The sequence below is a fragment of the Apostichopus japonicus genome, chromosome 1, assembly GCF_037975245.1.
Source record: "Apostichopus japonicus isolate 1M-3 chromosome 1, ASM3797524v1, whole genome shotgun sequence".
Classification (NCBI taxonomy): Eukaryota; Metazoa; Echinodermata; class Holothuroidea; order Aspidochirotida; family Stichopodidae; genus Apostichopus; species Apostichopus japonicus.
This window is the reverse complement of record NC_092561.1, coordinates 2,624,484-2,687,722: the sequence shown is the minus strand read 5'-3', so window position 1 is coordinate 2,687,722 and position 63,239 is coordinate 2,624,484. Positions and strand designations below refer to the sequence as shown.

Sequence of the window (63,239 nt, the reverse complement as noted above, 5' to 3'; positions counted from 1 at the left end):
AGACACTGGCGGATCCAAGGGGGGGGCCAAGGGGGGCCCCAAAGGTGAGCCAAAAAGTGTTTCCGAACATCCGCTAAATCATATGATTGGAAATTAAAAAAATCGAGAGGAATAGCAGTGGTAGACTAGTCTTAACCTTTTCGTTTTCTGGTTTAAAATTAAATGCAGAGCTCCCAACTGACCCGCAATTCGCGGGAATTAGACCCGCATTCTAACACCCAAACCCGCTGACCCGCACAAGCGTCCGAAAAAACCGCATTGTAATTGTCAAGTATACATAAAAAAAATTGGCATCAAATTTTGACTTAGCAACCATCATTTCTTTAGCATTTAGCATAATAGAGTATAAAACCTCCTTTACAGCATCATTTGAACCTCAAATTAGCCTATAATTCTTTTCATTGGGGCGAGCAGCGAACATTTTCATGCCACGGGAAAGAATGAATTATCACCTACTATTCAATTTATTGATGTTACACACAAAAAAATGCATATTTGTCAGAAAATTTTGGGTGACAAAAGCCTTTCTAAGTGCCACCATTTTACATGTAGGCATCACCAGGATTCCAAAAAAATTCAAAAGGGGAGGGAGCCCCCCAATGAAAAAGTTGAGGGGGCAAATGCATGATAAGCCCCCCCAATATTTACCAAGGCTCCGAAACGTGCATCTGCCCATTTTTCAATGCATACTTGTCGATCTGTCCGATGCACACGTATACTATATAGGTGTAATAAGTTTAGTAATTGCTGGGGGACCCTCGGCCCGTCCCCTGGCTATAGACCACATTGTCACCCCAACCGCGTCTTCACGCCCCGTGAAAAGTGGAAGCAGTGAGTGTGAGTACCGGTAAGCGTAACACAACTTCGTCTTAGGCCAATGACTTGCCTCATTTCAGCCAGTTCTCCAACATCCCCTTACTTAGCGGCGGAGCGTATATATACACAGTCAGGGGGCGGATGCCCCCCCCCCCGGACGGACGCAAATGGACTGCTGGCGCCCTTTTCAGCTTTTCACTACTTTTTACTTATTCGCGATTATTGACTATTTTATTGCGCTCTCATATACCTATTGACATTTGTCATATTCTGTTGGTGTAATTTTCCGACAAAATGGCGACGACACCTATTTATTCTCCGTTTATCTGCAAATTAGCAAGGCCCGGAAAGGGTCATTTCCTGCAATCTAGGGAGTATCTTTATCCAAAATTTTTCTGTACGCTCCGCGCCAACCTGTGGTGGCGCTCCGCTTAGATAGTGTTGAAAGCGCCCCTACAGACCATTCTTTCCCCCCCCCCCCTGACCAATACCCCAAGCTCCGCCACTGCCCTTACCACACTCAAAAACGTCTTTGCGAGTACACTTCGAGTAATAGCTACTCTCTTAAAGCACCATCGAATATACAAAATTACAATGATTTTACAGACTTTTACGTGCAATCTGCAGACTTGAGACCCATATTTTAGGGCTATGTATTCGCAGCATAAAACACTCGGGAAGTGCCGTTTCCGGCCATCTGGGGGTTTGAAAAAACCCAAAATTTTCTTGTACGCTCCGCGCCAACCGATGGTGGCGCTCCGCTTAGATAGTCTCCATACATTAGCCCCCCAATAATTTTTCCGTTCCGACGCGCCTGTCACCCAGGACGGCGATTCGTGGCATGGACCAGCATTTGCCTTCTCAAGAGTTGGGAGCTATGTAAATGTATGAGCATGAGGATTTACAGTTTAACACAATTTTGCAGTTACAGGCTGGTTGTAAGAAATTTATAACCTATGAGAAATAAAATTTCTTGAGAAAGATGATCCCAACTTTGTTTTATAAATATTTTAGTAAATTACAATACAATACAAAATTTTCCAAAGGCGAGGGGGCCCCCCTCCCCTTACACCCTCCCCCATATCACTCTAATGCCACTTTGGCCCCTCCCAAACAAAGGCCCTTCATCCATGGCTGAAGGACGAAAAAACACGGCGATTATGACCAAGTTAGTGCACAACACCAGCGCCGATTTCACTGGGCCTAGCCAGTATGCAGCTCCGTATGAAGCGAACACTTCACGGAAGCATACTACGATCCCTCCTTTTTTTATGAAATAAAACAAAATGGACTTTAACGGTTCGACATAAAAGAGTCGTTCTTCTGTCAAGAAATCCACAAGAAACTACTCTGAAGACCAGATCGGGGAACAGGAAACCTCCAATGGGGCAAGTGGCGATCCATTGGAGGTAGCGCGGCCGAGCACTAGTAGTAATAGTACTAGCGTTACTACACTGAAGTCGCAATGGACGAAGAGATTTTGCTGTATCATCTAAATTAACACCCCTTCATTGCTCTATTGTATACTAATAAGCTATGAGGTTAGCTTCAGAAGTGATGGGTTACATCTTCTTGTGAAAAAATCTTAGTGCCCCAATTTATTTCTGGAATATGCTGGATCAGTTAGTTATAGCAATAATTTCTTATTCCTATTCCAGGAAAACCATTTTTTATGTTGGGGAGGGAGTGGGGGTAATGGGGATGGGTCAAAATAGGTAGGTAAAAAGAATTTATTCCAAAGGGTGTTTAAATCTCAAAGCGATTTATTTTAAAGTCACAGAGCCAAAAATTCACACAACGTAGTTCAAGTCTTAAATCATTGAACAAAGTTTATTCAATATCAGTTCTAGACAGTCATTCTGGACAATCTGAACAAGCCTGTGACTAAACTAACATTAACAACAATCATTGTAGTATATGACATAAAAGTAAAACTGTACTTTCCATAAACATTATCATTCTTAAATTACACTAATGTAATTTGTGACATCAAAGGAGGTTTAAAGAAAAACAACTTACATGAAATTTTTTGCTTGAAGCCTACAAAGCAGTTGCATGTCCATCACTATCAATCGTTGTTGTGACAAATTAATTACAATAATCCAGAAGCAAATACAATAAAGGGTAATTTAAACCAAGAAACACTGCACGACGCAACTCACATGCAAAAATGTTACCCACACACGACGACACGTACAACACTGACGGGCGACGTGAAACACAGCATCACACGCATTAAAACAATCGAAGACCATTAACAGGGTGTACTGCTGAGTTTCTGAAGAAAGATTGTAAAACAAACCAACTGCTGCTGAAGAAACAAAGTCTAAACTTTCGAGAGTTCTGCTGCCTCCATTAGTCTTCATTATTACTTCTCTGTCAAATATCATTGGTGATATGGATATTTTGGCTTCCAGATTAAAGGTACGAAGCAAACGTCTGGGAGGTAAATGCTCCTAAAAAGGTCAATGCCCGTTCCCTTATTCACATATTATATGACATCACGGTCACGCCAATACTTGTGTCCAAATGCTTCAAAACATGCCTTTTCTTTCATTGTTGATGTTGGGTCTGGAAAATAACCTTTTATCCGGAATTAAAAGTCTTGAATTTCAATATATCAACACTGAGGGAACCCTGACGGATTGATAATGCAACACAATCGTAGAATAGAAAAGGTGTTTCTGGAGGAATTTCTCAACCAAGGCTTCCTATACAATGAGTTTTCTACTGACAACTTGAATCCAGTGTAATGACCATTGGCTGGAAACTCACTTCTGATCCTTTGGACTGCACATGATGGTAGCATAAACCTGACGTGTCTTGCTAGGAACCCCCGGTACCATTGAACCTGTTGACCGTAGGCTATGAATCTGTACTGCCTGGGGAAAATTTTTTTGAAAGTTCAATATGTATTAATGTTGGCCCATGATGTCCACAATAACAAGCAGGCATACAATGTACAGTTATGGTTACATTTGTTGTGATTTTACACCTTCCATGTATCATGAAACATTCTTTTGTTTCAGAAAATTGATTTGCAAAAAAATACTAGCCTAGTAATAATGAGTATGAAATAAAACATATGCCTACCTAGCATGGCTGCATAATGCAACTTACATCCCCGAGCCAAACTTTAAGTATGCAACCAACCCTACTACTCCTATTAAGTATATGAACATGTATGAATACATAGCCACACACTGTACATATGGGTTGTTAGTTACCGTAACACAACGCACAATACGGTTTAGGGAGTTCCGCGAATTCCAACAACACATGCACAAAATGGAATGGATTTTGTTTTAAATGCTTCGTTAATAAATTCTTACCACGTTGTATGTTCCTTGCAATCGTTTCGAACGGGTTTCTTCTTCGATATTTTGTGGAGCCTCAATTTCGGCTCGTTTAACAGGCTCGAACTGATACGATTCTAACACCTCAGGTCCACCCTCAACGTTCGGTTCAATATTGGCATGATCATCGCTTTCACTCTCTGCTTCGAATATGAGAAAAGGGCACTCTAATTATAGCCCAATTTCACTGCCTGGTGAAGAACCACTATCACTTTGAACTTCGGTTGCCGCAATTGCTTCTGGATCCGCCATTTCACAGGAAATTTTGATTTGATATCGCACTTGTGATCGGTGTTTTGTTTAGTAACTACTAGTGGTATGTGTACTTGTCTAACGTGTAAGTGAATGGTATGTTCGGAGGATCGTAAACAGCGACAACAAACGTGTTCATAACATGACGTCACATGACGTCATGCGAATCGGAAAATTTTCGAGTAAACAAAGTTTCAAACGCCGAAGAGGGTAAATTCATTCTCAATTTTCGACTTGAAAGATCAAGTTTTAAACTGGCAGATTGGTTGATACATGTTCTAGAGAACATTCGTTGATGGTTCCCAAAAATATAGGACTGAAATTTTCGTGTCATGGCCACTTTAAACAGTATATACACCAAGGATTTTATCTAAAGAAACTTATATGAAATTGTATTCAAGTGGTCTAAAAGAGATATGGATAAGTCCCTCCACTGGACTTCTGAAACCACAAAATACGCAAAAAAGGAGGATGGTTACTGGTGGTCAACATACACAGTGATCTTGAAAGCTCTATAGGGTACAACTATACACTTTGGGTGGAAGAACGAGGAGGTAAAGGGAGTGGAGTTAACCGGTCACCACGGAAGGTCGGTGTCAAAGGTTACCAGGTTACTCTAGACATGGTAGAGCGAGTGTGCAGATATTGTGAAGAGACAGGTAAGTGACGAGCAAAGCAAATTAACCATACTGTAGGTTGTTGCCATGTTTGAACACTTTGCAGCATGCAAATGGTGAGATACCCTCTATCTTCCTCTATCACTCCCATCCACAACCCACTCCTCCCAACCACCCCCCCCCCCTCTCATCCACCCCAATTTAACTCATGATATAGAGCAAAAGCAATGAATCTTCTATTAACCAATGTAATATCCAGTCCTACTTCCATGACATATTTTCAATTTATGAATCTCTTGACTAGCACTGTATTTCCTGGAATACTGTAGCTTTTCACAACTTAGACACAGGTCTTGACAGTCATTTCCCCTAAAATCCCAGGAAATTCAAAACCGGCGGGAATCACCATTAAAAGAATAGCACTAACTGACATCAACCATCGGGTGTATCCAACTATATTAGCACTCTATTGAAGCTTTGTCAACTCATTTGCTAAACCATTATAAGACAAAAGTAGACAACAAACTATCACATAACACACAATAACCATAAACATCGATTTGTAATGTAGACCCGGATCAGATACAATATGATCTAAGGTTTGTTACGTGTGTAACTTGACGCAATGAATGCTAGGTATATGTAGCCACTTTTGGTTTGGTGCCCTTTTTCTAGGAAAGACGATTGGTGATCCCGAGAACAGGGTCTGATATTGAGCAGTGTCTAATATAATCGCCAAGAGCTTGGAAATCAAAGTCATCCTGTTCTATTGACCGAGCATGCATGGACTTTGGATCCCTAATGTAAACACGGCCTATGACACAAGTGTTATAAAAACAAGGGTTCTCCAAGAAATAGGCACTTCAAGGTACTGAGGTATTCCCCTCTATAAATCATTTCCATCAACTTACAATAGGTACAATAAACACTACAGAAGCCAATACTAAAATTGTCTTGCCAAGTTGATACTAGTGTTTTTGGCACGTTTCACTCTTGTTTCCTTTATATCGATCATTAAGGTAATGGCAAAGCGACACACCTTTTGTGCAGGATTCTCAATAATTTGTGCCGACAATATGCAATGCTGAAAGGCTCACCACACAACTAAGATCAATACATCTGTTCTGAAGATAAAACACTTTATTGCAGAGCTGTACTTTTGATAACATGTGATAATCCATCTTTCACCGTAAAATGGAATTTTATTCCGGTAAATCAGCTGATATATTTCATGCATGATACTATAGGTTCAGAAAACAAGGACAATGTGTTAATCGATCAGGCACCATGTGTTAATGAATTGTAAATTACCAGTGGTAGTCATACAGTATATGCAAAAATGGCTCATACATACTGACATGCTTGATGACTGATGAGTATCTTTGAAATTCAGGGCGAATTTATATCTACTACCAGGATATTGTACAGGAAATCGTATGGTCGGAGCAATGATATCATGGGGAATGTTTTATCTGGAAATGTTGGATGCAATGTGCATGCATAGATGCATACCAGTTTTTCTTTTTCTTGTGCACAGAAACACAAATTTTGGAGTAGTTCTGAACAACAATATTCACAAATCTGCTACGAAAATCTGAACACTATATCATCCCTGCATTAAGGCTGATGTCTCCGATGAAATTTTCTGAGAAAATGTTTGTCAGTTAATTTCAACAATCAAGCTTCAATTTAATACACAGATAAAAGGCAGTACCAAAATAACACCCTCTCTATAGGGCCTATGCTTATGCCTGACCCCCCCCTCCTCCCCCTCAAACCATATCCCCACACCCAAAAATCCCCCGTCTGATTCAGTGCTGCATGTCGCAACAACAAAAATTGGAAGTTGATGTCATGCTTGGAAGTATTCACTGTGGCCCCTTGATCTTGAGGTTACATTGGTCTATAGACACTTGTGGCTACTGCCATTTGGATAATTACAAGCATCCTTTAACTGTTACAGCACGTTTTAAACAGCGCCGGTTTCTCTTAGATATACCAAATTGTATCGCTTATAGAAACTGCAGATTCCTTGCATACACGTATTGTTATTAATGTACCCACACACACCATTCAATCCCTTTTCCTTGCGCACCGCTACCGAAGCACATGTTTCAAAACCTCCAACAGGTACTGTGCTGTATTCTGTACCTCAAGTGCAAGTTTATTTCAGTATATCGGGTCATATAAACGAAGAACGGTAAAATATAACCGGAACATACAAAGTAACTTGCTCTCCTTAGGCATATTAGGTATTTTGAAATTGACATCTTATTTATTTTAGGCTTCTGACTCAAGATTTAATTCAAGGACTTTAGGTGATTCCACCCAATTTACAGTGTGGCGGAACTCATTATTACCACATATACCCTTTTTTACTATCAAAGAAATATACATTAACTTCACCGAGGTCTTAACGAACACTAAGAATAACTCAGTTCAACTCTATGCACAAGCAGTCCAAACTGCAGCAGATGATGCAATTCGGGAAATCCCCTAGTGACGACATCAATCGTGACGTCATTGACACCCCCCCCCCCGCAGCTATGGCGTCGCTAATCATTTAGCTATACACTTTGTCAAGTGTCAGCAAACGATACACACAAACATCTTCGAAATGGTAGATTCTGTGTCATACCAAAACTCAAAAGATATAATGATTCATTAATATTAACTGTCACACAACTGTAATACTTCATCTCATGTCCATTTTCCCGATAGAATAGCTTACAAATTCCTGACGGAAATTAACTTGTCAGCTTTGTTAATACTGAGATTCCGATGTACTCTATTGCAGTACGGTAATCACGCTACAAAGGCATACACACAGTACATTAACAATCCAAAGCATGTTGGCCTACGCATGCAATACAACTGGGCGTGGTATTACTTTCACTAACAATACAGGAAAACCGTTTATCCATTACTTATTTCCTAGTTAACAACAAGTCATCTATGCAAAAAAACAACGTTATTTAAGATCTCAAAACATTTATGATCGGCTTAGTAGTATCAACTTAACTTAACCAATAGGTAGGATATGACGATTTTACCTAGCAAAGACAGAACAAGGAAGCTCGACGTAACGTTGAACAATAGCAATCATGCAACAGTCTCTGCACATCATGGATGTTCCACGCATTGGACAGCACACTTATGTGTATGAATGTATGTAGCCTATGTGCTTATAAACTAAACTAATATTAACCGTCACACAACTGTAATACTTCATCTCATATCCATTTTCCCGATAGAATAGCTTACAAATTCCTGACGGAAGTTCACTTGTCAACTTTGTTAATACTGAAACTCCGATGTACTCTATTGTAGTACGGTAATCACGATACAAAAAGGCATACACACAGCACACTAACAACCCAAAGCATGTTGGCCTACGCATGCAATACAACTGGGCGTGGTATTACTTTCACAAACAATATAGGAAAACCGTTTATCCATTTCTTATTTCCTAGTTAACAACAAGTCTTCTATGCATAAAAAAACCAACCTTATTTAAGATCTCAAAACATTTATGATCGGCTTAGTAGTATCAACTTAACTTAACCAATAGGTATGATATGACGAGTTTACCTAGCAAAGACAGAACAAGGAAGCTCGACGTAACGTTGAACAATAGCGATCATGCAACAGTCTCTGCACATCATGGATGTTCCACGCATTGGACAGCACACTAATGTGTATGAATGTATGTAGCCTATGTGCTAATAAACTCCTTCTATTTAATAATATTATCATCTAGGCTATACTTGTAGCAATAGGACCGATAAATGAAATCATATAAGAAATTTAAACTAGGACCAATACTATATGAAGTGTGATTTGAGTACAGTACTTACGGTATTTATCAGGTTGATGCCCTCATAGGACTCAACTGATTCCGCTGCGCCAAGAGTGGCACTTCACACACCATGTCAGGTGATTATATATAGGGGTTTGTGTTAACAAAAGTCACCCAGTAGCCTAATTTATTACATGACACAAATTAGAGAGGGCGCCAAGCTTGGTATCCAACAAATTCATCGGTATTGTAGTGACAATATGCTGAAGGCCGCATTTTTTACGTAGCCTATGTGTATAACCAATAAATGCTATATCATAAAATATTAGGCATCAATAATTGGCAGGGAATTGATATGTTTCCAAATCATTTGTGTCCTGATGCTGGGAATGGGAAAATGTACAGTATGTGTTGTCGCGTTCGCGGATAAGGCGATAGGAAAAGAAAATGTCGGAAGAGCAGTCGAGCGGTATTACTTATATTTATTCTCTATGAACCTTATATGAAAAAAAATGTGTGAGAAATAGTAATATAATGTTTATTTACTGAGTTACTACAAAGCAATACCTCCTAGACTGCTGGTCAGTGCCAGTACAAATACCTAATCAGACTACGGTACCTCTGAGAGTCTTTCGGTGTACTACTAATGGGCGAATACTACCTTGACGCTAGCTATCCGAGTCTGTGAACCCCGAACCACAAGTGAACTGCTAAGCGGAATTTCACCCCCTTTTATGCATTTTTGATACTACCGTCATACAATGAAATACGTTAAACAGTCTGTCAATTTGGCCGATGTAGGGAACAGTTTAACATTTGGCCAAGTTTGGCCGATTTAGGGACTAATTAAAGAATTAGCCAATATCGGCCGATGTAGGGAATAGTTAAAGAATTAGGCAAAAATGAACCTCTGCCGAATTTGTCCCTTCAAGGGCAGCTCACGACAGATACGCTATTGTTTTGAAACGCAAGTTTGATGACCTTCATGACCTCAAATTCTACAAAGAACAATAGAAGGAAAACATCGCTCTCCCAACCGGTCAGTCGGCCACTGCATTTCTAGACTTAATACAAACAAAGTGACAAATTATTAGCTATGCTACACGCTTACTATGCCTACTTTGAAGTATAAATTTGAGGGCGCTTTGACCGTTGCAAAGTACCCCTTAATTTCAATGGTTATAAAAAATATATAGTGCATAACATATGACCATATTAATCAATTGAAAATGTATCGCATAGTATATTTTATTGTTATAGTAACAATACATAAAGTATATAACAGAAAATATAAACTGTTAATTGCCAGTTCTCTAAGTCTACTACTAACTGATCAATGTTAATAATCAAAACACCCTCATTAACCAACACCTTTATGCATATACAGTTTAAGTATATTATCATGGTATTTAAATAGACCTCCCCCTCTCCAATACTTGACATTCAATTTTTACTTCAATAAATCATCACATACTATCAAAATCATTGATACATTTGATTTAATTAACATTGAATAAATAACATAACATCGTCGATATGCAGTGTTGTTAGACACACATATTTTTTTTGGGGTCCACAGTTGGTCTCCTAGACCTCAATGGGAATGCTTTGAAGACTGTGATTTCTTCGTGAATGTATATTTGAAAATTTTGTTTATTTTCTAATGGTTGGCAATTCAGATAAAAAGATCTTTACACATCACTATACACAATTTGAAAAAAACTTCAAATTGTTCTGAATAATTGCTTTACACATTAAACTACCATCTCGACTCCATACATGGTTAAAATTTTACACACTAATACTAAACTATACTAGCGAAGCTACGATATAAAATACATTCAAAAACGATTCCGCTGTAATATTTCTACGACTGTTTCTACAGCTCCTACTCTTCATCTTTACATTTGTGTCAATAATTAACACCTAATTTAAAAAAAAAATAACAGAAAAAAGTTTATTCATGATATATGAAACGAAAGGTTAACTTCATTCATAGTTCAAAAAGTTGGATTCATTTATAATCAACTTAGACGTAGATATACTTCCGTAGATATTGTACTACATTGTATCTATCAAATTGCATTTTTCATATTGAGAGTAATTTAATATTTAAGGATAGCTGGAGTGGTCGGGTTTTTGGTGAAAGACGTTGTAGTATAGACTCATATCAATTCACAGCAACTTATGAACTGCAGTTATATTTGTCTTTCTGATACTGATTGATTTACATTTTTAACAGTAGTCATAAACTAGCGTATACTATATTACGATATTAATAAACATCAATAAAACCAGTGATGTTTTACATATCCCTGATAGAACTCCTAACCGAAATTAACATGTGAACCCCTCACTGTTCAACAGGGGCAATGAATTAAATAACATTTAACTGAATGTATTACCATGGAAGTGTAACCGTATTTGGTATTACAATGATCTCATCAATGGTTGACGCTGAGAGTAACAAACTTTACTGTGGAAATTAAAAGAAGAATGTTTTGCTAGATTTCACGTCCGTATCTTGTGACATTAATGACAATACGATTGCTTAATTAGAATTAATAAAAAATTGAAAAATATAATATGACGTACGGACTACTTCGTGGAATGAATTAATAATAAGTTGTTTTCACCGTTTCTAGAGTCATTGAAGGAAGGTAAAGGAAAAGTATTATCAATTTGCTCAACAAAACGAAACAAAGAACAAAGAAAAGAATAGAAATGGTGAAATTGACACATACAAACCGTCCTGTATTAAAAACTAGTAATACATCGAATAAGTAATATTTACAGCAAAAAACAAAACTGTTAGCAAACTGCTGATCCACTACAGAGCCTGTGTAAGAGAATGTGTCTAAGTAAGTAGGCCTGACGTTTCGATCTTCTTCAGAGGCTGAAGCCTCTGAAAGCCTTCTTCAGCATCTGAAGAAGATCCTGTTAGGTTCTAAACGTCAGGGCCACTTACTTTTACACAAGTAATAATTACGTAAAATTCATACAACTGTGACAATCCCGTAATAGCACTTAAAACGATGGAGCTTGTTTTGTAAAACGTATACAAGAAGATAGTATGGTAGTTTTCATTCTTTTGTACAGGTTATTATAAATTATTGACACATGTAACTGTTCTTGGAGTTGTGTGTTCTCTCCTTTATTTGCCTTTTAATGAACTGGCCTCGTAATCAGACTGTCGGATTCTACAAATATTAAAAGAGTCAAAAAATTAGTCCGTCTATGTCAAGTGAAAGGAATTGAAAAGCAAATGTTGTGTAAATCCCGCTTTTCTAAAGAAAAGCTAAAAATCACCTCCTAACAATATTATCAAGGGGTTGTTAGGGCCCTAACACGTTTCAACACCTACACGCTTTGTTTGGGTTACCATTTCTTGTACACCATGAACGCAACCTGATGATTATGGAACGGCATTTTAGGAGCAGCACCGGCATCCCTTCCTCAGTATCATATGGAAGTAATTGATTAAAGAGAGGCAGAGGTAAATAACTGAAGAGGAGTCTTATGGGAGAAAGCAAAGCGTGAGCAAGAGGGGATGGGAAGAAAGTTGTATAACAGGATGCTGCTACGTCATTGACAACAATAGTCCCATCCATCGTCATTGGACAATACGCTCCTCGACATACCTCGTAAGTTACTGAGGTAACTTTGTCAGGCATCATCACACCATCTTGTAATGTAAATATGACGCTACCAAAGGAAACGTCCTTAGCTGCGACGTTACTACCAAGACTACCAACAGGTAATAAATGACCTGGTGAAATATGTAGGTCTTTACCTGAAGATGTTTGCAACCGGACGAAGGTATTATTTTCATCTTCTCTTGCATGAGAAATGAGATAGACCTTATCATAGAATAGAAGCCCATTCTCGTCAAAGACTAGAATTTCGTCATCTACTCTCACGTTGGATATTTTTGCGATGCCTCTCTCTTTGATTCTAACTTCAGTGGAACCCGCAAAGCATCTCCCAGCCTCATTCTTACATTCCTCAATAACTTTGTTTTGCTCTTTGATTTGTTTAATTATTTCAGCTTTTACTTCATCGAATCCTAAAGACTGCATCTGTGCAGTTGTCAGGTGTCCACACACTTTATCACAGACATCTGAAGGAACCTCACCTCTACCTATCTGTGCTTCCATTTCTGTTAATTCACTTGTAGTCTTACCTGTTAAGTATGATTTCAGTTTTTGTTTAATTACTGTTGAAATGATACTGAAGGCACTGTTCCTTAATTCTTCCCTTTCCTGCAAACGCTTTGCCTCCCTTTGTTGTTGTCGTTTATCGAACAGGATTCCCAAGACACTCTGCAGCAAATTGTTATTCTGCTGTAAGAAAAAACTGGATACTTCCATGATACTAATATCAGAACCTTCAATTTGACTTCCCACAAGTTCAGTAAATAATGGTTTCCAATGACCTGGACCAGAGTCATTCATGTCCGTCAAGTCAGTTTTTAGGTCATCTAACTCTTTGTCAGTTTTACCTTCCAAACTGACATAAAGGTTTTCTTTTAAGGTTTCCATGATTCCGTTTAATTTCTGTTCTCTTTGGACCTGGTGCAGTTGCTTTGACTGTTCTTCAAGACTTTCTATTAACACTTTACCATCTATATATCCTTGGATTTGAGTAGGATTTTCAAAAAACGTTGCCTGAATAAATTGTTCAATGTGTTGACGTTCAACATTCACTTTGGATGACTCAAGAGCCGCAAATATTGTATTAGTACAATCATCAGGCAGTTGCTTGTGTCTAATTATCTGTTCTAGTGCTTGTTTTGACTGTTGTGTTAAGTAGTTACTTACCAATGGTATTACAATGCTCTGCATTTTATTAATCTCCTCCTTTCCTTTCAGCCGCTCTCTTCTCTTTTCGTATTCTAATTGTTGTATCGTCTCTTGAATTTTCACGTCTTTTAACTTTGCAATGAAGACTTCATTTTCCTGAATGAAGTTTTCTACGTATATCTTGACATCTTCACTTGTGATGAAAGGTAATTGCTTCACCCCAGACCTGATCATGATGTGTAGTATCTCCTTCCTTACCTTTGGAAGTATGTTGTCGAGTTGTTTCTCTGTTAAATGCTTCAGATATTTCTGCAAAAGAAACTCACGCAACCTGGTTTTCATAAAGGTCAATTCGGTTTCCCTGGCGACACGTCTCTCTCGTTCTGCCTCTTGTTGCTCGACTCTTGCCTTGGCTTTTTCAAACGCCTTGTTGGAATACACAGACCCTTTGTTGTCGTATATCATTTGAGCTAAACAACAAAGGAGTTTCTGACGATGTTTCTCTGTCAGAAAGTCATCTTCAAAGCAATTCTCAACGGCTATTATTCGATTGCTGACATGCTTAAGTAGATCCCCAAACTTGCCCCCATCTTTCCTTTCCTGTGTAACGTACTGACGCAACGACTGCTTGTCCTTAGAACCAAATTTTGCACGAGCGTAGGTCAGAACTACGAGGCAATTCTGATAAACACTCTTGCCAAGGATGTTCTGTACGGGTACAATATGAAACATTCAATGAAAGTTGCATACATGAGAACATCTTTTATGAGTTACAAATACATATTCAACATGTAACAATCATTTACGCTACGATAATAAATATCGGCGTGGCTATGTTGAACTGTGGAGGAAATAAATACTTAGAAACTGGCACACCACTCGTCAACGATAATAATTTGCGCACTATGCAACGGTCTTAGTCATTATTTCATTATGTCCATAATGTCGTCTCATTCTTTGTTTCTCATTACTTTGCTTTTGTGCCACACACGCATTCACTTAAACCCAAACTTTGCATTCAAACAGTGGTTTACACGCTTGCTCTTTCGTGGAACTTTCTATAGACTGAAATAAACCATCCGCTGAGAGTTGCAAACACTTCTTGATAATCGAACTTACCTCAATGGCGTTAATGGTGTCTTGTTCCTCCTCGGTGAATCTAGCTGTAGAACTCAAAACCAGCAGAAATAGATGGATTCCTCCCTTAAAGTTGATCATTGTTTTCGCTATTTCAAGCACCAAATCTTCATTTTGAAAATCTTTGGCCGTGTCAAAAAGACCAGGTGTGTCAATGACTGTAATATTAAATCTATCCTCCTTCAGGTTTTTCATGCTAATTGTCTTAGTCACCGACGCACTGGTGCCACTTTCTTTGAAATAAGGTTTCCCGATAAGTGTGTTTCCAGAGGCGCTTTTACCGGACCCAGTTTTCCCAATCAAAAGTATATTAATTTTTTCAGGAATATCTGTGTACTTTCCTATGTTGTCATATTTGCAGCTGAAGTAATAAAATTTCTCTTCTAAGGCTTTCCATCTTTCGATCTGCTTCATTCCATCGGCTTGTCTCTACAATGAAAATATTATAAAAATATGATGAAAATATGTATAATGAAAATATTATGTATAGAATCTAAAATCAATTTGCGAATGTCATAAAATCTCCTTCTCCCAACTCTTTTACAAGTCTTAATTTCTTCCTAACGCACATGGTCAATATACTATAAGCTGACAAAACCGTATTACCGGAACGTCGTAATGTTTATACCTTTCCTCCACATACCAACACAACACATTGTCGACAAAACGTCAAGGGAACGCAGAGAATTGCATCATTTAGACATTAAACAACATTATTTCGAAATAGCCAATGGTTATGTTTCTCATCAGGTGAGATGATAACCCACAGGTCTATTTAAATATCTTCACAGTATCATTTCACAAACCTCTAAATGTGAAATAAATTTGTGTTTAACTCACAATTTCAGCTATCCCCTGCCCTGCTTAATGCTCATATTCTACATATCTTCACTACGATTGTTATCCTTATTTTCATTTTAACTGAAGAGTCTGCAGGAATAAATTCCCTGCAATTTCCTAACAGGTCTCAAAGTATCCAGTTTATTGTTCTTGAAGATTAATTTAAAAACCAGAATGGAAATGATTTGAAATGTATCTTCACATAATAAATACCGTTAAACCCTGTAATTCTTCTTCAACAGCCTGTAAATTCTTGTCCATTTCTTCTGCTAGATGTTCCGAACCTTCACAAACCCCTAAGTACTCTCTGAAAATTCGGTATGCCTTTTCGCCCCTCTTTTTGACGATTTTTACAAACTCCATGACTTTTTCTTTCTCTGTAACTTTGGCGTTGATTTTCTCTTCGTCTATGTCTTTAAGAATTTCTTTACTTTTGAGATGAATAATTGCAGGCATGACATCAAGATCCTCAGTCAAAAACTCTAGCGTCCTGTCTAAGGTCTTCCGTTTTGCTGTAGGCATAGCCATCTTTGAATATTATTTCGCAATTACCAAAGAAATTCTTTGAATAAAAAAAGAAACACAATAGTGATTAAAAATAGATCAGAAGTGACAGAATGTTCGTAACATAACAATGCAAATACTCAAGTTCACCCGATACACACAGAGAACACAGTAACCAGTGTAAATCTCAAATTGTTGTACCAAAGAAAACTCTGGATCGTGATACATCGGTAGCATGTGCTATTTGGATTACAGTAAGAACTGAGGATATGTGTAATTCCAACAAATCAAGTTGTTGTGATTTACAGTAGTTACTGTAATGTATGTGTGAATCGGATGTCAAGTTTGAACAACTTTATTAGAACTAGGCAGGCTACTAATATTATACTCAAACCTAGGCCCTACTAAAAGAAACAGTAGAATGAAGTTGTTTGAGGAAGCTGAGCGATGGAACACTTTTACCTTCTATATTGTATATCAAATTCAGCAATAATCTTGCTTCCAAAATCCTACACGTCCTGTGATAAACCTAATGCAGAGGAAGAATTAATCAAGTCGAGAATAAAACAACCGGTATCACTTAGCCTAGCTACTACTATATAACAGGATTAGTGTGCACTATGTATATGTATAGACTACATACATCAGTATACTGCTGCCGGACATATAGGGCTAAACAAATAATTGCAGGCCTTTGGGCAGTTATTTTACGACACTTTGCCAAAGTGGAAGAAGCACACAAGTGCTTATGGTTACAACTTCAACTTTTCAACTCAAATTTGGAATCTAAAACTAAACATGGAGTAGGAGCATGTGTGACACCGGTGACACCGTCACTGTCTAGTCGAACATATTCATTACTAAATTCACATCTAGGCGTGGTCTAGCTCCTGTAATGAGAACGATTTTTTTTTTCCAAAATGCATTCATTTTACCGTTTTTAATTCGTTTCCGTTATGGTTTAACAACTATCACTGTCATTATTAGTCATCAATTGGCATATTTCATTCATGTACAAAACCGGTAGTACGTTTTGAAAAATAACGAAAACATAAGACGATCCATTATCTTATGCATTTCCTTTTTCGAAACGCACGTAATCACTTAAATAAGTAAACATATATTGATGTCAGAGTTGAAAACTGACATCAAGATTTTATGTTTTGCTCCTTTTTATTACACTTTTTGCTTGTGTTACCCTTGGAGAGGATATGACTTATTTTTTTAAACATATAGTGGTTCTGAAGCTTACAATGCTTTGAATCTATAAATAGTTATGTACCCCTATTTTGAGGTATAAACGTTGGCAATAGACATGCAGGAATTTCAAGTCAAACTTCACGTCTTATAGTTTCCAATTGAACTATGACTTCTGTGAAAATTCTTTCATGATTTACGACTGAATATGAGTCGCCTTTGTAATTGTAGTAGTTGACCTTTGAGTAGTGCCTATAACGGAAGTTATTTATGTTTTAAGTCTATATACTACGCAGTGCAACATAACACAGGTTTGGCGTTGCTTTGAAGTGACAACGAATGTGTACAATTCGAAAAATTTCAAGAGCGTTGACTCTGCTACTTTTTCAAGCTCTGCATGGTACCAGCGGGGTATGAATATCCGTTTTATGGGGACCTGCAACAAATGAGCGGTCAGACTTATGGCGGGCCATCAGTCGTAAATCGTGGGGTATCGACATATACCGATTTAAATCGACATATACCAATTTAAATCAATGATATGTAAAATAAATCGGTATATGTCAATTTAAATCGACATCTACCATTTTAAATCGATGATATGTCGAATTAAGTCGGTAAAAGTCAATTTCCGTAGACTTATACCAGTTTCTAGCAACTCAAATTGACTTAAACCTATTTAAATCGACATATCATCGATTGAGCTCTTTAACATATTCCAAATCCCGATTTTGGTGACGATTGACATGTGGAGATACATCATGTGGAGATACATGTCGATTTAAACTGGTATAAGTCGAATTAAATTGGTATATGTCGATTTAAATTGACATATACTGATTTAATTCGACATATCATCGATTTAAACTGGTATATGTCGATATAAATTGACATATACCGATTTATTTTACTTATCATCGATTTAAATTGGTATATGTCGATTTAAATCGATGATATGTCGAATTAAACTTGTATATGTCGATTTAAATCAATGATATGTAGAATAAAACTAGTATAAATCGATTTAAATCGGTACTGAGAAGTCATTTTAAGCTGCTGGAAACTGCTATAATTCGAAGAAAATTGGTATATGTCGATATAAAACGGTATAAGTCGATTCCCCACGATTTGAGACTGATGGCCCGCCATACAGATTCTCTCCTTTATCACTTTATTGACTAGTTACCTTGCCCGTTTTCCAGCAATATACATATCTTTTTACGCCTTATGTCTTTAAATTTGTAAAGCATTGCTTCTCGCTGTGATTCCAAAACATGTAGTAATGTATTTACAGTATAATGCGTAGACACACGAAAAAAAACCTCCGAATAGTAGTCCCCTCATTTGATGGTTGTACTTTTGGCTAAGATCATGTGTAGTATCTGTTCCAATTTCGATGGGAATGGTGATACACACCTGACAATGATCACACAGTCACAGTCCCGATGCAAGGGGACTGGGGTTGAGAGCGGATCAGTCGTTCGGTAGTTTGGTTTCGTGCCCAGGTTCTTCCCTGGGCGACTTTTCCTTAACAAAAAGTATTATAAAACTAACCAAACACAGTCGTGCATCTTTATACGTCGCATAGTGCAATAAAAAACTCCGAATAGTAGTTCCCTGAATTGAATGACGAGGGTTGTATAAGCTTTCAATCGGTGCCACAGCCTATACCTACTGCATATCCAGATTCACTTTCTATAAAACTAGTCAAGCAAAACCGTGCAATTGTATAGGCCTATACTACAATGCAACTATGTTAACTATACTAAGCGTTCGTACCAAGCCTAGTCTTTGATGGTTGTTTGTACATTCGCAATGGCAGATTTGATTACGTTTTCACAACCTTATATCACCATGTTATCTTCTATTTGTACTTAATAAAGGTCGATAATCAGTTAATTAAGTAATTCACATAAATGGATAGCCTGTCATGTAAATTTCTGGCACTAAGTGAGGTAAAACGTAGTACTTACAGCTTCATGCTTCCTCCTTTCAAAGCTAACGTGTTGGCTACATTCACAGCACAGTACTGATGTCATCACTAACTGCATAGTATTTGAGTATATACAGGAGTTCAACAAGCACTCACCTCATAATCACTCATCCGGGACAAATATTCTAGCACGGGAGACGGCAGAGACAGCGGAAATACCCTGCAGCCTGCAAATAGCATTTTCTACGGAGCCTGAAACTGACCATTGTCGTTATATTATTTAATGTGTCATTCATTCTGTTCAATTCTTTACGTCCTTCTTTAACTAGGGTTTACGTTACTCTCGCTTTCGACAGAGTTATTTCAAATAGTGCAATATTTTATAAGCTCTACAAAAAACACTGTCATTTGTTTAACAATATGCCGCCCAAGACATTCATCACGCATATTTGACGGAGAGCGTTTAACATGACACACTTAACTTTCAAGATAACCTTTCTGCCTTCATGAACAGACAAACAGCCTTAGAGAGGTTGCAGATTGTTGTTTTTATTATTGTGAGAAAATAAATCCTCTGTTTCTTTTCTAAACTAACCATTTCCATGCTCTATTCGTGTCTGAATGTATCTCGCGGTACATTGTTCCAGCTACAACCCCCTATCTGACGAATCGACTAACCATTTTCATGCTCTATTATTGTCTGGTTTATGTCTTGCGTGAAATCGCCATATTTCTAAAGTTACTGGCTTCAGAGGAGCATCATAGCACCTTTGTTTTAATAAGTCAATTACTGCATGTAAAATATGCTTGCCTTTACTGTGGTCATCCACCATGTAGAATACTGCTGATACAGGCTCATTAAAATGCCGAGTTTCCACAATGGCCTTTTCTACAAAAGATATAGACAAGATAGCTTATTGCATCATGCCTTTTGGCTAAGATCATGTGTAGTATCTGTGCCCTTTCGAGGGGAGTTGTGATGCACACCTGACGATGATCACACAGTCACAGTCCCGATGCAAGGGGACTGGGAAGAGAGCGGATCAGTCGTTAGGTAGGTTCTTTCCTGGGCGACTTTTTCTAAAAAAGTATCATAAGGTGGCAAGGGGCTCAGTCGTAATTTAACCACTTTAAACTAGGCACAAGCTGCTACGCAAGTATCACTACGCTATCGTGTATGGGGGTAGTACGGTAGGTTAGTACAAAGTGCTAGTATTTACGCGATGGATCGTTTCATAGCCAGTCTAAACACATCAGTAAGGGATATAGCGCTAACAGAGGCTAAATTTCAAGCAGTAGTACACAAATCTCGACTGAGTCTAAAATCTCTCATTGACTGCACGTATAACTAATCTAAAAAAAACCTAAGTCCGTGATCACTGAGAGGTTGACAAAATTCCCTCCCCCACGGGAAAACGCCTTTCGCTACCAAATTTATACAACGTTTAGAGGGTGTATACGAAATATATCACAACACCCTCACCGGGCTAATTCCCTTGTTTTATAGGTGCAAGGGACCAGGGGTCCGTCAAGCAAGTCAACTTTGACAATTTTACACCCATTGACTTTGGACGTAAAACGCTCGAGTTTGTGAAGAGTCCCTTGTGAACCATAAATCAACAGCGCTCAATTCAGTTATGTTCATTTATTATTCATATCAAAGTAAAAACATGTTTAGGTTTGCTCCGTCACATACTGTTTCAACTTTAGTGTGCTTTAGAACAGATTAAAATTTTGGACATTCTTTTCCATTCGCGCATATATAATGTTAATTTTTCCTCTAAAAATGCTGAATAGTTCATTTCTGTTAATAAATATTGACTTTGTAAACACACAAAAATTGTCATGATTTTTATTTCACGTAGTTTCAGATTTTCGTTCAATAGACAAAGTTTTCCAACAGTCTTCATATTGATATTTCATAATCTCATTATCTGTATTTGGTCTTTATGGAATGCAAATTATTCACGTTTCTGAAGAAATTTGCTGTTGACTTTTAGTAGAGTAGTACACTGAAATGCTGGTTAGTACATTAAAAATAACTTTTGCCAAAACCGTCTTAGCTGCCACTTATTTTAACAAAATATTTGGAATTTGGAATCTCCTCTTATCTTCCGGAAATGTCGTATTTGTTTTCGGAAAAAGTTCACACGACCCGTTTTTCAATATTATCCCGTGTGGGTTATTTTCATAAAAATATTAGAAAGTGCATTAATGTAATAAATTGAAAGTATTTGCAACCACCTCCATTGGTCATTTTAAATGTAAACTAAAAACATATCTTTCCAAGCATGCTTTCAACGTCTTATCTGTTCTGTTTTTTTTTTTTGTATCTCTTATGCGTTTTCTTCATTTTGTTTTTCTCTATTCTTCTTTTAGTGTACAGCGCAACATGATACTTTTTTTTTTTATAGATGTGGCGCTTCCTAAATGTTATTATAACTATTTTTACTATAATTATTATTCATCTTAACATCGTAGGAACATATTTCAAATGGTAATTCCTTCTTCCATTCGCGGTATGAAATCAGAACTCGAAAAGTGTAAATTATCTCCCCGCGACTGAGAAGTGTAATACAATTATTTTACATGTCTTATATTCGGCCTGCAGAATATTAAGCCTGAGATTTTTCATCTCTCTGCTGTATTGATTCTTGTAGTTTATTCTGCAATTTTAACAATGGTAAGTTCTCATGTTAAATATATCGAACAAACCGTCTACCGATAATGATTAACAACCCCCCCCCCCCCCAAAAAAAAATCCTATAAAAAACAAACAAGGAATCCAAATAAAAACAAAGAATGAAAGACAGTGCATGCATTTACGGATGTTATAATATTGGTCAGTGTTGAGTACGTTGTTTCAATTAATAAGGATCTTTTACTATTCATATGTTGATGACTTAATTTGAATGTTATTCATTCAATATAATAGCCAATCGTGCTACATTCCAATGCAGACCAAGGATTTGATTAACGTTATATAGTTGTCGTTGTATTTACCCAGTGGCATAGGAAGGTACTTTTGAGTGGGGGCTGAAGACTGATGGCCGGCCTTGGGGAGGGGGACACCCACTCCATTTTGTATATAATTTTGCATTTTCACCTGGCCTTAGATGCAATTTGGTGCTCCAAATGAGATTTTGTTCTCATTTGGAAATGAAAAAGGGGTTTTCTGACTTGCGAAGCGGGGGAGGGGGGCGGAATGATACTTCCGCCCCTACATATTTTTCACTGGGGGGCTGGCGCCCACCCAGCCCCCCGGTTCCTACGCCCTTGCATTTACCTGTCTGTCAATTAAGTTACTTTGTGATGGTTAGGTTTGTTCCCGGGGACCGACACTACATTCATCATTAAATGGTAGGCATTCACAGGCAACCACTACTATATATTTCTTTAAGTTTTCTTGCGTTGAAATCTGTGTTTTCATGATCACCGAGCACATTCTCATTGTCAACATTACTTCATTACTCCACTTAAACGACGTAAATCTTGGCAGGTTAAACATCACCATTGATGAGAGGAAATAAATTTGCATAATTGGTAACGTGATAGAGGTATGCACTTCATGAATAAAATATATGCAGCATTAATGCGAATATACTTGGTCATTAATAACACGTTTATCGGGGCACTTAAAATTAATATATATGCGTGCATTATGCCCAACACATGTTGTTAAAACGCTACCCAACCTTAGCAGGTTTTGCAGATTCGACTGACGGAGGGGGGCTAAGCCTAAATGCATTTGAACGGTCCACGTACATTTTGTGGATGCGCCTCACGATATCGACATGATGTTACAAAGAATTTGCAAAGGTAATCACGAACGCTTTATTGAATACTTTTCAGTCACAAAAACTCAAATACTGCACCTATGAGATTTAAGTCTGTACCAAATTCTTTCTAGCAATAATAATGTCGATATGTCGACTAATACACATTCCTATAGACTGAATAGGTATTGACAAACCATCACTATGACATGATTATCTCAAAAGTCCTTTATCAGATACGCAGTGTACGGAATCACAGGGAGTGCAGGTCGGGCATTATTTACGATAATATACATATATGACCTTATACCAATTAACCATACCGTACCCTTACCTCGTTACTCAATGACAAAAGAAGCATTCCGTGCAACACTTCGTCCTCTTACAATGTATACTATGAAATGCATATATATGATACTACCAAGTTAAGTTGCCGTCGAAATCTTAAAACATTCACTAGTAAACACGTTCTTATAGGAAAATGCCCAAATTTATCAAAGCTAATGTAAACCCTTGGAGTGAACTCGTTTAGAATATCCCCGATTAAATATACACTTGAAATCATCCTAGTGGAAAGTCACGATTGAATATCTAGGTTCTGTGATATCTTGCGACTTGAAAAGACAGTTTGTCTTCAGTATCAATAAATCCTTCGAGAAAACGTTCTGATACTGGACCAAATGGTATTGAAGCATACAGTTGTCAAATCACTTCATCTATACAAGGTGGAATATTCAAGACCATTGTAGTATTTTCCCCATCGATGGCTTTAAAAGTAGTTTAGAACATCCGGAGATGAATTGTTGCTGCACAAACCCGGGACGAAACATCATTCTAAATCTTACATACAAAACGTACGGTTGATCACTGTTCTAGTATCAAAATCACAATGTTAAAGTATTGAATCACACTTCTGCAGAAACTATATTTGTAAAAAAAAAATGGTGTATCCTCAGTACGGATGATAATATATTTAGTTTCGTATCCCTGTCGAATCAAATAAGCCTAGTTACACGAAAGACGTTTGTTATTGTCAGTGACTTAAGTTGTGTCTCCGCAAGAGATGTGTTCACCCAAAAAAAAGCTGACTTTTTCATGGTTTATTTTCAACTGGGGGTTGATCTTGATGACAAGACTCTCCTTCACATTGCCCCTCTTCAGACCATTTTGACTTTTCATCGTTCTTCTGTCTCAATTCTTGTAATTCTTCTGCAATTAAACCAAACAAAAATTATTGCGAATCGAAGTGTTACCGAACAGTACAATAAAATAAAACAAAACCATAAAAAGTGAAATACTTCTGAAAGGAAACAATGTCCTCGTATACTACCTACCGTTGTCCTGCGTTAGACGACATGCATGGTATATATAATGTGAAGAGCACCGACAAGAGAAAATAAAATTCAATAAGGGTCACTATATACATAGTAAGGGATTAGAATCGTAATTGTTGCAATGCATGACTCGTTCTGGATTCACTGTAGATAACCCTTCATCGAAATCGTTCCTATATCCTATGGTCAAATTGATTGTATCCACGAGCAAGCGCTGAGAAAGCATTTTATAAATTTAGCTCAAGCTAAAATTGAGTGCATATACCTCTACTCTTATACGTACTACTGCTACCAGTCCCCTTTCCACATCTTGCAGTATAATTTGTTTCGTGAGATGGTAAGCAAACGTGGTCTCTTTTCTTTCTTCGTTCTTATTGAAGATTCCTCTAAAGAAGATTAAATCAGAAAGATCTCAATGACATTACTTACTGAATGCTTCGTTCAAGGGCGGCAAAACATGTTCTTTGAAGTAACATTCACTTCTCTTCATATGAACATTGTTCAAAGCGGGAGTAAAATCTTTAAACAATTCTTCTCCTTTGGTAAACTTAGGCCAAACCGGAAGTGACGAATCTTCGCCAACCTTTGGTGCGTTCGGATCTCTGCACGAATGAAAATTGAAGTTATAATATCATCACAAAATGAATCATTCTGGCAAAGTTATATGGTTATGTAACGAGGTATTATGGCAGGGCCGGCCACTGGTTTGCGGAAATATTACAAACCTCGAGGTCATTTGACAACATATACTTGCTCCCACTCGCTTTTAAGTTTTGCAAGCACAACCCCAAACTAGAAAGTCGCAAAAATCTGTTCAGCCTCCGATAATGTTTGCCAACTTTTGTTAAGTGATGATCTCCTGTGTACAGTTCATGGATCTATTAGACCACATTGATGTGCATAAATGTGACACGTATTAATTTGCTGTCTTACCCTGTTCGTAAAAAATTCGCATAGTAATTCATCGCTTTTCGTGATAGTTCTTTTTCCTCATCTTTGAAAAGATTCCTGTCTTCTTCTTCAAAAACGAAACCCCAAACATATTGACAATCGTCGCCATGGCCAGCTCCCGCCCATTTGATGTCCATAACGTTCTTAGAGGGGACGTACGTCATAGTATGTCGATACACATTCATGGAAGTAGATAATCCTCTTGCGAATTGGGACTGTGAGCACATGAATGTCCGATCACCTAAGAATTGTGATGCTTCGTGAAAGAAATCGTCTCGATTTTCATCAAGCAAGACGCTATGGTCTGGAGCATAGATTAACTTGATGAGGTCATAGAGTGCCGGATCTATATATTCACCGTAGAGCACAGAAATAGCAGTACCGAAAGTTGTAGAATTAACTACTGGTCTCACTTCTTTGTCTAAATTCAACGAGTGGAGAAATACAGTCCCTTCATCGCCGCTAGTACCCATGATGGCACTTTCTCCATAAACCTTGCCTTCTTCTACCAATGTCACAGGGTGATCTGGGAGGAAATCTCCGTCGATGATTGGAATAGGTGGGAGCAATCGGGGGTTCCCTAACTCTGCACCAACCTAGAAGGAAATGATGAGAGCAAAATGCTGCATTAAAGCATTTCAAATACTGACACAACCATCACCGAAGGTAAAGGTGGTACGAAATTACCGGTTGGAAGAGGAGAGGACATGTGGCCATTAAGTAACATTCTTATTCGGTAGGTTACCGTGGTAAGGTTTGGGGAAGAAAAACGTAGGAACGCGTTGGTAAGTTGACCAAACGTTTGTCTTGCGTGGTTGTGCCACGACGGTAGCGTCTTGTTCATTGGCATTTAAAGATAACAGAAGGGCAAAGAGCTTTCTTGACGATTTTTTTTTATTCCGTGGAGGCGATAACATCTACCTTTTACAATCTTATCTCTTACTTTGCTCCTCAAATTATAGCGATATGCCTGCACGTGGTTATTGTTAGAATATAAATTTACCAGCGGCAATTATCATTTTGAGAGCAAATCACAGCAACTGGCCGAGGAAAACTCGTCATATGTGAGACATTCCACAGGCTTGTGATTCAATATTTTAACGGTAGGTACTGCTATTGTGGGCTGATTTAATTCATATGATGCCCTGTGTGCCAGGCAAATGGCTTCAAACCAAGGTTACAAAGTTCGATGCTATAAATACTCTGACAAATAAGTTAACCATTATTGGCATCAACGTCCTAAAGTTTTCACCACAATTTCAATTAAATTGTAAACTACATACAATGTCTATGAAAGGAAGAGAGAGCACGGCAAGATACGGATTGTTTGAGAACTTACATGGTTTATTTTGTTAAGAACCTCCTCAGCTGGGGCGACCAAAAGACAGTTTAACAACTTGACATCATCTTGGGTATCTTCTGGACTGCATCCTAACAATTTAGCAAACGCTTTGACCTCTTGCCTTTTTGCCTCCACTGAAGCACTTATGATCTCATTCATGTCAAACGGAGATCCACTCTGAACATAGAATAAATAAGTAAGAAAGTATAACACACAGCTCTTTCCAAAGGTTTTGTATGTATATTAAGATCTATCATGAAGTTTGATAATTAAAAAAAAGCACATGTCTCCAGTGTTCGACTTTTCCGGTATCGCATCGCAAAATGCGATCCAAAACGACAAACTTGCGAGACGTTTCCAAATCAGCATCGCACATTGTGCCGATTTGTGCGATACAAATTCCTAGTCAGATTTGGGAGCAAACACTCAAACCTTAACTTACGAACTGTCGATCACAATGTAGAAGTTATAATTTATTGAGTTTATACTCAATGTACAACTTATTCACTGGACCGTATAGCGAAAAAAATCCCTGAAAAAATAATATCCTACCATAGTTAAGTGTAAAGCAAATAGCCTGACCACCTCGGCGGTTACGGATCTCACGTAACTAAAAGGTTCCCTGGCAGCGTGCCAAAAAAATGTTAACAAACAGGTGTTACACAGGGGATGAGCTCACAGTGTTGGGAAGGTACCTGGGCAAATTCGCAGCACATGTACCGTGGTACAGTAGTTGGGTATAGGGTTAAACACTGCAGTTGTAAAAATGTACGCATAGTGCACGCTATTCATTGTTAGGCAGTCTAGAAACGGGGCTTTGCTGAACGTTGTTTGTTTCATAATATGGGAAGTTTTGTAAGTTGCACTTTTTAAAGATTGAAAGACAGATTAAATCTCTTTTCATTTTATAACATAATATAGCTACTTTAACTTGTCATTTTAAAATTTTCATCAGTTTCGTGACAATTTAAATAAAAAAAGTTGTCAGTATTTTGCATCCTCAACTGCGAATTTTTTCATCGCCAGACATCGCAAAAAATGACAACAATTTTCGGGGGCTTTCGCCCCAGGATCCCCGCGAGGGGTTCTACCCCATGACCCCACCATAGCCCTAAGACGGGCCCCTGGACACCACGCCTTTATGCTCGCACGTTACGCGTGCTAGGCAGGCGAACACCGGCGGGAAATCGGCAGTGTGTTGACGGGAAATTGAACAAGGTTTTCCAACACTGCTGAACTGTGCAGTTACTGTATGCATCATGTTCAAGGTTTTCACGGAGGCCTTTGAGGAAATGAATGGTTAGTACAGTGTATATATGCTGCACTAATGCTGTGTGTAGGCCAAGGTTCACGAAGGTCATTGGTTATATTCGCGCGCCATAGAAGTGTTTTTAAATGTTACGAAGAGTCAGGTTTCCATGGATATTAATCGAAAATGAATCTGAATTTAACTGACGCTAAAGAAATGGATCGTCTTGGGCAGATTAACAAATCATTGCAAGTATAAATAAGTACAGGTAGCTCTGCTGTTAAAAAGTAAAGTTCAATATCGGTTTGCTGTTATCGGCAATTAGGCAAAATTTTACCGATACCGATATGCTGCCGACATTGCAAATATCGGCCGATACCGATATTGAAAACGATTATCGTAGCAACACTAGTATAAATAGTAATAATAAACAAACATTTTCTAGTTAATACATTGATCGCCAACATTTGGTCCGTTTTGTGGTAATTTCAAAACTGCTATTCAATATTGGGGAACTGCTATGCAACAAAAATATTGTATAGCAATTGTCGAAATTTGTTGCTATGCAATTTTTTGGCCATAAGTCGAACACTGCATGTCTCCATCTTAATCAATTTTATCGTAGCATATTAATAGCATCTGAAATTTTAGAATGGTCAGTATGATTTCTGTTTAAGGTGAGCATACTTGTGGGATTACTGCATTTAATATATAAGTAGTACATGTTTTTTGGTTACATAGTGTAATCACTGGCGTCTCACCTGCATGATACCATTTTTAAATAGTCCATTACTACCCGGAGATAACATGTGCAATCCGACGGCACCAGCACCAGCACTAATTCCAGCAAGGGTTACCATTTCTGGATCTCCACCGAATGCTGTCAAGGGTACAAATAAGCCAGCAAGATCTTTGTTACTCCAGTTGATTTTAGGATATGAATATCAACAAATAAGATATACGCATCTACTCACCTTGATACTTTCGATTCCATTATCAGTATGAGGTCAGAATAGCTTGTTTTTCCATTTTCTTGTTAACTTTTTTTTGGAAAGAATTTAGTTCGATACTTTACGTATATGATTTCGTCGTACAAACGAAATGCAAGTGTGTTTGTCACTATTTGAACAGATATTGATCCACGTTCCTTTTCGCGGAGAAGCCGTCTTCCTTTGTGTTTCATCATGCAACTCAGTAAGTCACGCAACTACTTAATCAAGAGGGACGGAACTCAGAGCCAACGGATGCCAACTTGGATTGCAGACTACATGAGTCACATGCAATCACTTTTATGAAAATATGGAAAGTATCCGTTTCATTGATAAGAAATGCCCCTTTTGTCAATAATAACATGTACCCACTTTTCTTTTTCTTAAGCTAACCAGAAAGCCAGTGGGCTTATTGTGATTCCTTGCCATTTGAGATTATAATCCCAAGCTTTCGTCATTGTTGATTAATTTGATCAACAAGGTTCTTTCACTGACTCTGGACCTACCTACTAAAATATGTTAACTTACCATGTTTACAAGCTATTTTTAGCAAAAATCAACTCAAGCCCTGCCCCATAATAAATGTGCATAATATCACATTGAACATACATTATCATGTACCCGCTATCTACCAACACCTTCACACAAAGTATGATTCAATTCTGAAAATGTTTACATTTGACCCTGTGACCTCATTAATATTCATAAGATGAGCACCAAAATCAATAGGGCTCTTCTACTCACTATGGCGTATATATGTACCTAGTATGACTTCAATCCAACTTGTCGTTGTTCAGTTACCGTGTTTACAAGCTATTTTAGTGGAAATCAACTTAAGCCCCGCCCCCGTAATAAATATGCATAATATCAACTTTAACATATATTATTTACCATGTACCCACTATCTACCAACACATTAATACCAAGTATGAATACATTCTGACTTTCGGTTGCGGAGTTATTAGCATTTGGAGATTTTCACGTTTGACCCCGTGACCTCATTATTATTCATGAGATGAGCACCAAAATCAATTGGGTTCTTCTACTCAAGATTTGTTATTGGAGTGTCGTATCACGCATGACGCATGTCACACGTCCCATTGCCCACCCACGTTTGTGTTCGGCCTCACAATATAGATTTCATGTAAGTTATGCCATTCCTTTTCACGTGGCTGAACAGAGCTACCAAGAACTCTCCATCATCCAATTATCTATCAACATAGTAACCGTACCCACCTGCAATATTTTCGTTCACCCACTTTAAAGCAAGCTGTTGATCTTTAAGTCCAAGATTAGCAGGAATAAGGTCATCAGCTGTCGAAGATACGATCAGATATGTCAAATCTGGACTGTTTACATCAACAGATATTAGATATATAGTTGTCTTTATTACTTATATAGAACAGTCATATTTAAGAACATATTAAATCAAATTTAACCATTGTTTAATAATAAATCGTGGCTCAATTTTATCAACATACCAGGCCATATTAAGCGGTAACCATTGTAGCTACCCAATCAAGTTAAGATATCAGACGTTTCAAGATAAGATCAGAAACATGTATTTGATGCCATATGATCAACCAGTAGGACGTTACTCTATCTGATTACACCAGTGTTCTCAGTTAATTTCATACGAGGGTAAGAGGTATGAAACATCGGAACTAGGTCTTAAATCAAGGGCCAACATACCCCGATTAGTGAAAAGAATTTGCTAATTTTTGTTTTGTTTATCTTGACTGGATTAACATTTTCGGCGGTCCTGCCTTACACAATCGATTACAAAACATTTACCTCTATACTCAAGCATTTTCAAGACATTGAAAGTGTCTCCATATTAAAGTACAAGTTTGCACCCCTCAGCACACCCTGCCCCACAAGGCACACAGTCATAACATGGAAGTACAGTATACTATACCCTCAAGATAATCATAAAACTATTAACATCAGGAGCTCTAGCAACTCCTTGTTTAAATCTAGACAATTCGGTGGATGAAATTGTTGCTAATAAGAAACGAAAGGATTAAATGATAAAAAAAAAAAAAAACATATACGCGTGGACAGTCATCTGTACTCGTTCTTACTGATTTCTGAGATTAGATTATAGCATTGGCAAATATAACATGACTTACCGGTTGTCAAGAATCCAAATACACCAAGCCTGTAGTTCATGGTTACCACAATGGCATTACCATAAGCAACAGTTGGCCTAAAACTTGCGTATGGCATGTTTCCAGCTCCTATAGTGAAACCTCCACCGTGGATCCCAAAGACTACAGGAGCTTTTTCTGGCTGTGTAATCAAACGAGATGTAATTTTATAGAGAAAGCGCATCATTTCCCTCATTTTGATTATTATTTACATACTTAATTATCTATATTCCATTTGTTTTTAAGGCTATGGAATAACATACCGACAGGCTGGCGACAGCATGTGTGATATAGTAATGTTCAAGTTACGTTTTTAAGAATGGCCATGCGATTGCTGAACGTTCTTAGGACACCATCCAATGCATTACAACCTTGCAGTAACGTCTTTGTATGTTATGTTAATTTACATAAACCACTCATACCACTACAACATTACGTAATGCTTCAAGGACAAACCTACTGGATCGTGTCGTCTGTGTTTACCATGAATATAAACCGACGCATATGGCAAGCCATGTGGGACAAACACCGCATAACCGCGTATTAATTCGAATTTATACGCGTATTAATTCGAATATATATGTGTTGTACATGTGTAAAGTTTCGCTTTTTGAAGCGATCTCGCGAGCCCGCCATAACATTTATCGTTGGTATTGGTAATTGTTGGTAATGTACACAGCAAGAGCGGAAATGTGTTTTCGAGTACATTCTAATTAATCCGTGCATATATTGTATTTAATCCCCATATGTATTCTATTTAATACGTGAATATATTCGAATTAAGACGTGTATATATTCGAATTAATACGCGGATATATTTGGGCCATATGATTGGCTAATAATATATACGCGTATATATTCCAAATAATACGCGTATAAATTACGATTAATACGCTGATATATTTATTATGCAGTGTTTGTCCCACATGGCTTGCCATAACCGTCTGCATCAACCTCCAGTGCAAGGGATTAGAACATAAAAGTTGTACTGTACGTATATGTAAAACCCCGAACATTAATGTATCTTGTCGTAACGTTTATTGTCCGTTCATATTAGGCAGTGGCGTAGGAAGGTACTTTTGAGTGGGGAGGGGGGGCTGAAGACTGATGACCGGCCTGGGGGAGGGGTCTAAGGGGAGGGGGTGGAATTTTTTTTGCATTTCCAGGTGGCCTCAGATGCAATTTGGTGCAATATAGCACACTTCAACACCCACTCCATTTTGTAATTAATTTTTGCACATTCACCTGGCCTTTGATGCAATTTGGTGCTCCAAATGAGATTTTTTTCTCATTTGGAAATGAAAAAGGGGTTTTCTGACTTGCGAAGCGGGGGGGGGGCGGGATGATACTTCCGCCCCCCATATATTTCACTGGGGGAGGTTGGCGCCCCCAGCCCCCCGGTTCCTACGCCCTTGCTGTTAGGCCAGAAAGATTGTATAATCTATTAAACTGTCGTGTATGAAGTTTAGTTACCGACAATACTGTAATGAACTGTCAGAAGGTTCATCTTTCTATAGAAGTTATATATTTTTACAGGCAAAACACGTTTGATTCTTTGCAGGCTTTAACGTACGTTATAAAGATGGGTCAATACAGCTGGAAAAAAAACCTTTCAAACTGTCATATAAAGGACAGTGGTTGAAGCTAATTGCTTCACAAAATTGTTGAAAAATTGTGTGCATCTTGTCGTATTTTGGATGGATATCATTTCAGCAGATTTGGTGGTACTTACTGAAATCTTTTACGTTATTGAACTTAATTTTAACACTCGAGATACGAAAAAGCATTGAGTTACGAAAAAGAGTTACGAAAACGAGATACGAAAAAGAATTGAGTTACACACTTACTCTAGGGTGAGGCACGGTCACATCTAGAAACAAGCAATCCTCGGACATTTCTTCGTTGGTCAATGGAATTTCTGTAAGTTTAGGATCCATCTGAACGCAAGACTTTCCAACCTCCGTAGCACTGAAAGGGCTCTCCAACTTGCCTCTCGCGACAGGATTCTTGAAACGGAGGTCTCCAACAGGGGGCTCCGCATATGGTATACCATAATAGATTTCCAACTTGGCGTGTGCTGGTAAATCATCGCTGTGGAATTCATCGTAGATTCCTACAAGTTCAGTACCATCTTTGAGGGTCACTTTAGGCTGTTGGTCGTCCGCCGATCTGACGGGCGACACCACGAAAACACAAAGAAGAAAGGCAGCTAACTTAAGCCGTGACATCCTGGCGTATGTATTCCTGCCTAGTGTTGTAAGTACGCTTTTAGTCCAACTGTATAACTGTTTATTACTATGCACCCGGTCTGGGTATGGTTTGCTGATTTCGATTTGCCGAGTACTGCCTGCCGAACACAGTACACTCACGGTACGATACGCACACACTGTATGGTCGGTTTTATCATGGAGCTATAGCTCCTTGTTTATATATACAACCAGAAGCACGTTATGTTAATTTACACTGTGTGCACAATTGGACCTAAACTGTGTACTAATTGATCCGTTGCGTAATAATACCGAAGGTAAAGCAAACACCAAATATGGTAGGAGTTGCAGCAGCTAAGAACTATGTCATCCATAAAAGGAATGAAAACCTAAGAGAAAAGTGATATTCAGGTCAGAGTGTAAAGTGGAAGATATGGTGACGTATACACGTCAGTTGAAACTCACAGGTTGGACTTTATAGTTGAAATGAGCTCATCAAGTAAGATTGATTGTTGCTCAACACGAAAGCCAATGTGTACAGGCTCCGCCCCTTATGTTAATGGTGTTTTCAAACGTTGTAAAGTGGTCTCAGTATTGCTAATAGTGCTAATCATTTCATTTCATGTGAAGCGATGAATTTGTGTAGGGGAGAGGTGTTCGGGGCCTAGCGTGGAGGAGGAACGACCATGATCTTCAATCTTACTTTTCTGATAGATTCACCAATGCTAAACTTATTGAGTTACATGACGTATTTAAAAATTGTTCATGATTGTTTCGAGTGCTGATGGCTGAGTTGAGTTTTGAAACTTTCCCTACCGAGAGAACACGAGCTACCAAAGTTGATCGTGAATTAGTCACTTTTCCTTTTAATTTGTTCTTTGTTGCTCATGATATGTTGTGTAACAAAATACATGCAGGAATGACATATATTTGTGCATATAGGCGGTGGTGTCACCATGCAATTGGGGAAGGGGGGCACGTGCCCTCCCAAACAAAATCGTGCCCCCCAGGTGCCCCCCAGATGCGATTTGTAGTGTTAAAAATATTACTCAAACATAAACTTTCTTTACAAAGACGAAACGTATCATGTTCTTCAGTAAAACTTCTTTACACCGATCATCTCAATAACTAGTTGCAAGTTCTCATTATAACAAGGTCACAGCTGGGGGCCCGGCGTGAATCGCTAGTGCTTAAACTGCACTACAACCCTGCATGAATTTCAGTCAATGTTCAACACTCATATTTAAAATCATTATCAGAGCAATAGGGTTAATTTCCAACTTTTTTATCCGCCTCAATTAAAAACATAAATATCAGACAGACTAGGCCCGAAAATTCTTGAACATAAAATTACTTCTAGTTGCAAAATATAGCACCAAGGACCCTCAATTTATTGATCAAAAATTTCTCAAAAGGGGAGGGGGACACCCCCCTTAGACCTCTCCCACAGGACGGCATTCACAAATAAACAGTGTACCCCCCTTATTAAGTGTTGTGCCCCCCCCGATTGTGCCCCCCCTGGCGATGGCATGTAGGAAGGAAAAGAGAAACTAAGATCATATATGTAGAAGTCAAAATCATCTAATGAAAAATAAGAATAACATTATTTCATGGTAGCCAAGTAAGTGTTAACAATTTCTTTGAAAAATTGTATTGTAATAGTGGTCCATATAACTTCATTCACTGATAGGACTGCCTATATTTCCTTGCAATTGAGTTAACTTGTTCACACGAATGGCTTTACTTTTGACCACTATTGACCTCAAATGACCTATAACCAGCTCCACCAAGAGCAACCATAGAGTGATAACAACTATAGCAAACATTGTTAAGTACACAGACCATCACCTGTTTAATGAAATTAATCCAGTAACTCATTGCCTTTCTCGATAAAATGTTCTACACTCTTCAGTTGACACATTAAAGGATTTCCCCTCAAACATTCCTCCTGCAACATGTAAGATCTGAAGGAAAAGGGTGGGGGGGGGGAATGCCGCTCCCGCTTGTCCCCTGTAATCCCGCCACTGCACATATCGGTACCTAAGATAATATGAATTGTATGCTTCTCTTGACTGACGCATAGCTTTATCGATTATTATTGCTCCAGTTTTTTACTCGAAAACAATGAAAGACAGGCATGTAAACAGAGGGTTATGCATGGGCTTGAAATCATTCTCTTCTTATGTTTCAAAGAACCTCAACAAATTTTCGAGTTTATATAAGAGTAAGTCCCGCTTAATTATTGTAGTGCGCATGCGCGCTATAATCATGGCATTACTGGCCAAGTTAACGATACCTATATGACTCGGCGTTGAAACTTAGTTTCATGCAGTCTCTGTACATTTGCAGTTTCAAAGACTAGCTGCCAACTTATCCTGAGCCTGTCACGGCGATCACAAGCGCCCTTACTTCATGACTGTACTCCCTTGTGTTGTCCGCCTAAAAAATAACACCATCAACAACCGAAAAGTTCTTCAATCGCACTTTACAATACAGCGTATTTGCCGGCAAATACAGTTCTACGGTATGAGGGTTATATTTACACCTGACTGTACGTGATACATATGATGTATGTACAGTATGTTACGGTACGTGAGTACTGCTGAGTTATATTTTGAACAGACAGCCTTCCGCTACAGCCTACCTGAATGCACTTGTACACTTTAGTGTGCGATCAATACTCTGAACGCAATTCAAACTCCAAATATGGAAGAAGTGGTCACAGCAAACAATCACATCATCCATCAAGCAACTATAAACCGAATAAGGAAACCTGGCTACATGCATACTCTTTAGAATATAGCTTTATTACTCATATCTGAACATTGTTTGCAATATGACGCGAATAAGAACAGATACGCGAGGCGGAATTATTTGATCAATGTCTAGCAGCAGCGTTACCAGCGACAGTTGACGAAAAAACGCTAGATTTGCGAAAATAAAACCCTAGAAAACGCTAAATGGTAGTTTCCCTAACTTTCGTGTTGTTTCGAGTCAATTTAGCACAGATTCGTAGGATGAATGGTCACCGATCACAAAATAGATCATGAATAGTTGATTTGAGTGATAGTCTGACCCAGATAATTTGAAAAAAATATGGAAATTTTTGGTAGGAAATTCCGAAGATTGGGCAAAAATACTCAAAATAAATTTGGATGGGTCTCCCAAGTAAGAATTTTGTCTAAAAAATCTGAAAAATGGTCTATTTTTGTAAATTTAACTAGTTTTAGGCAAAAAACGGTAGAATTACCAAAATTAGACAAAACGTGCGCTAGAAACCCAGAAATGACTAAAAACGCTAGATCTAGTGTAAAAACGCTAACTCTGGTAACACTGTCTAGCAGTAGTTGCTCTCGCAATAGTCATTATTATTCAACCAGCTTTCTTTTGTAATCCCCGCCCCTTTAGCTGTCTTCGATATTAGTTTATTCATTGCATTGCACAGCTCACGTTACATCGTGGGATTAACGTGTTTTTGTTCTGTTGAGTCCGCTAGCTCTCTGGTAAGTATATAGGCTTATCGTGTTTTCATCCAACGTGGAAGAACGATTTACTCGAAGTCAATAGAGAAATTTCTTCTAGCAATATCCGCGGGTTGCAACAATAGCCCAAGAGAGTGTCTTATGTACAGTAGGTCAGGCCCCCTTAGTTTAGAGGTGTTTTCAAAGAATGAGGTATATTGGGCGTAATGTGTAATGTAATACGTAGTCCTAACTATGTAATGCAATGCGACCCTGTTTTTTTTTGTCTGGCTCAAGCGCTGCTGGGAACTCGTGTTGTTCAAGACACCAAACGAAGGCCATGGCAAGCGTTTTCTATGCTTAAACTATCGGCTGAAGCCCACAAGCCGTATCGCCATCAGCCTGACAAAAACCAATACTCATTCGGTCGGAATCTCGATGCAGGGGAACTGGGTTGAGAGTGGTTCAGTTGTTGTTTTTTCATTAATGTGAAATTTTAAGTGCAGTGGCGTCACCAGACTTTTCAGTCTGGGGGGGGGGGCACAGGGGGCACCAGCATTTGATGGGGGGCACTTAGGTGGATACGGATCAACGTCCTGGGGGAGGGGTCTAAGGGGAGGGGGTGCCCCTCCAGGTGCGGCGGAACGGGAAAATTATTGGGGGGGGGGGCTAATGTGTAGAGACTATCTAAGCGGAGCGCCACCATCAGTTGGCGCGGAGCGTACAAGAAAATTTTTGGTTTTTCAAACCCCCAGATGGCCGGAAACGGCACTTCCCGAGTGTTTTATGCTGCGAATACCTAGCCCTAAAATATGGGTCTCAAGCCTGCAATTTCTCAGATTACACGTAAAAGTCTGTAAAAACATTGTAATTTGTATATTCGATGGTGTTTTAAGAGAGTAGCTATTACTCGTAGTGTACTCGCAAAGACGTTTTTGAGTGTAGTAAGGGGATGTTGGAGAACTGGCTGAAATGAAGCAAGTCATTGGCCTAAGACGAAGTTGTGTTGCGCTTACCGGTACTCACACTCACTGCTTCCACTTTTCACGGGGCGTGAAGACGCGGTTGGGGTGACAATGTGGTCTATAGCCAGGGGACAGGCCGAGGGTCCCCCAGCATTTACTAAAATTATTACACCTATATAGTGTACGTGTGCATCGGACAGATCGACAAGTATGCATTGAAAAATGGCAGATGCACGTTCGGAGCCTTGGTAAATATTGGGGGGCTTATCATGCATTTGCCCCCTCAACTTTTTCATTGGGGGCTGAGCCCCCCCAAGCCCCCCGGTTCCGCCGCCACTGCCCCCCTCCCCTTTGGAAAATTTTCGCATACGGAGGATGGGCTAGATGCAAAATGCTGCCACATTTGATGCTAAATTCGATCTGAAGATATCTCCAGAAATTGCTATTTTTGAGGTAATGATTTTAACAAGGCGCAGAATTTTGCAGAGGATATGAACCACATGCTGTCGATATTATGCCTAACCCTATCAATAGAACCTACATTTGTTGACTTAATGTGTGCATGACCCCCGACTCCTTTCTTGTCCTTCTCGTTTTCGCCCATTATCTATTAAGATGTAACAGGTTCCAGCATCGTTATTGGCTCCTATCAGGGATCTCACCATGCAATCCAAAGTTTGATCACACATCGAGTATGGCTCAGTATGCAGGTGTGAACATTCGCCATTTGTTCCTACAAGCATCTGACCTCAAATGACCTCTGCACCCCCTACACAACAGGGTTAATATATGGGTCCACAAATATAGGCAAGTATGGTGCCTGCGGACCCTCACATTCTCACATTTCGTCAGCTCCTAACCTGTCAACCTCAGACCAAGGCAACATATTGCAGTACCCTCCCTTCTCACAGTCATGTAGCTCGCGAAGCGGACTTGTATATCCGCTGGTATGGCGTGAGCACTGACACATTCAATGTAAATATCGACACCTGTTGTGATGGCGCGGGTTACGACTTCGATACCCGACGTTCAAGGATAAACTTGTTCATTTTTTCGCAGCTCATTTGAAGAAAATACGAATTACTGTGCTTCTTTGTCCTTATGAAAAACCAACTCAGATGATGGGAGTTGAATATAACAAAATATATATATATTTTTTTACCAACCCAAATCTCAGATGGGGGGGGGGCGCTCGGGGGGGCACTAGGTTTTCCAGGGGGCACGTGCCCCCCTGCCCCCCCCCCCTTGGCGACGCCACTGTTTAAGTGTAATACGTAAGCAATGGCGGCTTACAGTGCATTGTGGTGAGGGCTCTATAGGAGCCAATTTTCAAAGCGAGCGTATTCAGTCATACACGAAGCGGTTATATCGAATATTAGAGAGTTTTGAGGTTACTTAATAATGTGAATTGTCTGTGATCCCATGCCTTCGTTATACCTTTAAGAATTCAGTAATGGGGTTCAGCTTGAAGTGGGAAGGGCTAACTCTGTGTGAATGTCATAGTGTCACCAGAAGAGACCTTTATAGTTACTTTCCATGTGATATTCATGTTTAGTTCATAATTCCGGGGTATTAATTAATATATTGTTGTATAACTTTCGTACCTAAGCTTCGGATTGTAAATTGAGCATTTTAAAACAGACGTAAGTTTACGAAGAAAAAGTAAAAAATTGATAATAACATATTTAGATTTGCCGGCGTGTGATTTTATTTTTGCATGAATATCATGGAAATAATTATTCCAACCCATCTGATGGTTCCTCACAGAAAATTGTACTTTTTTCCAACATTCTGACCAATCTTGCATGACTTGTATTTTTACTGCCACGACGTCTCACCTTTTATAAAGATACTCTAGGAAGCGGTTGAAAGAGTTACATATTAGGCAGCATGGTAAAATTTGCATTTATTTGCCTTTATTTCTTACATTTTATTATCACATTACCACTGTTTAGTGCAACTGCTCGTATGCTAGGAAGTGTGACAATTTCAACTACCACTGTCTCTAAACGCAATGTAAGAATTGCATAAAAATGAAGTTACCCCCTAACTTCAAAGATCTGCATTTTGCCCTTACAGCCATGAACACAAATGGAATTTTTAATATGTTATGATTAAGAGACATATTGAAAACACATTTAAAACTCAAGTTCTAAAATCAGTTGGTGACGCAACTGTTTTTGACCTTTGGTCATGGTCATCTTTCGGTAAAATGTAACTAAATAGCATTTTGATATATTAACTTACTCCGCATTTATGTGGTATATTCACTCCAATTTTGCAATAACAGACGACCCCAAAAGGGTATAAAAAATATTGCAATTTTGGACTCTTGGCTATTCTATTTGTGGTGTACTTATGGTTAAATATCGCTATAGGTGAATATTTGCAGACATTTATGATGTTTCGTTGAAAGTTATAAGTGTCCCTGACACGGCCCAATGGCCAAACAAGTCGGTGATCAAAAATTATGCAATTTAATGTCCGTTCAGTTGGGTATGGCAGTAAGCGAATACATCAAATTTCTCGCTATCGAATATTAATACAATTATTAAGTCTGTTTACTCTGTGATAATTCTTGGTAAAATAATCAATTAGTGGTGATATTGCTTCAAGGTTCATTTTCCACTGGGGGTTGATCCTGATGACAAGACTCTCCCTCGCATTGTCCCTCTTCGGACCATTTTGACTGTTCGTCTCTCTTCAGTCTCAGTTCTTTCAATTCCTCTGAAATGAAAACAGCATTGTTGGCCTAATTAGTGGTTACAATTCATTTTTTGTCTTCTATAGGGATAGGTATAACTTCATGGTCGCATTTTGTTTCCAATCTTATAAGTTTCAAAGATTACCTATGCTTGAGAACTTAGATTAGCGTCTGCAGCAAATGACATAACCCCAACATGATACAATATATTTTGCTACCCCTACACCCTCCCTTCGAAAGGAACAAGCAACATGCACCGATGGTAGCCATCGTTTATTCAGAGAATTGGAATAATATTTTCAGTGGCGTAGCGTTCATACAGTCAGAGTGGGCGGATGCCCCCCCCCCCCCCCGACGGACTCAAATGGACTGCTGGCGCCCTTTTCAGCTTTTTACCACTTTTTACTCATTCGCGATTATTGGCCTTTTTTTTTATTGCGCTCTCAAATACCTATTGACATTCGTCACATTTTGTTGGTGTAATTTTATGACAAAATGGCGATGACACCTATTTATTCTTCGTTTATCTGCAAATTAGCAAGGCCCGGAATGGGCCATTTCCGGCGATTGAGGGAATATCTTTACTCAAAAAATCGTGTACGCTCCGCGCCAACCTGTGGTGGCGCCACTGAATATTTCACTCTATAGGACAATTCAATCACAGCTTTATATCTATGATGTAAACTGTGACCCCGCCACATCCCCTCCACTTTCATCACATCACGGCAAGGTATCGATATATATATATATACTTACCAAATGCTTTCTTTAAGGGCGGCAAGACATGTTCAATAAAGTAACATTCTCTTCGTTTCATGTATATGTTGTTCATAGCGGGTGTTAAATCTTTAAACAGTTCATCTTCTTTCGTAAACTTAGGCCAAATGGGAAGCGAATTTGGCTCGGCATCTTCGGGTGTGTTGGGATTTCTGTAGCAAAAGGCAAATTAAATGAAGAGAATTAATTCGTAAAATGGAGTTAATGGAAATGTGTTAAAAGCGAAACATAACGCTCTATTTCAGGCACTAAAAGTTATTCCAGAATTATTCAAAATCAATATATGTGAAACCGGAATCTGCAAAGATTTACAAAGTGTAATTTGGTATCAACAAAAAATCTCACCCTGTTTGAATGAAATTGACCCAGTAACTTAAAGCTTTTCTCGATAAAACTTTCTCCTCTTCAGTGGACTCATTGTAGAATTTCCCTTCAAAAACACCTCCTGAAACGTATTGTATGTCATCTCCATGCGCGGCGCCCGCCCACTTGATGTCCACAAAGTTTTTGGAAGGGACATACGTCATTGTATATCTATAGACGTCAAGGAATGGTGACACCTTTCTACCGAACTTGGATTCCGAACACAAAAATGTACGATCACCTAAGTATTGTGTAACTTCTTTGAAGAAGTCATCTCTGGATTCATCGAGCAAGATGCTGGGATCAGGAGCATAGATCAACTTTATGAGGTCGTGAAGAGCAGGATCTATGTTATCGTTAAACAATAAAGAAAGAGCCACGCCGAATGTGGTAGAGTTAACTTTTGGTCTAACTTCTTTGTCTTGAGATATCATATAGAGAAATAAGGTCCCTTCTTCCGCGTTGGTGCCAACAATCACGTTTTCTCCATTTATCTTGCCTGCTTCTATCAGTGATAGAGGGTCTTGTGGGAGGAACACTCCGTCCAGGCTTGGCCCGGGAGATGGCAAACCGGGATTGCCTAGTTCTTCACCTACCTGAAAAGACAAGAGTGTGGATGTTTATAACTACTATATGAAGTATTACTGTGGAGACAGTAAAACATTCGATTAAGGAGTGAGGAACCCGCACAGATTTTAGTTATGTCTAATCATGGAGGTAAAGTCTCCATGGTCTAATAGATACTTTGGTAGCTCGATTTATTAGATTATATGAGTTCACAGTTTGCCAGTAATGTTGATGCTCGGGTTGAATTGAACAAATTAAAATATCAGCTAATACTTCAATGGAATGTTGATACAAGCAGTAACAGCTAGGTGAGGTGAAGATTGTGGGAAGCCCATATAGGTATGAAGGTAGGTATTTACGTTTGTATATAGGATAATATGTGATATGTTTCTGCGCTTTTTACAACTCTCTTCGATTAGGTAAAATGAGTATATGTGGTTTGATATGCGATGGGTGTATTGTATGCCGTTTCGAAACTGGCTCGCATCAGTGGATGACGACAGACTTGTTTTATGGAATTCAATATTTCATTTCCATCTATCTCATAGCTTGCCTTCACATTGGACATATTTAGATCATACCTTCTTAAAATGTACATTAAGTAAACTTAAAGGTATTGTCAAACGAGCTTGAAAAAAAATGAAATTATATGGATCATCCTTGCATTGCCTAGAGCAACCTTAGGACAATGTCCACCCATACAGAGCAAGGACTTTTGAATACGCTACCTTGGAACTCATTTCAAGAATCGCTTCCGCCGGGGCAGCTAATAGACATTGTAACAATTTGGGGTCATCTTCGATGTCTTCTGGGCTGCATTCCAACAGCTTAGCCATCGCCTTTACCTCCCTCCTACCATCCTCGGGAGAACGGAATGTATTCCACACATCCAATAAAGATCCACTCTGTTTAAATATATTCACATATAATTGATAAATATTCTGAGCAATCAGTGATAGTGTTAATTTCCAAGAATGTTAATTGACAGATGTTCTACAAAAGGCTGAATGATATTTGTGAACAAGAAATGCCATTCTTACATGTAAAGACTTTGCATATCCACTGAAGAAAGCAAACATGTTTTTCTTAACAATAGAGATAAAGTTAACTTTGTTCTTAGATGAAGCGGTATTAAAGGTCATGGCGATACTAAGTTGATAAACGTAAACACGGACAAGTAATTTGTAATTTGTACTGTGTGGTAAGCACTTAGCGTGATGTTCAGGACTTATACGTACACGATTACCCGTACTACCCAGAAAACACAAACCGTTATCATAACATTTTTAAAAGGGCCTATATAAGTATGTTTTTATGACGTTAAATGTGGTGTTATAAAAACGTCGGCATAACGTTTTTATGAGATATTAATGTTATATTAATCTTTTAACGAAAAAATGTTTTAAATAATAGCCTGAAAACGTTTTCGAGACATATTTATTACACCACACATAACGATATCAAAACAAAAGACAAAACGTTTTAATAACGTTTTAAAAACGTTTTTGTGTTTGCTGGGTAAGATGTAATGGGGATAAATGTTTGGATAATGTGTATTGTTTACGCCTTAGCATGTTAGTCGTTACCTGCATGATGACATTCTTAAACAGGCCACTGCTGTCTGGTGAGAGCATTTGTAATGAAGCGCTCGAAGATCCTGCACTAACACCACCAATTGTCACCCTCTCTGGATCTCCACCGAATGCTGTAAGGTTAAGGTTAAGGTGGTAACACTTGGTAGAGTCAGGAAAGTATATAACCGTGATGAAAATCAAAAATGCTTATGAAGATTCCTGATCTTTAACTAATGACACCATGGCATCTGATAATCAGCCACATATAAGCTGACAGATAATAGTAATTCGTGATGAAATTTCCACCGGAATATTCGCACTGGAATATATTATACAACGTCGTTGTGCCGTTCTAACTGTTAACGATAGGGAAAGTTATATAGAGTAAAGCTAAACCAAACTTGTTAATATATACCAAGTCAAAGACAGAAACTACCTCGCAGTATAGGGTTGCTCTCTCCGCTTTTGCCAAATGGTTCCAGGGAGTCTCAATCATCATCACCAGCCAGAGACAGGACTTAGATGAAACAACACTGAGTCACTTTTGCCCTGTCTGTTTCAGTTGTCACTAGAACAATGCCATTGATGAACTTTAGTATGATTTCTTCTAATGTTAGTCATACACACCTTCAATATTTTCCTGAACCCACTTGAGAGCAAGCTGTTGGTCCCTGAGTCCAAGATTGCCTGGAATAAGGTCATCAACTGTTGAAAAATATAGAAATGTGACGATTTTATGCTACCTATGGAGACTTTTGGTAAAAGACACAAATTGCCTAATGACCCTGAAAACTGTACCGCAGAAGCCATTCTTTCCAAGTCAAAGAAAGCATCCAAGTGAAAGTAAAAGGTTAATCGAAAACATTGTCCCAGCAGGAGTTCAATAAGAAACAGGCAATCATGGTCGCTATAGTTGTTGAACATAATGTACCATGATTCAAATCAAATCTTGATACTACCTCAGTACAATTGTTCATGGACTGAAACCAGGAGTAACATTGATATTCCCATTAAACTTGAAGATTGTACTTGGAAAGATAACTTAAAAAGTTTTCTCTCGAAACTAAAAAGAGAAAACAATAAGCAACTATATAGATACCGTCCGGAAGTTTTCGCGAGGCTAGCGAAGTTGCCTTGATGTGTGTTATGAACGAAGTTAATTTGAAAATTACACTTGCAACATATATCATACATTACATTGCATTATGGTTCTTTCGTGAGTCCTTGTCTTTGGGATTATGACGTTTACATGGTTAGCTAATCATTTCTTCACCAAGCTTTTGTATGCTTTCACAAGGCAACTTTGTAAACATAAATTTGTAAGCACAATATCAAGCTTACCTGTTGTCATGAACCCAAATGCATTCAGCCGGTAGTTGATGCTTACAGCAATAACATTGCCATAAGAAACAAGTGGAATAGTACCACCCAGTGGCATGTTTCCAGCCCCTATAGTAAACCCTCCTCCGTGAATCCAGAAAAACACAGCAGCTTTCTCTGGCTGTGGAATTAATCAAAAGATGGTTTTTGTGCAGTATAATTAAATCTAATTTACATATATTAAAAGGATGACTTTACACAGAATTTTAGTCTTGGTATGCTATAATCCAAGACAATAAAATAAACATTGAGGCTAAACGATAACAATGATTGGCTCCTCAGTTCAAGCTTTAAAATTGAATCCATTGTTTCTATTAATTCTAATAATTCATCCAAACCATGTCTTGCAAATTCATATAAGATAGCAGCGCCCCCTTAGATCACCTTCAACACCAGGTTTTCCTGTCAAATCTATAACACATTAGAAACAAATCATTTGAGGCCATTGATGTCTTATGTTTGCTCATTGAGTGTTGTGCAAGTTGCATCTGATCTAATTGTCTGTATATAAGCCTATATAATACAGCCAATTAACCACAGCGGTTAACCGGTCTTTCAAAATGTTATCGAAATGCAACGATCTACGACATATCTATGTCAAGATCATTCTATAAGGTGTGATGGGTGCCAGCCGTAGAGGACAGGGAAGGGTCCCTTTACATCTTGTTGACTGCTCGATGCATTGCAAAGCTTGTTTTTACTCTATCAATCCTTCGCTCGTGTCAACAATTGTTGTAAAGCAAATGCAGTAATAGCGGCGTAGAACATGAATGAATGGTAGGAGTAAGCACCTCCCAGCGTAGGCATAGGAGGCGAGGTGGGAGCTGGGGGGGGGGGGGGGTTCAGCCCTCCAAGCAAGTAATTTTTGTGAAAATTCGGGCAATATGAGGAGAATTTTCAGGGCACCTACTGAAAGAAATAAATTGTGTGTTTTTCAATGGTTAAACTTATATTATTATTATCATTATTATTGAAACGACTTTGGTTATATTTTCGGGCAAGTCGTTACAGCCCCCCCCCCCCCCAAATCAAACTGGGCTCCTACGCCTATGCCTCCTAGCCTTCACTTTCCGATCATTCAAGATTAGTTGAACCAACAAAACGAAAGAGCGATGCAATCATACCAACCATTTTTTTTTAGTTCTATTACCTATGGAATATCATTTAAATATGCAAGAACCTTCAAATAATGCACAGTTAATAAAATTGCTTATACGCTAATATTCTGCACAAAACTGCCTGCTCTCTTTTTTTTCTTAAGAGAAAGTAGAATATGGTCTACATATTTCGACTTTGTAATATTTCGATGTTATTTCAAATGTCTCTTCTGGGCTAACGTGGTTCGTCACTATAACACTCTCCTGGGAAATGACCCCAAACCCCGGCAGTGTTGTGCCCCCCCCCCTACCACTGACACATTTGTTAAGCTTTCTATACGCGACTGAGTATATGCAATATTTTAGCTGTAGAAAGGCTATTGCTAGCCAGTTTGGGTTAATCAATATTAATTCAATAATCAACATGTGTGTCTGAATCATCCGTTGTTACACGTTTACTGCATTTTATTGTGAGTGTATTCTACTATTGTTTGTTTACATTGTCAACTGCATAGTTGATACTGTCTACAATATTGGGCAATTAGAGTCATATACAATATTATTTCAACTATAAGCGTGCAAATACCGTAGGTTTTACATTTAGTATACCATGTTTTAAGAAGATCTGCATATTGAACCGGTTACAACTGACCTAGAGCAAAGCAACGGACTTACGAGAAGTTGGGGGCACTGCTTCAGAGACAGGTGATCAGTAACTCCCCCTACCCCCCCCCCCTCCACCCACCCGACTCCACACCGCCTATTATCACCTCCCTATAGCAATGGACCTGGATAGAATACTAGAAACGAGATATGTCTCTTTCCAGTAGTGCAATAATATTAATGGTCCAGTTGACAGAATTGATTAACGTGTCTGGTTCATTAACTTAGGTTAATTAAGACTTTTATGTCAATTATTGAGGAGAACTTACTCTGGGATGAGGTACAATCACATCTAGAAACAAGCAATCCTCTGACATTTCTTCGTTCGTCAATGGAAGTCCAGTAACTTCAGGATCAATCTGAAAGCAAGATTTTCCAATTTCTGAAGCACTAAAAGGACTCTCTAACTTTCCTTTGGCGACAGGAGGTTTGAAACGAAGGTCTCCAACAGGGGGCTCCGCATATGGTATACCATAATAAGTTTCCAACTTGGCGTGTGCTGGTAACTCATCGCTATGGAATTCATCGTAGATCCCAACAAGTTCAGTACCATCTTTGAGTGTCACTGTAGGCTGCTCCTGTTCCGCACATATCAAGGTTGTTACGGAGGAAACCAAGATGAGAAAGGCTAGTGCTATTGGCGACATTTTCATGCACATTAATACTTGACCACGAATTCTAGTGCAGCAAAGTTCTGTTCCAGTGTGGACTATAGACGATACAGTCCCCACTGTACACTAACTAATATCACTACACTTGTGACTAAACACCTTGTTGGTTTACTCCTTTGATTAAACTCACACGAGCTAGCGCCCTGCTTTATACGGAAGCGTAGAAGAGACATGTAATGTTGACGTTTTGATGAGACGCAACAACTCATCAATATGACAAGAAGTTAAGAATTGAAGTTTTGAAGACATATTCTAAGTCGTCAAAATGTCGAAAATCTGAAAATTTACGTTTGGTCGAGATGCATCAAATTTGTCATACTGACAAGAATGTGAAAATTGACGTTTTGGTGCGATGCATCAACTTTTTCGAAGTGCACAAAAAAAAACTGAAATGACCGACTTGCCCTCTTCCAAATCTGAAAAATATAAAACTATAAGCTGGTATAATGTCAAAACGTCAATCTTAAGATATTCTCCATTTTGACGAGTTGATGCACCTCGACAAAATGTCAATTTCAGTTGTGTTGTCACTTTGATGAGTAGGTATGATCTAGTCAAAACTTTAGTTTCCAATTGGTGCCATTTGGCGAGTTAATGATCACGCCAAAATGTCAAGAATTTTGGCAATTTTGATGAGTTGGTATTTGTCGACAAATTGTCCAAATTTCATGTTCTTGTCATATAACGAATTGTTACATCTATACCAAACATCAGTTGACATGTCTTTTCTAAGCTTCCGTAGCTTCGTCATCCATTTCAGCTGATTAAAACATTATGTCAACATGGACAATGATCGATGGTCCCTTTGGCTATGTACTTAAGATATTACGAAATAATATACACCGCTATTGATGAAAAACTTAGTTCGTGGAACGCGAAAAGTACAACCTGGTGCATTTTTCTCAATCCCAATCCAACGTACTTTCAATTCCACTCACCCCCCCCCACAGCCCCACCCCCTTGATGAAGAAACTCATCACCTTCTATTATTGTGACCGATGCAACTTCTCAATTATAAGCGTGGCTACAGAGATATGATACAGTCCTGTTTTTTACATTTTTACCTGAAGAATTTTCAAGTGATTTCGTAGACGACTCTCGTCACTTCTAAAAATAATTAACAGCGGGATTTATTTCTGAAAGAGCAAAATAATAGTAGATGGCTAGAACAGGATAAGAAGCAGTTACCTGAGAATTTCAGTATGCATGCGGTTTAAGTTCTGTTGGTGAATTAGCAACACAAACCTGAGGAATTAGAAACAAACGTTTCAACCAGCAAACACATTTTGACTAGAAAGGTGAATCGAAGTAGCGTCATTATACGATTATCATTTCTATTACTTCTCGTGCATATTGTGGAATCCATGACAACAATTTGGTGAACTACATGTGAACTGTAGTTTTGATAATACATTAGGACATGAATATTCATATTAACTTATAAAACGTTTTTGTGTTCATTGTAATTTCGATGGATATGTTGATTTGTATTTTGAATGCTTCGTTCTGGAAGATAATAACAAAATGAAACATTACAACACTGAGATGCCCAAAGGAGTCGGTGGGGGAGGTGTGGCGGTGTGGCGGGAGCAGTGGCGGAGCTAGGGGTATTGGTCAAGGGGGGCGAGAATGGTCTGTAGGGGCGCTTCCGACACTATCTAAGCGGAGCGCCACCACGGGTTGGCGCGGAGCATACCCAAAAATTTTGAGTATAGATACTCCCTAGATTGCCGGAAATGACCTTTTCCGGGCCTTGCTAATTTGCAGATAAACGAAGAATAAATAGGTGTCATCGCCAAAAAAATGTGAAAAAGGTCAATTGGTAGATGAGAGCGCAATAAAAAAGTCAATAATCGCGAATAAGTAAAGGGGGTAAAAAGCTGAAAAGGGCGCCAGCAGTACATTTGAGTCCGTCAGGGGGGCATCCGCCCCCTGACTGTATGGACGCTCCGCCACTGGGCGGGAGGGGGGCGGGGCGTGGTGGCCAACGTACCTCCCGTCGTCAGTCGGGGGTAACTTTTTCGTCAGCTTCAGTACGGCACTCATAACCTTGATAAAGTCCTTCATTCTCCTCTTGTCCTTTCATGAACGGGTCTTTTTCAGTCGGGCAAATTTTTAAGGTCGTGGCTATTGGCAGGTGTGCACGTACCAATAACAACCGTTATTGGCACGTTGACGTACCAATAAGCGTCGATATTCGCACGAACATGATGCTCGTGCTAATAGACAGTGACTATGCACACGAAGGCGTACCAATAAGGATTGTTATTCGCACGAACGTGTATGTGGGTATCATGAAGTAGTCATGTAGTGATTAGAAAAGCACTGCCAATAAACATTTATATTCACACGAACGTGTTCGTACTGAGTAGGCGGGGAAGGTTAACCATGACCCCAACCACAGTTTTGGGTGTGCACGGTCGATTTGCCCCCCCCCCTCGCCCCCCTCAAGATTTGGGTCGATGAAAAATTGCTGATTCTCAAAAAAAAATGGTTATCTTTCTCAAAATCAATAGCAAAATCTGTAAAATATGAGAGAAATCAAAGATGTGATCAATTCTGGGAAAATTCGGAGAAATAATAAAAGATTTTGTTGGAATATTTCAAATAAGATTTGTTGCAAACTTTCTTAAAATGTATAAGGAATATGATGAATTTAATTCATTCAAATTTTCGGTTTGGAGCATTTTGCCTGCAGTGCCAAAGGCTGCTTATTTACAGTGAATCAACAGGATGCAACACATTTTCTAGCAATTTTATTCTGAAGACCGGTTTTTTTTCTTTTGTGATATTTGTGCAGGTACTGTGCTTATTTTCCGATAAGTTTACTCTTGAATCTTTCTTTAACTGTGGCCTCTTGTGGCGCCTTTTTTGCCTTTGACATTATGGCGCACCTTTTGGCTTTATCGACTCCTAGCAAGTCTTCTCTAAGGGTCATGCAAGGCCGTTGTCATATTCAGCGGCGTAACTTAAGGGGGGTTAAGTTGCCACACAGGACAGTTCATTGGTTACATCAATCACGAGCGCTGATTGGTCAAGTTACATGCGTGCGAATAATCAATGTTATTCGCACGATAACGTTCGCGCAAGTAGAAACCACAACGAATTTGGTATCACCTCACCCAACTTTTGAAATCCTGCGCACGCAACTGCTACATGTACGCCATCAGAAAAATTCGGACGATGAACCGTGACGTAGTTTGGGTCAAGTGTTTCAATAGGCGGTCTGTTGGACAAATTGTTCCCCGCAATATTTCAGACCGGTCTGAAAGCAAAACAAATCACACTAATCGGCCCACAATCTTGCATTTATCGGAATTTCTGACCCTTACAGGTAAGGCCTTAGGTTTGACTACCCTACCGGCCTACAATGCACGTTGCTCAATCCAGGTACAGCTTGACTTTGTTTCTCTGCCGGCCTTTTTGCTCCATCCAATGTTACTTTTGTTTCTGATGTTATTGATCCTTGTAGAAAAAAAATAATAATTGACAATCCCTGCTACAGGTTGAAATTGTTCTTGACTTCATGCAAACTAAACTTATTTGAACTGGAAAATCAGAGCAGTGTAGCATTCTACTTGATCATGACATTATCAATGAATTGTGAAGTAGTTTATTGGATAAATGTAAATAATGCAATCTTCCTATGTGGGATATACATACATATACAGTTTATTGTCGACGCACAGTGATGCTGAGTTAAGTCGAACGTTATATTAGCGCTTAGATTACCCGATCATTGGGTTACCAGTAATCTATTTAAATGTAAGATTTTCGTTATTTGTTTATTGACAGTAGTCAGGATTTTTACATGATAGACACCCATGGCTCTTGAGTAACTTCAATATATAAATAAAAGTTACCAGAGTAGCTGCAAAGCGTATAGACTAGTCTGGTTCTATGTAGGCTATGCAAATAAGCTCACATCTCTATAGAAAGTAAGCCGTTGAGAATGGTGCACTGTTCTGTTGGCTTTCTTTATGCAGCACACTTAACAGAAGTCGGTTCCATTCTTGTTATTCTTGAAAGGAAAAATGTGGCTTACCTCTTCCCTCCCACACATCATTGTCTTCGTCGATTCAGCTTTGACTTTTTTTCAGCATGCTTATTAAATGGTGACTTAGATATAATATACATATTAATGTGTTGTAGACGGTTGAGCTTGTACTTCCTTACCACTTGCAAGTTTTGGGAAATGACATTTTAAACTGACCCGAAACTCAAGTGGCTGGACTAATATGTCTTACACAGAGACAGTCAGTTCCTTAATGATCCCTTCTGAAATAAATCCTCTCCTACCCCCCCCCACCCCCACCCGACTCATTTTTTCACTCAGTTAGGGACTAAACTTTTATTAAGGTGACGTCAAAACTAAAACTTCCCGTAAACACATGCTCAACAAACTTGTTGAGAATTATGATAAGAGTTAGTAATGACCTGGTTGTATAGGAAGAGTCACCGACGATGGAACCTGGTAACGAAACTAAAACTGCACTGATACTCTCCCCCACACCACGTTCCCTTGCCTTAGGACTGCATGCACCGAAAACTGCACTGATACCCCCCCCCCCCCCCACACACACCACATTCCCTTGCATAGGACTGCATGCACCTAAAACTGAACTGATACTCTCCCGAACCATCCCCTAGGACTGCTTTCATTTCAAAGTGACGAGGATTTGTCAAGAGTTCCTTGAAAGGAAAAGGTAATATACACAACTTAAAAGAAAGTTAAATAAATTCTCGACAACCCACCTTGTCACTTTTTCAAGAAAAACCATGTCCCCTCCCTCTTCCCCACCCCATTTATTCGAGGTGCTGGTGACGTGGACCTGTCGTATACATTTATATGCACTCTACTTGTTAGCGGTTGCAAGGTTGTGTATAATGAAATCAAACACAGACGTGCTGTGTCGAGAGTTTTCAAGTTTAAGGGATTCAGCTACAAATAAAGTAGAGGTTTTTAGGCCCTATAATTCTCCTTATTTAGAGACAAGACCTTCGAAAACGAGACGTTTGATTGCGAAGCAAACATATTACGTGGTTCGCCATGAATTTAAATAACTCGCACAGCTGAACGATTCTGTTGTCCATGTAAGTGGTCAATGTTTGCTCTTAAAATAGCTTTGTGTTTTCACAGCCGTCTGCGGTAGAGAGTCAGGTCGGTCATAGGGTTGCTATGTTATCTTAGCGATAGAATTCGTTTACTTGGGTTATACAGAACTTTGTCCGAATAAGTCGTGACCACCTTGGGTTCAGTTGTTTGTCTTAGGTTCTTCTCCCCCACCCCTCCCCCAATATAGCCCCACCCTCGTCCCCCAATATAGACTCCCATGTACTCCAAAAGTGAAAGGAGAGACGCGTACATGTACCGGTTAATGCAACGTGCACGTAATAAAGCTTTCGAAAATTGATTATTAGAAAGCCCCCCCCCGGCCCCCTTCCCTCATACAATTTCCCCCCCAAAAAAGAAAATCCAAGATAACTATGGCAAGCAATTTACAAAATTCTAAAAGAATTAAACTCTGCTACCACCCCCCCCCCGTATTCCCCACCAGGAGGATCCACTTGTTGGTGGCGTCTGATGGTTAAAATTTAGAACACTTCAATGTTTCAGTGAAGGATTTGGTGAAGAATACGGCCATGAAATGTGTTCACGAAAAATTCAAGCAATAGGTGTGTGCGCCCGTGTTTGAGTGTTGATATATGCGTGTTGCATGACAAAATCATTTGTGTACTTTTCGTGTTGTGCTTGACAGGTATTGTAGATACTATATATGGTGATGTTGATAAGAAGTTACCTACAGGGCAGTCATAGGTTAATTTACACAGAGAGTTGATAAGGATAGTAAGACGATGTCTGAGAAAATACAGATTAATATGATAAAGTATAACGTACCACGTCCATTCAGGATATGTAGACTACGTAGTTACTTAGTAATAGATTATGTTTGCAAAGGATTCAATATCTCCTTTTTTTGTTAGATAGAAAGAATGGATCAAAGGTTTCACTTGTTATCGCAGAATAGTAAACATAGGCCGACACCTTTTAGAATAGCTATTCTCACGAGCGATTAACTTTCTTAGCCAAAGTCATGACTCATTCTTCTTAGCTCCGAGCATAATGGCATCAACATGAATTCAGTTGCAAAAGTGAGCTTGGTAGCATTCCCACTTCAATTTTTACGTCGTATAAAATACCGTTCTCAGCATTATATATACATACATTTGGGAGGGGGGGGGGGGGTGTGTGAATAATATGCCTGTTGAGGATGAGTCACTCTGAGACTCTGCAGTTGGATATGTACTTCATTAAACTTTTGAAACAAAATGTGTTACATCATCATATATCGCCTCCCCCACGTTTAACTTCAGGAAAATGTATTCTGAACCATATGAATCTATAATAATCATCCCGACTTCAATCTGAAAAATTTAATTTTTCGTCCAAATTTGATAATTTGGTATTTGTTCAATTTCGGCCGAAATCACCACTTTTTAGAATCTTCCCAAGTGAATGCGAAACATGGATGGCACCCATTTTACTTAATATTATACTACAATAGTGTTAAATAAGGCCACTGGTTTTCAATGACACTTTAATTGAAATATTATATCTTTATTTTGATAATTCCTGACTTAAATCTGAAAAAATGTATTATTTCGTCCAAATTTGATGGTTTGGTTAAGCGAAGTTGATAATTTGCTAAGGGGCCTTTATGATTTTGTTCAATTTCGGCCGAAATCACCACTTTTTAGAATCTTCCCAAATGAATGCGAAACATTGATGGCACCCATTGTACTTAACATCTGACTATAATAGTGTTAAATAAGGCCACTATTTGACAAAGACACTTTAATGGACATACTATAGCCTATCATTAATTTATAATTTAGTATATATTGTATTTTGGAGGTAAAAATCTCTAGAATTTCAAATTTTACTTCAGCAAAATGTTTTCTGAACCATATGAATCAATGGTACTCACCCCGACTTAAATCTGACAACATGATGTGTTGTTTTCGTCCAGATTTGATAATTTGGCTAGGCTTAAACCTTATGATTTTGCTCAATTTCGGCCGAAATCACCACTTATTAGAATCTTCCCAAATGAATGCGAAACATGGATGACACCCATTTTACTTAACATCAGACTGAAATAGTATTTAATTAGGACCATATTTTATCCAAAGACGCTTTAATTGAAATATTATATCTTTATTATATATTTGTATATTATATTATATAGTCTAGTGTTGTTTTATAGTATATATTGTATATATTCTTTTCAAAAAGACACTTAATTGGTATACGCTGGGATTGTTACCCAGAGGTCACCGTTTTGTATCCCGTCTCTTGCCATCGATATCTTCGCTCTTTTCCAAACAAAATAAAACAATGGAGACTCACAATATTTTTCGTAATATTTATTGTAAACACTTGTCTGACTACGTAAACATGGTGTTAAAGAACCAAGACCAGCATGGTGCTATAGTATATCATCGAAAATGCTGCTCTCTATATGATGTACACCGCCCTCTTTAAATCACGGCGCCCTCTGTATAATGCCTCCCTCTATTACAACATGACATTATTCCAGGAATAATAACCCCTGTTGATTCAATATGTAACGTTAATTAAAATGACTTCCTATAACTAACATTCAAAATCATTAGGTATAACATCACATTGTACTATACTCTGGATCCAAATGTCATCCAGTTAGCTTGTACAATGATAATGATCACTACCACCATAGGCAGTGGCTATGGGGTCCCTGCAAGAAGTTCAACTGAAAACTGTGTGTACACAAGTTTCTTGACAGAAATTTACAGCACAACATAGGTTTTAAAACAACGTCCACTGACTTGACCCATGGTGGTGGTTGGATGAACGGCGAAAGTGCCGTATCCCATCGAAAATGGCCAGGACAATTTCCTAATTAAAATTTAAAATGAAAGTTAAAATTTACTGTGCAAAACTGTACATTCAAACTGGCTGTCCAAAATTCAAAATTTCCCCTCAAACATTAAAACCCTTTGATATGCTTGAGACGTTGCAATATCACGTGATGTCAAATACTACCATCAGTCAATATTTCGCAGAAGGATTATTAATCACTGCTGTATTTATTAATTAAGAAAGTGCAAAAGGCCCACACTTTTTAAAGGGTCATTTTCAAGGTGTGATGTTTAACTCATGTAAAATATAGGTTAGAAATAAATTATCTAGTAAAATATGCAGAGTAAACGAATGAAAACAACCTAATACGTACATAAGAAATAATAGTAACGTGGTTCAGTAAATTTCAGTAACTAAAGAGGGCTAGAAACAATTAAGACTCCTTCATTTCTTACACACCAAAAACAGTGAATCAACGCAACGTTATTTGCTCACAACGCCTCAAGGTATGCGTAATGATGAAGCCAAGCTGATGCGCATGTGCGACCTTATAGTGTCCATTGAATTGAATGATCCGTGTTTGGATTACTGATGGGTCGTTTTCTGAGATGGTGAAATTGTGTGTGTGTGTGTGTTGGGGGGGGGGGGGCTATCTTTTCGTACAGAATATTGTAAATTCTGCATAATATATACAGCCATCTTTTTATCCACTAATTGCACAATATTTCTTTCATGGAAAAGAAAGAAGAAAATAAACTCACAAACAATTATTTAAAGATTGCACTGTATGGTAATGAATATTCATAAATTCCGCAATAGTACAATTCAATTTTGTGATACCAGATCGATTCATTAATTCAAAAACTTCAATCAAAACTTTAGCATTGGTTTAAAATAAAACATCACAGACATAACCAATGTGTGTATTAATCAAAACGGGAGCATAAACTAACAAACATTACCAACTGATCAACAAAAACGATTATCATAAAATTATATCAAATTATATCGATTTTTGACATTTTGGTATAATTACTGAATTCTAGTAACCTGGCATATGTTCTCCAGCTCGTTTTGTACACTGAAAATAATCGTTAGACTCACAGTACATTTCACGCCACTATTCTTTTTGTAGTAAAAGAGCCAAGTTTTGTTTGTGTGCATTCATATTGTAGGTAATTAAACTTACAAATGGATCCAGATGCCATATGTATACATACACAACACATGTGCTTCCCAAGTTCTCGGCAGTCGGTGATAATATTATTCATTATATTCATGACGTCATTCCATCTTCATGACGTCAAAATCAGAAGGTACTGATATGACCACATAGAAACCTCTTTTACTTTACAATAAACTGAGTTGTAACGTTTTAAAGAGAGAAAAAAAGACCGAAAAGTAATTCGCAGGTAATAATAAGGTTGGCGTTTCAATAATCTCTTTGTCCCTCTTATAGAATCAGGAGGAAGTGGTTGGTATATCATTGAATAAATTGTTCACAAGTGTTGGAACGAACGATGATTCATTTTGAACTAAAAGACAACAAATGACCTCTGACTCAACTGCATCATTGATCATCTACAGGCTTTTATACGGTAGGGGAGGAGGGTCATTTCAAATTGAGCCCTTGACAGTGTGACTACTTATAGTTGTAACAAACTAGGTAAAAACAATGTACCGTCACGGATTCCATAGTAGGTAAAAACATACGATGGAGTAGATCAGGGAATGCAAAGGCTGCCATCACAGTATCCGCCATCAATAATTCACTAAGGTTCAGAATGCAAAAAACTCCACCCAACCCTCTCCCTCACTGGGAATGCTTTCAAATTGAAAGCCTATTACAAATCACTAGAGTAAAACAGACATAACAAACTAACATATAGATTTATATATACACACACACACTGACTGACTGAGACAACATACATCTTGTCGTGACTAACATTCTACACAAAGGAGAGGGAGGGGGTGGGGGGAGGGAGATGGTATTAAATTGAAGCGACATGTCTATTTATAGATGGTTCTAAAGTTGCCAATTACCCAGTCCTGTGCAAAGTTTATTGGAAGGAAGCAACTAATAGAACAAACATTCAAATAAACAGACCTAACTATGGGTAGCTAGTTGAATGCAAATCTGATTCTATAATCTGGAAAACAAGGAAAGGTTAGGGGGAAGGAGACTGGGGGAGGTGGTGGGGGGTAGGGGAGGGGGTGGAGTGGGGTTATGAAGGGTTCTCTCTAATTGATCACATTGCATAAATCTTCATAATGTCAGTAAACTGAATTTATTTAGAAATTTTAAGTTGATGTCATCTTCCCCCGATAATCTTAAAATGAGGTATTAATGGTTTAAAAGCGAACAAAGAATGAAATAATAAACGCATTGCTTCTACTATGACCTAGAAAGCTACGCCGCTTATCATGAGCTGCCCAGTGGAGTGTATATTAATGAGGCACTATGAGGCACTCGTGCTAGCATAGCCTCAGTTATGACTCGCTTAACCTCAGTGATAGTTTGAGACATATGCACAAATTGGGGTTTACTTTAGTAATTCATTTTACTTGGGTATTTAACCTATTTAGGTCTGATATAAATCCCAGAGGCTAAGTTGCTCATTTAGACAGAAAATAATCACAAACTATTTTAAAGGGTTAGTTCACAGCCTATGACTAGCACGAGTTGTACCCCACGGTTCACATTTATGAGGTAGATTGTGGTTTATCATCCCTAAAAGGAGGGAGTGGTACTTTATGGGTTCCAAAGATTCCTACCACAGGTCCATGGTAATCTAGAGTTGGGGGATGTGATATTTTGTATGGGGTCCTAGCCTCCCTCCCCAGCTTCAGAGTTCACCATATGCCTAGTACGAGCATGTGAGTACTCCTAACCTATGCTCCTAACCTATACTTCTAACCTGTACTCCTAACCTAAAGGGATCCTAACCTCCCTACCTACGGTCATCACAATGTGATGTAGGTACTCTAGCCTACCTACCACAGTCTGTAATCTCTACTAGAGAGACCTGGGTACTATATGGGGGGGGGGGGATCCTAACCTCCCTACATACTAGGGTCTTTACTATGTGATGTAGGTACTCTAGCCTACCTACAACAGTCTGCAATCACTACTAGAGGGACCAGGGTACTATATGGGGGGAGCCTCACCTCCTTACCTACGGTCATCACTATGTGATGTAGGTACTTTAGCCTACATACTACAGTCTGCAATCTCTACTAGAGGGACCAGGGTACTATATGGGGGGATCCTAACCTCCCTACCTACGGTCATCACTATGTGATGTAGGTACTCTAGCCTACCTACCACAGTCTGCAATCTCTACTAGAGGGACCTGGGTACTATATGGGGGGATCCTAACCTCCCTACCTACGGTCATCACTATGTGATGTAGGTACTTTAGCCTACATACCACAGTCTGCAATCTCTACTAGAGGGACCTGGGTACTATATGGGGGGAGCCTAACCTCCCTACCTACGGTCATTACTATGTGATGTAGGTACTCTAGCCTACCTACCACAGTCTGCAATCTCTAGTAGAGGGACCAGGGTACTATATGGGGGGAGCCTAACCTCCCTACCTACGGTCATCACTATGTGATGTAGGTACTCTAGCCTACCTACCACAGTCTGCAATCTCTACTAGAGGGACCAGGGTACTATATGGGGGGGGGGATCCTAAGCTCCCTACCTAGGGTCATCACTATGTGATGTAGGTACTCTAGCCTACCTAACAGTCTGCAATCTCTACTAGAGGGACCAGGGTACTATACATGGGGATCCTAACCTCCCTACCTAGGTTCATTATCATCTTCTGTAGCAAAGGGACACATGTACTCTAATGAGGCTCATCACTAGAAGTACTAGTACTAGAATGAGGTACTCAACATGGACATATCAGAAGAGTGTGGTACTCTAACAGCAAAGAAAACCTTTCACTTAATGGAACATACACTAAATACATCATCAGGATAGTGACTATATAACTTCATAAAGTTTGTGTACTCATCTGAAAAAAAAGATGGGGGTAAGGCAAGGGGGCCCGAGGTTGAAGGGTTGTAATATAAGCTAGCCTTGTAATCTCAACAAAAATGATATTATTACAAGTCCATTAAATTGAAATGCTTGGATTAGAAAATGAGTACATAATTATAACATGACAGAACGGCTAATATCTCTATGAACTTTAAGCTAAAACATAAAAAAAATCTGGTAATTACTAAAATACCTTACTATTATTTTTTCTAACTTCTTCCCCCCCCCCCCCACCACCACACACCTTCTTTTGTTCCTATTAATGATTCTTTTAAGATCAAACTATTTCCCTCTAATCGAGATCTCTTAAAAGACGGTGAAATATTGCACCATGATTGTAAACACAGGATCGATATATATATATCTTTATATATTTTTTTTTGGGTGGGGGGTGGGTTTCTTTTATTTATGTGGAGGATAAAATAACCCAGCAAGTTTCCAAACAATATAGCCCTTAAATGTTAACCTAGTCTTTGGTTTGTTAAACTGAGACTTTAATGTCCCCTGAGGTAGATTCAACATCACAAATGCCCTGGGAAAACTAAAGTTAAGTGAAATGATAAAAAAAAATAGCACTACATTTTTTAAACTTCTGCAAGTGATAAATGAATTTGCCGAAGAAAATAATAACTTTTTGCAATAAAAAGGAACAACAAAAGAGAATTGGAACTTATCTGCCTTAAAATACCCTGCTTAGTAACCAACAAAAAAAAAACACATTCCAGCCCAACAATGCAAATTAAAAGTAAGTTAATATACTAACAACATACATAGGAATAGGACCACTTTTGGTCAGACACATACAGAGTTACAAATGCCACATTGCACCCCACAAAGGGTGTTACGGGAGGGTGGGGGTGGGGGGGGGGGTGGGGGTTCTACTCAAACGTCCAAAGTTTCTCTCACTGAATTGAACAGACAGGTAATATGAGTGGCACGGTAGCCAAAAACACAGTCCACTGCTTCAATATCAGGCACTTTTGTACATTGTAGGCTTTGTGTGTGTAATTCATTCAATAAATATTCATGAGTAGCTGGTACGTAAGCCATGAAAATAAAATAAATGTTGATTAGTTTAGTGAAGCCTACTGCCTTATCATCACAGTAAGGCTAAATTGTTAAGTATATATATATCCCATAGAAAGTGCATTTTCATGAACAAACGAACATACTTGACTTCCTACCTACTTGATATCTGTGATGATATTGTATTATATTGTTAATCTAAGCAGTATGTGTTTTTGGCCTTTACGGCCTTCTATATATTATTCTGCCTTCTACATGAGAAGAACATTTCCAGAGGATGTTACCTGGCCAGAGCGAGGATCAGTCGGTGTGCCTACCATTCAGCAATTCTCAACATCTTTGCTGGTAAAAATCTATAAGAAAATGTTTTCGCTTGTGAAATATATTTGTGAATGAAATGGATTCCTTTGTTCATGGAAATTTGCATGTGCTTTTAATAATGGGATATACCCTAAATGTTTATGTCCAACTTGTAATAAAGTGTGTTTACTCTTGACATGGGTCAAACAGTGTCAGAGTTTACTCATAGCATAAAATGTGTTTAACCATGCTAATGCTATATTATCAGGCAGTGATGTACTTTGTTTCTAGTTATGCACATTATTTACTGCTTGTGGCGGTGGGCGTTACTATGGAAAACAACACAAAATTAGCAAAACAAAATAATGAGAAATCTTCTGAGGTTCTAATAATAACATCATGTTTAGTGTTTTTTCTACCGCTATGAGATTTAAATCTGGCTGGTGTTAAGGTGGTGAAAAGTGCTGCTGTTACTTGATTGTTCTAGTTCTCAACATTGTACAATCAGCGCTAAGAGCAATGCTACTACTTATGTGGAGAGAGGAACTGGATTAGGGGCATCTATGTAGGATGGAGGATGGAGGGGGTGGTATATAATGGAGTCCTTGCATTCCATGTCTCAAAGTCTTAAACGTAACTCAAAATTTGTTATTCTGAAAGTCTGCTCCCAAATTCTGTTCTTGAAGGAAAACCTTCTGATCTAATCTGTTACAACAAGTAGTCACACTCTTTCCTCATAAGAGAATTAAAATAAACATCATTTAATATCATATTTTCTGATTCTACATTATCCATAATATTTTCTCTACTCATTTGGAAGGTCAAAAGCAGCATTTTGCAATCAGCTGAAATTTTGGCAATGCCATCGATCAACGATTTAGCTTGCTTGATATATCCATCCTTCCAACTTTTAACGAAAAATCCTTGTAACATGAACTTGTTGACAGAGTCACAGAAAGTGATTACAATTTGGTCACAGTTAGTTAAATCTGCAGGATCACCACAAAGTTGTGGCTAATTGCAACATGCTGATACACATGACACATGTGACACAATACTTCATTGGTCTTGATAATTAATATGAGCTGGCATTAACTAGGAAAAACAAGAAACCAAACAAAAAGAAAACCCATATCAATGACACCAAATTTGCATGCAGACTATATCTCAATATCACGACGGCTTTCACTGAAAACGTGTGATTTTGACACACACAAACGCACGCATGCCAGTTTCCACCCTTTATCACACATTATTACCACAAGTTTTTCATAGGGTTAACCCACCCAGAACATGGGTTGAAAGTGGAGTCTGCAGCAACCCTGTGGCAAAGATTCCAAAGAAATCCATGTGCATGACACTTTGTGAACTAGCCCCAGAAAAGTGTAAGTTCCTTCAGTGTGAAACAAAACTGCACAAGTTATCTATATATTGTAGTAAACCCTACCAACACCAATAATTACCCCATACGGCTACATGGAGAACTAACTTGAATGTGTTTACTGTTAGTCAAGGTTTAGTTCTATCAGCTTTAGTGCAATTTTATCTTACCTCAATGCATGCGAAGAGCTGAAACATTTCTGTGATAATTAAGTCAAAGTTAACTTTTAAGAAACAGCTCCTACACTCAAATTAACAGATATAAATAACTCTTTAAAAATATCATCTTAAACCAAAATCCAAATCATTTTTTGTCTTCATACCAAGAGAAAAGGGTGATAGGATTGCCAGATTTTGATTTTTTTTTTAAACCAGCTGTTAACGAACACCGCTTTTAATAAATATTAAAAAAAAATGTTAAGGCTGCTTGAAGCATAAAACTATGATTGCTTAAGTAACTAAATGCAACATATGCCTGATATTTCTATAATGGCTACTTTTAGAAAAATAATCATAACAATTACTGTTATTTTTTTGTTGTTTTAGTCATTTCTCTACAGAATAAATCATAAATGGTTAACATATCGAGTAATGATTTCAAGAAAATTGACATCCTTGACTCTTTAGGACGACATTTCTAGTCACATAGGTCTAAAGTCCATTCAAATGACAGTATAGAATATGTATATTTTTTCAATATATTCGGACATATATAGCAGCTATGATTACAAAAATAAAAATAAAATAAAATTAATATATCTTCAAAAAACAGAAAAACACCATTTTTTTTCTTTCCTTTTTTCTCCCCCCCCCCCCTTCAGAATTTGATATAACTTAGCCTAAAGCTACGCTCTACAAATGGTCACATGATTAAATACTAGATAAAATACATACCTATACCTACAGTGTGAATCATGTCACATTTAATGTAATAACAAGAGATTACACAAGTTGAATATAATCTAATCATATCTCCCATCGCTATACAGAAAGACTCATTTTTAAGTTCTTCTATTTAATTAATTTCATTATATTTTACCAGAATGGTCACTCAGTGATCACCTGATACTCCTTTATACAGGTGGCATATTTAGGCTATG

The 63,239-nt window shown here is 38.4% G+C and overlaps 4 protein-coding genes across 17 annotated transcripts in view; all 4 read right to left on the bottom strand.

Annotated features, from left to right (window-relative positions):
- Positions 1-9,305: 9,305 nt before the first annotated feature.
- Positions 9,306-19,450, bottom strand: LOC139980487 (uncharacterized). Of its 3 annotated transcripts, none has more exons than XM_071992332.1 (5): positions 19,294-19,450; positions 15,833-16,181; positions 14,762-15,208; positions 13,661-14,350; positions 9,306-11,316 (listed from the first exon to the last, which is right to left on the bottom strand). In XM_071992332.1, exons 2-5 carry the CDS (start codon positions 16,145-16,147, stop codon positions 11,314-11,316), a joined length of 1,455 nt encoding a protein of 484 aa, XP_071848433.1. In that variant the 5' UTR covers positions 16,148-16,181; positions 19,294-19,450; the 3' UTR covers positions 9,306-11,313. The 3 variants fall into 3 exon arrangements, with proteins under 3 accessions (XP_071848433.1, XP_071848354.1, XP_071848271.1); XM_071992253.1 differs by adding an exon at positions 16,586-16,652 and having other exon boundaries at positions 9,306-14,350; positions 19,294-19,379; XM_071992170.1 differs by having other exon boundaries at positions 9,306-14,350.
- Positions 19,451-23,074: 3,624 nt separating this feature from the next.
- On the bottom strand, positions 23,075-33,720 carry LOC139980010 (acetylcholinesterase-like). Its single transcript, XM_071991392.1, has 8 exons — positions 32,892-33,720; positions 31,027-31,186; positions 30,131-30,208; positions 28,667-28,785; positions 26,654-26,833; positions 25,297-25,910; positions 24,793-24,965; positions 23,075-24,238 (listed from the first exon to the last, which is right to left on the bottom strand). The coding sequence occupies exons 1-8, from the start codon at positions 33,270-33,272 to the stop codon at positions 24,123-24,125; spliced, it is 1,821 nt and encodes a 606-aa protein (XP_071847493.1). The 5' UTR covers positions 33,273-33,720; the 3' UTR covers positions 23,075-24,122.
- Positions 33,721-39,361: 5,641 nt separating this feature from the next.
- Positions 39,362-47,572, bottom strand: LOC139979958 (acetylcholinesterase-like). Its single transcript, XM_071991265.1, has 8 exons — positions 47,072-47,572; positions 45,004-45,163; positions 44,290-44,367; positions 43,675-43,793; positions 42,817-42,993; positions 41,504-42,117; positions 41,138-41,310; positions 39,362-40,404 (listed from the first exon to the last, which is right to left on the bottom strand). Exons 1-8 carry the CDS (start codon positions 47,459-47,461, stop codon positions 40,289-40,291), a joined length of 1,827 nt encoding a protein of 608 aa, XP_071847366.1. The 5' UTR covers positions 47,462-47,572; the 3' UTR covers positions 39,362-40,288.
- Positions 47,573-54,886: 7,314 nt separating this feature from the next.
- LOC139979490 (diacylglycerol kinase zeta-like) overlaps positions 54,887-63,239 on the bottom strand; it is a 149,035-nt gene continuing 140,682 nt past the window's right edge. For 10 of the 12 annotated variants that reach the window (XM_071990378.1, XM_071990833.1, XM_071990914.1 and 7 more), the window contains one exon: positions 54,887-63,239. This exon is cut by the window's right edge and continues 3,188 nt beyond it. The gene's annotated coding sequence lies outside the window, so the exon portion shown is untranslated. The other 2 variants (XR_011797205.1, XR_011797210.1) reach the window with 2 other exon arrangements.

Excerpts from the sequence above, each read along its gene's own strand:
- LOC139980487 (XM_071992170.1), bottom strand. The coding sequence starts at position 16,147 with ATGGCTATGCCTACAGCAAAACGGAAGACCTTAGACAGGACGCTAGAG. Across the intron at positions 15,209-15,832 it reads AAGAATTACAGGGTTTAACG|AGACAAGCCGATGGAATGAA; the intron begins GTATTTATTATG and ends TTTTCATTGTAG. Across the intron at positions 14,351-14,761 it reads ACACCATTAACGCCATTGAG|AACATCCTTGGCAAGAGTGT; the intron begins GTAAGTTCGATT and ends GTACCCGTACAG.
- LOC139980010 (XM_071991392.1), bottom strand. The coding sequence starts at position 33,272 with ATGTCACGGCTTAAGTTAGCTGCCTTTCTTCTTTGTGTTTTCGTGGTG. Across the intron at positions 30,209-31,026 it reads ATTTGGATTCTTGACAACCG|CTGATGACCTTATTCCTGCT; the intron begins GTAAGTCATGTT and ends TATCTTCGACAG. Across the intron at positions 28,786-30,130 it reads GGTGAACGAAAATATTGCAG|CATTCGGTGGAGATCCAGAA; the intron begins GTGGGTACGGTT and ends TACCCTTGACAG.
- LOC139979958 (XM_071991265.1), bottom strand. The coding sequence starts at position 47,461 with ATGTGCATGAAAATGTCGCCAATAGCACTAGCCTTTCTCATCTTGGTT. Across the intron at positions 45,164-47,071 it reads TGATTGTACCTCATCCCAGA|CCAGAGAAAGCTGCTGTGTT; the intron begins GTAAGTTCTCCT and ends TTAATTCCACAG. Across the intron at positions 42,118-42,816 it reads TTCTTGAAATGAGTTCCAAG|GTAGGTGAAGAACTAGGCAA; the intron begins GTAGCGTATTCA and ends TTGTCTTTTCAG.